Source organism: Bufo bufo, chromosome 2, assembly GCF_905171765.1.
Source record: "Bufo bufo chromosome 2, aBufBuf1.1, whole genome shotgun sequence".
Classification (NCBI taxonomy): Eukaryota; Metazoa; Chordata; class Amphibia; order Anura; family Bufonidae; genus Bufo; species Bufo bufo.
In genome coordinates this window covers 813,375,189-813,447,277 of record NC_053390.1, presented here as the reverse complement: position 1 = coordinate 813,447,277, position 72,089 = coordinate 813,375,189, and positions in this window count along the sequence as shown.

Here is a 72,089-nt window from a genome sequence, read left to right as displayed (position 1 = left end):
AAAATGTGTCCGCATCCATTCCGCAATTGTGTGGAACGGGTGCGGACCCATGCATTCTTCATGGGGACGGAATGGATGCGGAAAGCACACAGTGTGCTCTTAGCATCCGCATTTCCGGAGCGGCCTGCCGAACTTCCGGTCAGCGGCTCTGGAAAAAAATAGAACATGTCCTATTCTTGTCCGCAGCTGTGGACAAAAATAGGCTGTTCTATGGGGGTGCCTGGCGGGTGTGTTGCAGATCCGCAAAACACTGCGGACTTGTGAATGAACCCTAATAGTAATAATTATGGCGCTCTACAGCCCCTCCAGCATACAGTCCCATGTAAAATACATCACTCCTTGCCTTCAGCCCCTCCAACATACAGTCCCATGTAAATAATATCACCCTTCCTCTCTTCGCTGCCTGCCTTGAGCCCCTTCAGCATACAGTCCCATGTAAAATACATCACGCCCTGCCTTCAGCCCCTTCAACATACAGTCCCATGTAAAATACAAAACTCCCCCGGCCTTCAGCCCTTCCAGCATACAGTCCAATGTAAAATAATATCACCCCTCCTGCCTTTAGCCCTTCCAGCATACAGTCCCATGTAAAATGATATCACCCCTCCTGCCTTTAGCCCCTCCAGCATACAGTCCCCAGGTAAATAATATCACTTCACCCCCTCTCTTCAGACCCCTCTAACATACAGTCTCCAGTACAAGGGTTATTCCCCCCCCCAAGTCCACATAACAGTCAATCTTCTCCTCCACATACTGACCTGCAGCTTCTGCTCCTCTCTGCAATATCCTGCTCTGTTGAATTTCCTGCATATCTTGAGGCCACGCCCCCTGTATGACGAGACTCCGTCTCTTTCCCGACATCATACCTCCCTAGAGCAAATCCATTCTAGCGCTCTACTGTCTCATAGGCTTCAGACCCTTAGCCTGAAGCCTATGTGAAGGATCGCATCAGGAGTTGGCAGATGGCAGTGCAGCACGGAGGTAATGATTAGGGTGTGCCCAGGCACACCCGGCACACCCCGTGCGCACGCCTATGTCTCTTCTGTAAGGACAGCACCGCAAAAAGCCCTTTTTAGGGCTAGTACATCAGTCTGCTTTTTCTTTTTTTTTTTTCTGTGTAAGCTAATTGCAGTTGCCTGCCAGCGTGTGTGTCAGGCTCCCAGCGTATACTGTGCCCATTTTCCCAGTGCCACCACTCATATCTGGTGTCACAGTAGCTTGCATTTAAAAAAAAAAAAAAACTTTTTTGACTGTAATATAACACCAGTCAGTTGCCTGCATGCGTGTGTGTTTCATGCCCTGCAAGTGCACAGTGTAACCAGCGCAACTCATATCTGGTGTCACAGTAGATTACATTTAAAGAAAAACAACAATTTTAACTGTGAATAAATAGCAGTCAGTCAAAAAATGTACAGTCAAAAAAAACAAACAATTTTGACTGTAAATAGAGTTGAGCGAACACCTGGATGTTCGGGTTCGAGACGTTCGGCCGAACTTCCCGGAAATGTTCGCGTTCGGGATCCGAACCCGACCCGAACTTCGTCCCGAACCTGAACCCCATTGAAGTCAATGGGGACCCGAACTTTTCGGCACTAAAAAGGCTGTAAGACAGCCCAGGAAAGAGCTAGAGGGCTGCAAAAGGCAGCAAAATGTAGGTAAATCCCCTGCAAACAAATGTGGATAGGGAAATGAATAAAAATAAAAATAAAATATATAAAAATAAACCAATATCAATTGGAGAAAGGTCCCATAGCAGAGAATCTGGCTTCACATCAGCAGATAATCAGTCTTCATGCCATAGCAGAGAATCTGGATTCACGTCACCCACCACTGTAACAGTCCATTGTCATATATTTAGGCCCCGGCACCCAGGCAGAGGAGAGAGGTCCCGTAACAGAGAATCTGGCTTCATGTCAGCAGAGAATCAGTCTTCATGTCATAGCAGAGAATCAGGCTTCACGTCACCCACCACTGGAACAGGCCACTGTCACATATTTAGGCCCAGGCACCCAGACAGGGGAGAGAGGTCCCGTAACAGAGAATCTGGCTTCATGTCAGCACAGAATCAGTCTTCATGTCATAGCAGAGAATCAGGCTTCACGTCACCCACCACTGGAACAGGCGACTGTCACACATTTAGGCCCTGGCACCCAGACAGAGGAGAGAGGTCCCGTAACAGAGAATCTGGCTTCATGTCAGCACAGAATCAGTCTTCATGTCATAGCAGAGAATCAGGCTTCACGTCACCCACCACTGGAACAGGCCACTGTCACACATTTAGGCCCTGGCACCCAGACAGAGGAGAGAGGTCCCGTAACAGAGAATCTGGCTTCATGTCAGCACAGAATCTGTCTTCATGAAATAGCAGAGAATCAGGCTTCACGTCACCCACCTCTGGAACAGGCCACTGTCACATATTTAGGCCCCGACACCCAGACAGAGGAGAGAGGTCCCGTAACAGAGAATCTGGCTTCATGTCAGCACAGAATCAGTCTTCATGTCATAGCAGAGAATCAGGCTTCACGTCACCCACCACTGGAACAGGCCACTGTCACATATTTAGGCCCAGGCACCCAGGCAGAGGAGAGAGGTCCCATAACAGAGATTCAGTCTTCATGTCAGCAGAGAATCAGTCTTCATGTCATAGCAGAGAATCCGGCTTCACGTCACCCACCACTGGAACAGGCCACTGTCACATATTTAGACCCCGGCACCCAGACAGAGGAGAGAGGTCCCGTAACAGAGAATCTGGCTTCATGTCAGCACAGAATCAGTCTTCATGTCATAGCAGAGAATCAGGCTTCACGTCACCCACCACTGGAAGAGGCCACTGTCACATATTTAGGCCCAGGCACCCAGACAGAGGAGAGAGGTCCCATAACAGAGAATCAGTCTTCATGTCAGCACAGAATCAGTCTTCATGTCATAGCAGAGAATCAGGCTTCACGTCACCCACCACTGGAACAGGCCACTGTCACATATTTAGGCCCAGGCACCCAGACAGAGGAGAGAGGTCCCATAACAGAGAATCAGTCTTCATGTCAGCACAGAATCAGTCTTCATGTCATAGCAGAGAATCAGGCTTCACGTCACCCACCACTGGAACAGGCCACTGTCACATATTTAGGCCCAGGCACCCAGACAGAGGAGAGAGGTCCCATAACAGAGAATCAGTCTTCATGTCAGCAGAGAATCGGTCTTCATGTCATAGCAGAGAATCAGGCTTCACATCACCCACCACTGGAACAGGCCACTGTCACACATTTAGGCCCCGGCACCCAGACAGAGGAGAGGTTCATTCAACTTTGGGTTGCCCCGCAATATAATGGTAAAATGAAAATAAAAATAGGATTAAATGAGGAAGTGCCCTGGAGTACAATAAAATATTGTTAAGGGGAGGTAGTTAATGTCTAATCTGCACAAGGGATGGACAGGTCCTGTGGGATCCATGCCTGGTTCATTTTTATGAACGTCAGCTTGTCCACATTGGCTGTAGACAGGCGGCTGCGTTTGTCTGTAATGACGCCCCCTGCCGTGCTGAATACACGTTCAGACAAAACGCTGGCCGCCGGGCAGTCCAGCACCTCCAAGGCATAAAAGGCTAGCTCTGGCCACGTGGACAATTTGGAGACCCAGAAGTTGAATGGGGCCGAACCATCAGTCAGTACGTGGAGGGGTGTGCACAGGTACTGTTCCACCATGTTAGTGAAATGTTGCCTCCTGCTAACACGTTCCGTATCAGGTGGTGGTGCAGTTACTGTAGCTGTGGCGTGGTGACAAAACTTTTCCACATCTCTGCCATGCTAACCCTGCCCTCAGAGGAGCTGGCCGTGACACAGCTGCGTTGGCGACCTCTTGCTCCTCCTCTGCCTTCGCCTTGGGATTCCACTGGTTCCCCTGTGACATTTGGGAATGCTCTCAGTAGCGCGTCTACCAACGTGCGCTTGTACTCGTGCATCTTCCTATCACGCTCCAGTGTAGGAAGTAAGGTGGGCACATTGTCTTTGTACCGGGGATCCAGCAGGGTGGCAACCCAGTAGTCCGCACACGTTAAAATGTGGGCAACTCTGCTGTCGTTGCGCAGGCACTACAGCATGTAGTCGCTCATGTGTGCCAGGTTGCCCAGAGGTAAGGACAAGCTTTCCTCTGTGGGAGGCGTATCGTCATCGTCCTGTGTTTCCCCCCAGCCACGCACCAGTGATGGGCCCGAGCTGCTTTTGGTGCCACCCCGCTGTGAACATGCTTCATCCTCATCCTCCACCACCTCCTCCTCATCCTCATCCTCCTCGTCCTCCAGTAGTGGGCCCTGTCTGAAAAAACCTCCCTCTGAATCACTTCGAAGAGACTGGCCTGAAAGTGCTAAAAATGACCCCTCTTCCTCCTGGGCCACCTCCTCTTCCATCATCGCCCTAAGTGTTTTCTCAAGGAGACATAGAAGTGGTATTGTATGGCTGATAACGGCGTCATCGCCACTGGCCATGTTGGTGGAGTACTCGAAACAGCGCAACAGGGCACACAGGTCTCGCATGGAGGCCCAGTCATTGGTGGTGAAGTGGTCCTGTTCCGCAGTGCGACTGACCCGTGCGTGCTGCAGCTGAAACTCCACTATGGCCTGCTGCTGCTCGCACAGTCTGTCCAGCATGTGCAAGGTGGAATTCCACCTGGTGGGCACGTCGCATATGAGGCGGTGAGCGGGAAGGCCGAATTTACGCTGTAGCGCAGACAGGCGTGCAGCAGCAGGGTGTGAACGCCGGAAGCGCGAACAGACGGCCCGCACTTTATGCAGCAGCTCTGACATGTCGGGGTAGTTGCGAATGAACTTCTGCACCACCAAATTCAGCACATGCGCCAGGCAAGGGATGTGCGTCAAACCGGCTAGTCCCAGAGCTGCAACGAGATTTCGCCCATTATCGCACACCACCAGGCCGGGCTTGAGGCTCACCGGCAGCAACCACTCGTCGGTCTGTTGTTCTATACCCCGCCACAACTCCTGTGCGGTGTGGGGCCTGTCCCCCAAACATATGAGTTTCAGAACGGCCTGCTGACGTTTACCCTGGGCTGTGCTGAAGTTGGTGGTGAAGGTGTGTGGCTGACTGGATGAGCAGGTGGAAGAAGAGGAGGAGGAAGCTGAGTAGGAGGAGGAGGAGACAGGAGGCAAAGAATGTTGCCCTGCGATCCTTGGCGGCGGAAGGACGTGCGCCAAACAGCTCTCCGCCTGGGGCCCAGCCGCCACTACATTTACCCAGTGTGCAGTTAGGGAGATATAGCGTCCCTGGCCGTGCTTACTTGTCAACGTATCTGTGGTTAGGTGGACCTTGCCACAGATGGCATTGCGCAGTGCACACTTGATTTTATCGGACACTTGGTTGTGCTGGGAAGGCACGGCTCTCTTGGAGAAGTAGTGCCGTCTGGGAACAACATACTGTGGGACAGCAAGCGACATGAGCTGTTTGAAGCTGTGTGTGTCCACCAGCCTAAATGACAGCATTTCATAGGCCAGTAGTTTAGAAATGCTGGCATTCAGGGCCAGGGATCGAGGGTGGCTAGGTGGGAATTTACGCTTTCTCTCAAATGTTTGTGAGATGCAGAGCTGAACGCTGCCGTGTGACATGGTTGAGATGCTTGGTGACGCAGGTGGTGGTGTTGGTGGTACATCCCATGTTTGCTGGGCGGCAGGTGCCAACGTTCCTCCAGAGGCGGAGGAAGAGGCCGAGGCGGCGGCAGCAGCAGAAGAGGCCGAGGCGGCAGCAGCAGAAGAGGTAGCAGGGGGAGCCTGAGTGACTTCTTTGTTTTTAAGGTGTTTACTCCACTGCAGTTCATGCTTTGCATGCAGGTGCCTGGTCATGCAGGTTGTGCTAAGGTTCAGAACGTTAATGCCTCGCTTCAGGCTCTGATGGAACAGCGTGCAAACCACTCGGGTCTTGTCGTCAGCACATTGTTTAAAGAAGTGCCATGCCAGGGAACTCCTTGAAGCTGCCTTTGGGGTGCTCGGTCCCAGATGGTGGCGCTCAGTAGCAGGCGGAGTCTCTTGGCGGCGGGTGTTCTGATTTTGCCCACTGCTCCCTCTTTGTCTTTTGCTACGCTGTTGGCTCGGTCTCACCACTGCCTCTTCCTCCGAACTGTGAAAGTCAGTGGCACGACCTTCATTCCATGTGGGGTCTAGGACCTCATCGTACCCTGCATCGTCTTCCACCCAGTCTTGATCCCTGACCTCCTGTTCAGTCTGCACACTGCAGAAAGACGCAGCAGTTGGCACCTGTGTTTCGTCATCATCAGAGACGTGCTGAGGTGGTATTCCCATGTCCTCATCATCAGGAAACATAAGTGGTTGTGCGTTAGTGCATTCTATCTCTTCCCCCCCTGGGGAAGGGCTAGGTGGATGCCCTTGGGAAACCCTGCCAGCAGAGTCTTCAAACAGCATAAGAGACTGCTGCATAACTTGAGGCTCAGACAGTTTCCCTGATATGCATGGGGTGATGTGACAGACTGATGGGCTTGGTTTTCATGCGCCATCTGTGCGCTTTCTGCAGAAGATTGGGTGGGAGATAATGTGAACGTGCTGGATGCACTGTCGGCCACCCAATTGACTAATGCCTGTACCTGCTCAGGCTATACCATCCTTAGAACGGCATTGGGCCCCACCAAATATCCCTGTAAATTCTGGCGGCTACTGGGACCTGAGGTAGTTGGTTCACTAGGATGTGTGGCTGTGGCAGAACGGCCACGTCCTCTCCCAGCACCAGAGGGTCCACTAACACCACCACCACGACCATGTCCACGTCCGCGTCCCTTACTAGTTGTTTTCCTCATTGTTACCGTTCACCACAATAAAAAAAATATTATTCGGGCCAATGTATTGAATTAAAATTCAGGCCTTTTTTTACAGACACCTAACACTGTCTGGCTATCTATTTAGGTACCGTATTACACTAATACAGGCACACCAGTAATGACAGATTTAGCTGAATATAAATGTCAGGCCTATTTTTTACGTGCTGTGTGACAGATATACCTTTAATCACAGAATTAGACTTGTATCTGCACGGTAGCGTGTGTGTTAAGTTTTTCAGAATGACACGATCAGCACCTTCAATCTAAGATATCCTTTTTGGGATAGATTTAAAGTAAGCCTGATATAGCAGAAACTACTAATTTTGAGAATGGCAAATTTGGGAATAGTTTTTCAACCCAGAAAAAAAAACTGTGCTTTTACGGTCACAAAAAATAACTTGACCAGCTAAAACAGTACAGATTTGGAGGAATAGAAATGTCAGGCCTATTTTTTAGGCGCTGGGTGACAGGCTCAACTTGCCCCTGATGTAGTGTATGGCCAAAAAATAACCACACTATTGATGGTTAAATGCACTTGATGAAAGCTTGACCCTGATGTAGGATATAGCAAAAAATAACCACACTATTGATGGTTAAATGCACTTGGTGGTAGCTTGTGCTGGCGCACCACAAGCCACAAAATGGCCGCAGATCACCCCAGAAAAAAGTGATATAAAAACGCTCTGGGCAGCCTAAAAAAAGTGAGCAATTCAATATCAGCACTTCAATGATCCACAGCTGAAGATCGATCACTGAATTAAGTCTTTTGGAGGAGTTAATCTGCCTAATCTCGCCCTAACGTCGCAGCAGCAACCTCTCCGTACGCTTGTATCAGCAGAGTGACGTGCAGCGCTACGTGACCCAAGCTTATATAGAGGCTGGGTCACATGCTGCACTGGCCAATCACAGCCATGCCAATAGTAGGCATGGCTGTGATGGCCTCTTGGGGCAAGTAGTATGTCGCTTGTTGATTGGCTGCTTTGCAGCCTTTCAAAAAGCGCCAAGAAAGCGCCGAACACCGAACCCGAACCCGGACTTTTACGTAAATGTTCGGGTTCGGGTCCGTGTCACGGACACCCCAAAATTCGGTACGAACCCGAACTATACAGTTCGGGTTCGCTCATCCCTAACTGTAAAATAATAGCAGTCAGTTGCCTGCACGTGTGTGTGTTTCAGGCCCTGCCAGTGCACAGTGTCACACCAGTGCAACTCATATCTGGTGTCACAGTAGATTACATTTAAAAAATAAAAATACAATTTTGACTGTAATAGATTGAATAGCAGTTAGTTGTCTGCAAGCGTGTGTGTAAGGCCTACAGCGTCTACTCTGCCAAATACTGCCAGTGCACAGTGCCACTCATATCTGGTGTCACAGTAGCTTGCACGCATAGTACAACTAAACTAATCTAAAAAAAATGACAGGCAGAGGCAGGCCACCCCGCAGGGTCCGTCGTGGTCGTGGTGCTGTGATTCCCTTTGGCCCTGGAATAATGTCCAGTGTTCAGAGGCCACGTACCCTGAACTCGAAAAGTTCTGGGGACATAGTTGACTGGCTAACACAGGACACCCAATCTTCTACAGCTTCCGCTCGGAACCTTGACGCACCATCCTCCTCCAGCTCAGCTTCGGGCACCTCTCAAGTTACCACTCGCCCGCCTGCCGCCACCACCAACACTAGCACCACAGCTGCTTCACTTGATCTGTCAGAGGAGTTATTTACACATCAGTTGGAAGAAATGAGTGATGCGCAACCATTATTGCCAGAGGATGCAGATAACAGGGATATGTCTCAGTCAGGCAGCATTACACACATGGACGTATGGTGATGATGTTGTACCCGCTGCTGCTTCCTTTGCTGAGTTGTCAGATACAAGTGAAGCGGTTGATGATGACGATGTGTCCGTGGATGTCACGTGGGTGCCCGCTCGAAGAGAAGAAGAACAGGGGGAAAGTTCTGATGGGGAGACAGAGAGGAGGAGGAGACGAGTTGGAAACAGGGGGAGGTCGTTGCAAGGAGCTAGTGGCACAGTTAGACAGCATGCATCGGCACCCGGGGTCAGCCAGACAGCATGCCAATCAACACATGCTGTTGCCACCACCAGAATGCCGTCATTGCAGAGCTCAGCAGTGTGGCATTTTTTTTGTGTGTCTGCCTCTGACAACAGCGATGCCATTTGCAACCTGTGCCAAAAGAAACGGAGTCGTGGGAAGTCCAACACCCACCTAGGTACAACTGCTTTGCGAAGGCACATGATCTCACATCACAAACACCTATGGGATCAACACATGAGTACAAGCAGCACACAAACTCAAAGCCGCCAACCTCCTCCTGGTCCAGCATCTTCAGCCACGTCAACCACTGCTGTCCTCCTTGCCCCCTCTCAACCATCCGCCACTCCGTCTCTCGCCTTAAGCAGTTCCTGCTCATCTGCCCACAGTCAGGTGTCTGTCAAGGACATGATTGAGCGTAAGAAGCCAATGTCACAAAGTCACCCCCTTGCCCGGCATCTGACAGCTGGCTTGTCGGAACTCTTAGCCCGCCAGCTTTTACCATACAAGCTGGTGGAGTCTGAGGCCTTCAAAAAATTTGTAGCTATTGGGACACCGCAGTGGAAGGTACCCGGCCGAAATTTCTTTGCACAAAAGGCAATCCCCAACTTGTACTCGATTGTGCAAAAGGAAGTCATGGCATGTCTGGCACACAGTGTTGGGGCAAGGGTCCATCTGACCACTGATACCTGGTCTGCAAAGCACGGTCAGGGCAGGTATATCACCTACACTACGCATTGAGTAAACCTGCTGACGGCTGCCAAGCATGTAATGCGTGGCTCTGCAGAGGAGTTGGTGACACTGCCACGACTTGCAGGCAGGCCTGCTGCCACCTCCTCTACTCCTCCTACTCCATCCTCTTCGATAACCTCCTCGGCTGAGTCCTCTTCTGCTGCGTCTTGCTCCACATCAACTGCACCCCCCCAGCTCCCCAGGGGCTATTCCACATCTCAGATACGACAGTGTCACGCCGTCTTGGGGTTGACTTGCCTGAAAGCAGAGAGTCACATCGGACCACCAGCACTCCTGTCCGCCCTGAACGCACAGGTGGATCAGTGGCTGACTCCGCACCAACTGGAGATCGGCAAAGTGGTGTGTGACAACGGAAGCAATTTGTTGGCGGCATTGAATTTGGGCAAGTTGACACATGTGCCGTGCATGGCACATGTGTTGAATCTGATTGTACAACGCTTTGTGCATAAGTACCCAGGCTTACAGGATATCCTCAAGCAGGCCAGGAAGGTGTGTGGCCATTTCAGGCGTTCCTACACGGCCATGGCGCACTTTTCAGATATCCAGCGGCGAAACAACATGCCAGTAAGGCGCTTAATTTGCGACAGCCCGACACATTGGAATTCAACACTCCTAATGTTCGACCGCCTGCTCCATAAAAAAAAAGCCGTCAACGAGTATTTGTATGACCGGGGTGCTAGGACAACCTCTGCGGAGCTGTGAATTTTTTTGCCACGTTACTGGACGCTCATGTGCAATGCGTCCTTTTGAGGAGGTGACAAAGTCATGCGTCCTTTTGAGGAGTCGCACCGAAGAAACCATCAGCGACATCATCCCATTTGTTTTCTTCCTGGAGCATGCCCTGCGAAGAGTGCTGGATCAGACCACATATGAGTGTGAAGAGGAAGAGGAAGAGTTGTGGTCACCATCACCACCAGAAACAGCCTTATCAGCATCGCTTGCTGGACCTATGGCAACGCTGGAAGAGGAGTCTGAGGAAGAGGAGTCAGAGGAGGAATGTGGCTTTGAGGAGGAGGAGGAAGACCAACCACAGCAGGTATCCCAGGGTGCTCGTTGTCACCTATCTGGTACCCGTGGTGTTGTACGTGGCTGGGGGGAAGAACAGACTTTCAGTGAGATCAGTGAGGACGAGGAACGGGACATAAGTAGCTCGGCATCCAACCTTGTGCAAATGGGGTCTTTCATGCTGTCGTGCCTGTTGAGGGACCCTCGTATAAAAAGGCTGAAGGAGAACGACCTGTACTGGGTGGCCACGATACTAGACCCCCGGTATAAGCAGAAAGTGCCTGAAATGTTAACGAATTACCGGAAGTCGGAAAGGATGCAGCAGTTCCAAAATAAATTAAAAAGTATGCTTTACACCTACTTAAGGGTGATGTCACAGCACAACGGGAATCTAACAGGGGAAGAGGTGAAAGTAATCCTCCTCCTACCACGACAGGACGCTTTACAGACGTGTTGTTGATGGAGGACATGCGCAGCTTTTTAAGTCCTACGCATCACCACAGCCCTTTGGGGTCCAACCTCAGAGAACGACTCGACCGACAGGTAGCAGACTACCTCGCCTTAACTGCAGATATCGACACTCTGAGGAGCGATGAATCCCTTGACTACTGGGTGTGCAGGCTTGACCTGTGGCCTGAGCTATCCCTATTTATGATAGAACTTCTGGCCTGCCCCGCTACAAGTGTCCTGTCAGAAAGGACCTTCAGTGCAGCAGGAGGTATTGTCACTGAGAAGAGAAGTTACCTAGGTCAAAAAAGTCTAGATTACCTCACCTTTATTAAGAGTGAATGAGACATGGATCCCGAAGGGACTGACAGTGGGCGATACATTTGACTAAAAAAGGCCTTGTGATGAGATGAGCTGCCTTGGGCTAAATATGGTCCACACGCTGCTGTATTTTATCTCTGCATGCCGGATAACTTGCGTCACTTATCTGCCACCAACTAGGGTTCAAGCGCAATGTTTTAGTGCACTTTCTGCCTGAAAAATATCAATTTTTCTGACCGCTGCTTGCCTGCAACAATACCAAATTTTTCAGGCATGTGTACATGCCTAATTTTTCTGGCCTCTGGTGCTGCACTGTGGCTGCAAAAAAAAAAAGGCACATACATGTGTCAATTCCCCTTCGTGATCGTTACCTTGTGGTGAAGGGGCTTGCGTATCACAATGAAGCAACCACCTCTATCAGTGTGTTGGCAATGGCAATGTTGACACACCCCAGATGATAAGGTCGTTGCTTCATTGTGAACAGACCAAAAGCGATCGGCTGGATAATTTTGCATAGAAAAAACATAAATTTTCTTTGTGATCATCTAAGGTGATCATTAAAGCCTACTAGGCCAACAATGGGCCTACACTGCAGAATCATTGTTTTCTGGGTCACTTAACTGTCACTGAACTACTTCAGTCAGCACGACCATAGGCTTTGAAAAACCGCCATCGCCTGCAATCTCCCAAACGTGCGCACGAGCAAAGTCATCATCACTACACCAAGATTGACGCATAGAGGAATAAAATTTATGTCATGAGTGTATCAACTATTTTACAACTCTTTGCGGTTGTCTAAAATCTATTCCATGCACGTCACCTAATAAGGGACGTAACAAGGATTAAACTGATAGGAATAGTACTACTTAACACACCACTCATATCTGGTGGCACAGTACATTGCACGGCGCACGCGCAGTGCCCAAAATTGGAAGTAGGAGGACCAACCAAGCATCTTTTTCCATCTCCCGGTTCCTAAAATCTATTCCATACACGTCCTCTAATAGGGGACGTAACAGGGATTAAACTGTTAGGAATAGTACTACTTAAACACACCACTCATATTGGGATTGCACAGTACATTACACGGCGCTCGCGCAGTGCCCCAAATTGGAAGTAAGAGGACCGACCATGCATCTTTTTCCATCTCCCGGTTCCTAAAATCTATTCCATACACGTCCCCTGATAGGGGACGTAACAGGGATTAAACTGATAGGAATAGTACTACTTAAACATACCACTCATATAGAGTAGCACAGTACATTGCAAGGCGTACGTGCAGTGCCCCAAATTGGAAGTAAGAGGACCGACCATGCATCTTTTTCCATCTCCCGGTTCCTAAAATCTATTCCATACACGTCCCCTAATAGGGGACGTAACAGGGATTAAACTGATAGGAATAGTACTACTTAAACATACCACTCATATAGAGTAGCACAGTACATTGCAAGGCGTACCAAGCATCTTTTTCCATCTCCCGGTTCCTAAAATCTATTCTATACATACACCGGCCCCTGATAGGGGACAAAACAGAGATTAAACTGTTAAGAACATATTTTTTTTTTATTTAAAAAAAAGAGGACAGCCTCTGCGGAGCTGGGTATTTTTTGGCCGCGTTACTGAACGCTCATGCACAATGGCTGTAGGCTCATGCGTCCTTTTGCGGAGGTGACAAACCTGGTCAGTCAAACCCAAGGCAACATCATCGACCTCATCCCATATGCGTTTTTTCTAGAATGTGCCATGCGAAGAGTGCTGGATCAGGCCGTAGATGAGCATGAAGATAAGGAGTTGTGGTCACCATCACCACCAGAAGCAGCCTTGTCGTCGTTGATTGCTGGACCTGCGGCAATGCAGAGAGAGGAGTCTGAAGAAGAGGAGTCAGAGGAGCAAGGTGGCTTTGAGAGAGATGGAAGACCAACCACAGCAGGCGTCCCAGGGGGCTTGTTGTCACATTTCAGGGACCCTTGGTGTTGTACGTGGCTGGGTGGAGGAAGAGACCTTCAATGACGTCAGTGAGGACAAGGAACGGGACATGGCTAGCTTGGTATCCAACCTTGTGCAAATGGGGAGTTTGCGGTTATGCAAATGGACTGTTTGCGGTTGTTTGCGGTGCATCAAACGGGGAGTTTGGTCTGTCATAGTTTGGTCTGTCACTGTGAAGCGGGCGTAACCCTTACACTACCTGATCGATACAACATCATACCTGATGTTTTAAAGCACGTTATTCCAAACAATTTAGGAATGTTAGGTAATTTATGCCCTTTATGGATTAAAACCCGACTCTGCGTCAACTACGTAATTTTCCATGGGAGTTTTGCCATGGATCCCCCTCCGGCATTCCACAGTCCAGGTGTTAGTCCCCTTGAAACAACTTTTCCATCACTATTGTGGGCAGAAAGAGTCCCTGTGGGTTTTAAAATTCGCCTGCCTATTGAAGTCTATGGCGGTTTGCCCGTTTGCGAACATTTGTGAAAATTCGCGTTCGCGAACGGAAAATTTTATGTTCACGACATCTCTACTCACAGGTGCACCTAAATGCTGCCTATGGATGGTAATCAAGGCACATTTATATTGGAGTTAATATACCTCCACATATAAATATACGATTTAAATGACAAAAATACGTGGTCTCAAAAGGCAGGAAATGCTCAACCCCTGTTGTGCATTTATGCTCGGGGGAGCAGATACTGTGCTTGTGGTCTGTTGCTAAGGGTGATCCCCAGCAAAAAATGCATACACTGGAGGATTTCCGCAGCAGACCACAAGTGCCACAAAGACATCCTACACCAGGTGGTAAAATGTGTGGATGTGGAATAAGTTAGAATAAATAGTTACAACAATAGGTGCGCTACTGTGGCGACAGGGGGGCACTCCGCCTCCGTCATCACAATAGGACACTGGCAAACCAGTGCAGGGAGGGGACACTCCATGTATAGCAGTCTCCGCCCCTCCTGTTGGTCCCACCCCTCGAGTCACTCTCAAGCTGGCAGGGAAGGTACTCTCATTCCTTGTAGACACTAGTGCAGCCCGCAGTGTTTTATATGAGACTGCCGTACCTCCTTCCTGGCTCACTGACACCCGTTACCAAGCCACTCTCAGTCACTTCCCCTGGATTCTCCCAGACCAAAACCCCTCGGCTCAACCTTCCAGCAGGAGTCATGTCGCAATTTGTTGTCAGCCAAACATGTCCCTTCAATCTGTTAGGCTTCTTCTTCAGAAAATCCAAGCTAACATACAGAGAGGATGATACGGTCACCCTCAGTACAGCCCTATACCCTAAAGAAACTTGCCTCCTCATGGCATTAAAAACTCTTCAGGTCACTGATTCATATGAGCAAGGGGATTCGCTGCAAACCATTTTGCACCTCATCCCCGATACCCTCTGGGCCAAAGGACACCAGGATATTGAACGCCTCAATGTCCCACCAGTCACTGTGACCCTGAAGGACCCCAAGGTCCTGCCATAGAAAGCGCAATATCCGCTTTGTGTCTCACAACAGGATGCTATTACACTCCAAGTGCAGGCCCTCCTGCAGAATGGGGCAATCAAAATCACTACCTCTCCCTGAAACATTATGGATACTTGCTTGTTCTATATACACTTGTGTTACACTGCTCAGACACAGCTTAGTAGAAAAATCCTGCGTCCTGGATGTACCACCAGGCACACATACAGCTTTACCACTACCTTGAAGATGGGAGGGGGGAAGGAGCGCATTCCAAAGCCCTATGTACATCACAGTGAGGGGGCTTCGTAGCTGCGCTCCTAGCTGATATCTTAAGTCAGCCTGATGGAAAAGAAGTGTAAGATTAACCCATTAAATGCTTACTCTTGCTTCCCAGTAACCAATAAAAGGCACCACATTTAGTCACCTCCCACCGGGGGGGGGGGGGGGGTGGTGTATATTCTGTGTGAACACTCATAATAAACTAGAGATTTTACTTTGACCCGAGCGTCTGTCTGTGTCTTTGCTTAATCCCTCCGTGCACGTAAAGACAATATCTACATCAACCTACCTCATATCTTGACCAGATCCAAAACAGTTGGCAGCCCAACATGGGGTTCGAGGATAGGATCCCCTGACCAGACAAGAAGGACATCACTAATGGACACCGGGACTGCAGGCCCATGATTAGAGGTAAAAAAAACTGTCTTATCTTATCTCCATGTGTCTTTTGGTGTAGTCCATCCGTGCCTGTGTGAGAAAGGGGTGCCGTGTCAGCTTTCGGCATCCTCGAGGGCATGAAAGTAAGAACCCCATGTATTTTAAAGTCTTGATGTACTGTGTTCAAAAACTGTGAACACTCTGTTGACAAGTATCACTGACTGAGAGACAGAGAGTTCTCCTATTTGCCTGTATCGGAGTGCAGCCCGGTTGTCTGACTCGATCACAGAAGCCCAGAAGTGTGCTTGTCTTCATCAGGTCCAGTGATTACTCTATACAGAAGTTTCTAGACGGCTCCAGTAGGTGTGAAGGACGATGGGACATAACGCACAAGTGTCCCAAAGGGTTACTGCTCAACTGAGAAGTACGTGGCGGACAGGAGAGGAAAACTATTTGTGAAAAGTCTGAGCAAGCTAGAGAAAGGATATGGTATATGTAAAGGTGGTACTTTGTACAACATGGCAAACTTTGCTGACAGAAAAGAAACGTAGATTAGAAGATGAGAAGTTAATGGATACAGTCCGAGTGTGGCTGGACTGTAGCAGTAAATTTAAACAGATGGGAGAAGAGCAAAATCTTGATGAAGCTAGTGGAAGATATTATTGTAACCCTGGTAATCTTGGGCTGGGCCAGTCACCGCCTTATAATGCCACTGAGAAGAAAGGAAGTGGGTGGGTTTGTAATGTATGTTGTCAGCAAAATCCCACTTCCCGAGAGACGTGTTTTGCCTGTGGTGCTCCACGCCCACATAGTCACACCCCTATAAGCCCAAAGAATGTCCTCCCAGTCACTGCTACGGCGCCATCTTATTCCCAGCCGACGCTTACGGCTGGACCATTAATCTCCTTCAGCCCTGATCCTCCCTTTGCCCCTGTAGTCTCACCAGTGGCTCCGTTATATCCTAGGATAAATCCAGATGGCACATTTATGGCCCCTAGCAATCCACCTCCTGCCTTGATCATGATAGGGGGACAGTCAGAAGCACCTGAACAAGAGAATCCAGACAGTATTGTTGGTCCTGTAGACTCAGACACAGAGACTGCTAAGCGACCACCCCCAATAGACTATAGTGGCTCCAGCACCCAACCCTTGAGCCTGCCCAGACCAACTCTGCACCAGGAACAGACTAATGAATTACAAAGGAATATGCAAGCTTTAGAAAGGAGCAATTTTGAAGCTGTATAACCACAATGACCTCCAAAATATGCGTCCTTTACCCCGCAGCTGTTATTCCCCATAGTGAACCTGCTGCCAGATCCTGAAACTCATCCCATGCCCTTTTTCAGGAAACTGTCACAGGTACATCAAACGTATGGATTTACATGGTCAGACCTACAGAGTATTGTGGAAAACAAAACAGCGGAGTATTCTTCACTAATAATGGACCATATCCCCATCCCTATTCTAAGGGGTCTGACCTTCAACCCTCGGGATCATGAGTCTGGGGAATACTTCATAGAGAGGTTACACAAATGGGCAAAAGCGAAGTTAGCTGATCAATCTACCACATTGCAGGACATGGCTCAGGTGAAAACCGAAACTGTTGAGAGATTTGCACAGAGAGTCAAGCAAAATTACAAGGACATGGGTTTCAGACAGAATGAAGCTGTACACCTCATACTCCTGGCCCGCTCGTTTGTCAATGGTCTGCGACCAGAGATAAACAAAGTCCTTGTGACCTGTCGTCCTGAGAGGAAATCCCTGACCCTGGAAATCTTGGAGCAAATTGCAAAGGGCTTGGAAAGTAACACAAAGAGAAGTTGTGCTGCTGTGATAGCCGTAATGTCAGGAGAAGATGGTGGAGACATGAACATGATATGAACAGCGCCATCTTTTGGTTTCATAGTCTTATGACAAGAGTAATAGTCTTTTTTCAGCTGAAAAATTAGGCAGATTCTGCTCATTTGCAAGTCTTTCCCATATGCTCATGTTTATGCAAATGAGTTTTTGCATAGCAAAACTGTATAGAAAGGTTATTGAATATTATGTTAGGACAATCAGAAAACTTGTTGTCTCCCTTGTGATATTGATCTAGGTGTGCAGGTCCACCCAAGCCATCCAACAGATCTGAAGTAACTTTAAGGCTTACTGGCTCTCAGCCAGATGAGAGCTGGTTTGGAATGTCTCATAGTGCACAAGGCTGGCATTGTAAGGTATGCTGACTATGACTGTCATCTGTCTCATGGATAGATTGATGGCTTGCATATACCTGGCTTTTGGCATATAGCCTTTGTGTGGTTGTTTATTGTATGTCATAAGTAATAGAAGTCCAAGACGCATACAGCTATCCTCTTAATGTTGTTTCCAAACCATTTTGATAGGGTTTCCATCAATTTCTAACCTTTTTTTGTGAACCAGACGCCCTCTTCTCTTCCGAGCAGGGGGTGCCTGGGGTTCTCCCATTGACTTCCATTGTGCTCGGGTGCTCACTCGAACACACGAGCATACCGATGTGTTCGGCCAGAGCACCCGAGCACTATCGTGCTCGCTCAACACTACCTACCAGGGATCTGAGAATGGGTGAAAGTAGTCCAACCTAGGGGTCCCCAAAATGTCATCATCTCTGCTGCACTTACTGGGGTCCAACCTAGGGGTCTAGCGTATGCTGATGTAGGGTTCTGATCAATAAATTGTTTGGCATATAGATTGGTTTGGGCCACCATTAAATTGACAAAATCTTCAGAGAAGAAGATTTTGAAAAAATCAGTTTCTGTGAAGCCCACACAATCTATCTGAATTCCTGAGTTGCCCACAAACTCAGGAATTTGGGGCTGATAATTGTCAGGGGGTTGGGTCCATAAGGGTTTACTCTGGGGGGCTGCCTCCGCTGCTACCCTGGGGCACCTTCTAGAGGGTCCCTCATCAGTGGCATCCTCCTCTCCCTCACTGGCAGACTCAGTATCAGAGGTAAGCATGGCATATGCCTCTTCAGCTGAGTATACTCGTTGTGACGGACGGGACATTTTTATTTTTTGGGGGTGTGACGTGTGAAATGTGTAAACCTTTATTTAGTGTGAGGGGTGTGTATGTTGTGTTTTCACACGTGAAGGGGCTTGTAATAAATTTGAAAAGGAGAAAAAAGATTTGTAAAAAAAGTATTCTCTGCACACAAAAAAAAGTGGTTGCCCTACCAGGGATCTGAGAATCGGGAAAAAGTAGTGCTCTCCTCCATGATAACATGCTGGTGGTTAGGTACAAGGACAAGAGGGACTTCCTTTTACTGACCAGCATTCACAATAACGCCAGCTCCCCTGCCCCTGTACGTTGTACCACAACCATTACCCCCAAACCAGTTTGTATCCTGGACTATAACAGGCACATGGGAGGGGTGGATGTTTCAGATCAACTGCTGAAGTCCTACAGTGCCACACGAAAAATAAAAGCTGGCGTACACATTGTACCGATGGCAATGTGCAATGTGTACGTGCTATTTCAATCTGCAGGCCACACAGGAAACTTCCTTCAGTTCCAAGAGGTGGTTATCAAGGCCCTACTTTTTCAAACCCAGGCCAGGGAGGGTCACAGTACTTTTGGAAGTCATGGTGCCCGTGTTGTACCAGGGCAACATTTTCCAGTTCAACTCCCCCCGACAGCAAGGAAGGGAAGGACCCAAAAAAGATGCAGGGTCTGTTCCAAAAGGGGGATAAGGAAAAACACCACTTATCACTGGAAAACCTGCCCTGAAAAACCTGGCCTTTGCATGTAGGATTGTTTCAGAATCTACCACTAGAGTTGAGTGGACACCTGGATGTTCGGGTTTGATGGGTTCGGCCATGTTTGGGACCCGAACTTGACCCCGAACCCGAACCCCATTGAAGTCAATGAGGACCCGAACTTTTGAGCACTAAAATGGCTCTAAAAATGTCATGGAAAGGGCTAGAGGGCTGCAAATGGCATCAAAATGTGGTTAAAAGCATGGCAAGTGCTCTGCGAACAAATGTGGATAGGGAAATGACTTTAAATAACATAAAATACGTAAAAATAAAAATAAAATAATAATCTTGATCTAGGAGGACGAGGTCCATATGGAGTAGGAGGTTGAGGAGGCAGTGGATGTGGTGGTGTAGGTGGAAGCGGCTGTGGAGGAGGAGGTAGCCTACACTGCATTTTGGTTTTAAATTCATTTTTATTTTTTTTAAATTAGGGTACACCCAAAAAACATTGGGAAATATAACCTGTGATAACCCCCTCCAGTTGTGCTAAACACACGTTCAGACAATACACTGGCTGCAGGGCAGGCCAGCACCTCCAAGTCATAAAGGGAAAGCTCAGGCCATGTGCCCAATTTGGAGACCCAGAAGTTGCAGGGGGCAGACCCATCAGTCAGTTTGTGTAGGCGTGTGCACAAATACTGCCCCACCATGTCGCACGTCCCCGTGATGTTCACGATCCAATTGGATATCTTCTCTATCAACTTTCAATGTTCTTTTCTGCGCCTACCATTTTGATCACGGTTAGCAGCGAATCAGGGTTCCACGCCGGAGATGGAGTGTGAGAAGGAGAGACCACATCCCAGGGAGATCAATGGATGAAATTTAATTGTGATCGAGCAGAAATGTGGGAGAAGCTATTAAAACGGAAGAATTGAAGGAAAGGAGGGGGCGCGCGGCAATTACCCACTCCCGACTCGGGGAGGTAGTGACGATAAATAACAATACAGGACTCTTAAGATGCCCTGTTATTAGAAAGATTAATAAAAAATTATAGGGAATGTTACTGGGGTTACCATTGATCACGGTTATCGGAGAATCAGGGTTCCACGCCGGAGAGGGAGCGTGAGAAAGGGGAGACCTCATCCAAGGGAAGTCAATGGCTGCAATGTGATTGAGCTGAAATGTGGGACAAGTTATTAAAGTGGAAGGATCGAATGAAAGGGCCAATTAAAGACGAATTTTACAAATTTAATTCCCTGTCACCTATGCAGAGCAGGGAATTTTCATCGCCTGAAAAAGGTTAATGTCACCCACCAATAGAACAGATGATTTTTAAAGATTTCGGTCCCTGTCACCTATGCAGAGCAGGGTTTTTTTCAAGGCAAAAATGGTAAAATGTCACCCAAGAATGTAACAGAAAAATTACTGAAATTTATTAACCTGTCTACTAGCTAGAGAAGGGGTATATCACAGCCAAAAATTGGCGAATTTCACCAGAAAATGTAACAGACACATTAGTGAAATGTTTTTACCTGTCTACTAGGTACAGTCAGGGTATATCACACCCAAAAAGTGGTGAATTTCACCCAATTATGTAAAAGACAAATTAGTGAAATGTTTTTACCTGTCTAGTAGGTATAGCAGTTGTATATCACACCCAGAAATGAGTGATTTCACCAGAAAATGTAACAGACAAATTAGTGAAATGACATAAAATAAAATACGTACAAATTAAAAAAAAAATAATAAAAAATTGATTTATGAGGTGGAGGGTCATATGAAGTAGGAGCTTGAGGAGGTGGTGGACGTAGCGGTGTAGGTGGAAGCGGCGGTGGAGGAGGACGAGGTAGCCAACACAGTTTTTTTGTTTTAATTATATATATATTTTTTTATTATGGTACACTCTAAAAGAGTGTGAAATATCCAAAATACAACAATGAGCAATTGCGCTGTAGTATAACAATGGCTTGTTAAGGCCGGTATACATGTCTATTCTGCACGAGGTACAGACAAGTCCTGTAGGATCCATGCCTGGTTCATTTTAATGGTCGTGAGCTTGTCCACATTGGCTGTGGACAGGCGGCTGCGCTTGTCTGTTATAACGCCCCCTGCCATGCTAAACACACGTTCAGACAATACAATGGCTGCAGGGCAGGCCAGCACCTCCAAGGCGTAAAGGGAAAGTTCAGGCCATGTGCCCAATTTGGAGACCCAGAAGTTGAAGGGGGAAGACCCATCATTCAGTACGTGTAGGCGTGTGCACACATACTGCTCCACCATGTTGGTGAAATGCTGCCTCCTGCTAAGACGTTCCATATCAGCTGGTGGTGCTGGTTGTTGTGGCGTGCTGACAAAGCACATTTCGGCCATGCTAACCCTGCCTTCTGAGCTGCTGGTGGTTCCCCAGCTGCATTGGTGACCTCTTCCTCCTCTTTTGCCTTCACCTTGTGCTTCCACTGTGCCCCTGCTGTCAGGTGGGAATGCCACCAGCAGCGCGTCTACCAGCGCGTGCTTGTACTCGCGCATCTTACGATCACGCTCCAGTGACGGAATTAAGGACGGTACGTTGTCCTTGTAATGGGGATCCAGCAGCGTGGCCACCCAGTAATCAGCACAAGTTAGAATGTGGGTGTAACGGATCTCCTGGCACCCCGACTGGATAGCTCCGTTGATGGAAGCTCCTAGTGCTTCCACAGGAACAAGTGCTTCCACAGGAACAAGGAAAAGGAACAGCTCTTACAAGAGCTAGCGGTTATAGCCAGGGGAGTATACAGCGTATAGCAATCCACACACATGAAACGAGGCTCTATGTTGAAGGTAAAACAGGAACTCTTTAATGAGTTATTTTTCAGCCTTTTATGCAGGTCTCCTAGCAAGGGACACTCCCCCTGGGGCCCTTGTAGATTTTTCCCAAAACACAGAAAACACCTCAAAACCCCACATATCCCCATAATACATCCATCTGGGTGAACAACATATCCAAAAATCAACCAGATCCGAGCAGGGGTTCCCAAATTCCATGGAAGTCACATTTGGCCGACCGCAAGCATGGCTTTCCTGCCCAAAACAGTTTTACAGATTTAAGCTGTGCAGCCGGTCTGTCTTCTCCTTCAAAGTAAGTATATGGTCCATAATCCTGAGGCAAGAGGCTGGCAAACAGGCCCCTCCAAAACCCAGTGGGAAAGTTATTTTCGCCACACATCTCCCCCTCCCAGGGAAGACTAACCAGATACCTGACCTCACGCCGGTCGGTACCTGAGTTAGTCTGGCAGTCCACCCACAACCAAATACTGGACCTGTTGAATTTGGTAGCCTGTCTCTGTCCAGTAAGTCCACCAAGGTTATGTTGGTAACTGGTACTCCTGGTCTCTGTGTTGCTCCCTGGCTTGGAGTGGAGGTTGCTTTGTGGGCAGGGATCAGCAGTACTCTGCCCTGGTGCCAGTGCATCAGCTAGGCTAGTCTGTGGGGAGTCAGGCTCTGGACAATAGGATAGGGGAGGGCAGAGGCCTACTGCGCTCTGCCCAGATTCCAGCTCTTCCACTGGGGTAGCCTGTGGGGAGTAAGGCTCTGGACAAAAGGATTGGGGATGGCAGAGGCCTACTGCGCTCTGCCCAGATGCCAGCTCTTCCGCTGGGGTAGCCTGTGAGGAGTCAGGCTCTCGACAAGAGGATAGGGGAGGGCAGAGGCCGACTGCGCTCTGCCCAGATGCCAGCTCTTCCACTGAGATGTGGTCAGGGAATCCTACCCCCAGGACCTTGTTGCAGATCGGCTGTGGAGAGGAGGAATCGCTTAACTCCTCCTCCTGGCATTCCTGCGGGGTTGGTGGGGGATCTGTACCGGTCGTCCAGCATCCCGGTTTGGCCTGATGCAGAGACCACTGTCCCATCTGCACCATCGTAGTTAGGGGTGCTGTCCCCCTGTGGTTGGGGAGAGAGACCGGTTGTCTCTTCTCAAATTTACAACACACTGCTGCTGGGGAGTCATACCGACTGTCTCGACTCTCGGTAACGCTGCCTAGTGCTGGGTAGTGGGTGCGACCATCTCCACTCCTAGTAATGCTGCTTGCTGCAAGAACGGGGGACTGACAATCTCCTCTCCCTGTGATCCTGTCTGCCGCTGGTGAGAGAGACCGGTTGTCATCTCTCCCTGTAAGGTAAGCTGCCGATGGGGAGTCAGACCGACTGTCTGGGCTCCGGGTAACGCTGGCTTCGGTCCCATCTCTACCTGCCGTCGGGAGGTCTTCCCAGAACCAGTCAATGAAGTTCCCTACTTTGGGAGTTGGTAGGGAAGCAGGGGGTATCGCCGCCAAGTCTTCCCAGTTGTAAAGGGGCAGATCTGGCTCTGCTTGTCGGGTAGGTTGGGGATGAACGGAGCTGAGCAGGTGTTGGTAGGTCTGTTCCAGCTCCCACTCCCTTGTTACCAGGTGGGTCATGTCTTTGCTCACCTCCCATCCGTCAGCATAAACATACATGCCCATCCGGTAGTCGTAGATGTCCCAAAACCTAGACTCCTCAGTGCTGCCGAGATCAATGTCCTCCTCCAAGGCCTCCCATAGTAACCCAGGTCCATTATAGTCCTTCTATTCAGGTAAGTCGTGCTCGGCCATCCAGGGGGAATGTTGAATGACATGCCACCTTAGGGCCCGTTAAGTGTCCTCTAGCCAAAGCTCCTTACATACCAGGCTCTGAAGCTCTGTTACCCACTCGTCCAGGGGCTGCTCTCCCAAGAGACCCATCCGCATCGCCACACGCTTCTGTAGCCGCTGCTCATAACTGGGGAGACTCTCACCTCGCCGCCGCTGGCCATTTTCCAGGGCATCATACCAGACTTCCTTTCTGTCTGCATCCCTGTAGTCCGCGGCTGCCTCCTCCTCGTCATGGAACACTGTCCGAAGACTAGCCGATTCAATCCTGCTGTATCCAGGGGCGCTGTATGGATACTAGCGTTGCCCTCAATTTTGTAAATCCACGAACGGTGTCTCCGAGCTGCTTCTCTGTCACGGAACCATGAACCAGACGTACAACAAGAGATAAATGAAAATAAGAAGGCTTTATTGAAAATAAAGCTGTAAAGCAAAAAGTCCAAACGGATGGTGAAACCGAGCAGAGTCTTTGCGAAGCCAGAGGTCAGGAACCAGAAGGGTAGTCAGACGAAGCCAGGATCAGGAACCAGCAGGGTAGTCAGACGAAGCCAGGATCAGGAACCAGCAGGGTAGTCAGACGAAGCCAGGATCAGGAACCAGCAGGGTAGTCAGACGAAGCCAGGATCAGGAACCAGAAGCAGCAGCAGTCTTAGAAGCATGTGAACACAAGAGGACCAAGCAAGGAACTGAAGCCACAGACCTCCTATATATATGAGCTAGGCATCCAGCTCCTCCCAGGGGAAGGAGGAGCCGCAGGGTGGAAGGCTACAAGAAACCCAGGACCCAAGATGGCCGCCAGCACATGTCAAACGAAGGAGAGCAGCAAGCAGGTAAGACCATGACAGTACCTCCCCCTCAAGGGCCCCTCCTCCGCGGAGCACAAAACGGTTTCTGAGGGAAGCGTGCGTGGAAGGCTCGGAGCAAGGCAGGAGCATGGACATCTGCGGAGGGAACCCAGGAACGCTCCTCTGGACCATAACCACGCCAATGGACCAAAAACTGCAACCGACCGCGGACCAGGCGTGAGTCCAGGATATTGCTCACCTCATATTCCTCACGATTGCCCACTTGGACCGGACGAGGCCGAGGAACCGAGGAAGTGAAACGATTACACACCAGTGGCTTCAACAGGGAGACATGAAACACGTTGGAGATCCGCATGCCAGGAGGAAGCGCAAGGGCATAGGCTACCGGGTTTACCCTGCGAAGCACTCGGAAGGGACCAACAAAGCGAGGCGCCAGCTTGGGAGTGGGCACTTGAAGGTTGAGGTTGCGGGTGGACAACCATACACGGTCTCCGACCTGGTAGGAAGGAGCAGGCGCTCGTCTGCGATCAGCCTGGAATCTCTGGCGCTGCGCAGAGACCTCAAGGGACTTCTGGATCTGTACCCAAGAAGCACGTAGGACGGAAAGGTGATCCTCCACAGCCGGAATATCCTGGGGAGAGAATACCTCCGGTAACACGGCAGGTTGGAACCCATAATTGGCCATGAAGGGAGACGTCCCAGAGGAAGAGTTCACCGCCGTGTTCCTGGCAAACTCAGCCCAAGGCAGGAGGTCAACCCAATTGTCTTGGTGATCGGAGACATAGCAACGAAGGAATTGCTCCAAGGCCTGATTGGATCGTTCTGCGGCCCCATTGGACTGAGGGTGGTAGGCCGAGGAGAAGGAGAGATGAATCCCCAACTGGGAGCAAAAGGCGCGCCAGAACCTGGACACAAACTGACTCCCCCGATCCGACACAATCTCCTTAGGCAAACCGTGCAACCGGAAGACCTCCCTGGCAAAAATCGTGGCCAACTCTTGTGCAGAGGGTAACTTCTTGAGAGGAACACAGTGGCACATTTTGGAAAACCGATCCACAATCATGAGAATGACCGTATGGCCTCGGGATGCAGGGAGGTCCACAATGAAATCCATCCCCAGGTGTGACCATGGGCGCTCCCCGGTGGCTATGGGTTGCAGAAGGCCCAACGGAAGGTGCCGAGGGGACTTACTCTGGGCACAAACGGAGCATGCCGCTACATATGCGGCGATGTCGGAACGTAGGGAAGGCCACCAGAACAGACGTGAAACAGCCCAGGACAGCTGATTCTTTCCAGGATGCCCCGCGGTCTTGGAGTTATGGTAGGTTCGCAACAACCGAGTGCGCAACTCCTCAGGCACAAAACATCTGCCGTTGGGTCTCCCAGAGGGAGCACCAGATTGAGCCGCCAAAATCTGCTCACCCAGGGGAGAGGTCAGGCTGGTGCGAATGGCGGCCAGGATCTGATTCGGAGGTATGACCGAAGTCGGAATCGACTCCTCCCTGGACAGCTCGGAGTACTGCCGTGATAAGGCATCCGCCCTGATGTTCTTGGAACCGGGTAGGTAGGAGACCACGTAATTAAAACGTGACAAGAACAGAGCCCATCTGGCCTGACGTGGTGTCAATCTCTTGGCCTCAGAAAGGTAGGTCAGATTCTTGTGGTCCGTCAGGATGAGAACCGGAACCACCGAACCCTCGAGCAAGTGCCTCCATTCTTTAAGGGCCTGCACGATGGCCAATAACTCCCTGTCACCAATCTGATAGTTGCACTCCGCGGAAGACAGTTTCCGGGAGTAAAACCCACAAGGAAGCAGAGGACCCTCTGGTGTTCTACGCTGAGACAGAAGGGCGCCTACTCCCGTCTCAGACGCGTCCACCTCGAGGACAAAGGGCAACCCAGGGTTGGGATGCGACAGAATCGGAGCCGACACAAAGGCGGACTTTAGGGCCTCAAAAGCTCGGATGGCCTCGAGCGGCCAGACCTGGGAATTACTGCCCTTCCTGGTCAGATCCGTGAGAGGCTTGGCCAGCATGGAAAAGTCCCTGATGAACTTCCGATAATAATTGGCGAAGCCCAAAAAGCGCTGCAGGGAACGAAGACCACTGGGCTGGGGCCACTGTAAGACAGCCGAAACCTTCTCAGGATCCATGGAGAACCCCTCAGCGGAAATGATGTAACCTAAGAAGGTTACCTGGGATCGGTGAAATTCGCATTTCTCAAGCTTACCGAACAGCTTGTTCTCTCGTAACCGTTGCAACACTCGTCTGACATCCAGAATGTGGGCCTCCATGGATTCAGAATATACCAAGATGTCATCCAAATAGACTACCACACACTGCTGCAACAGGTCACGGAAAACATCGTTGATGAATTCCTGAAAGACTGCGGGCGCATTGCACAACCCAAAGGGCATAACCAAGGATTCGTAATGACCGGTCCTGGTGTTAAACGCGGTCTTCCACTCATCGCCCGCCTTGATCCTTACCAGGTTATATGCCGCCCTCAGGTCGAGTTTGGTAAAGACCGTGGCCCCTTTAAGGCGATCGAACAGCTCGGAAATCAAGGGTATCGGGTAAGCGTTCTTGATCGTGATGCGATTGAGACCCCTGTAATCGATGCAAGGCCTCAACTCACCGCCCTTCTTTTTCACAAAGAAAAATCCAGCCCCTGCCGGGGACGAAGATTTGCGAATGTGTCCGCGTGAAAGCGCCTCCCTCACGTACTCCTCCATGGCCTCATTCTCCGCTACCGACAGTGGATAGACTTTGCCACGAGGAGGAACGGCACCAGATTGTAACTCTATGGCACAATCGTATGGGCGGTGCGGAGGTAGGGCAACCGCGCGCACCTTATCGAATACATCCCGGTACTCCTCGTATTCAGGAGGCAACAGAGAGTCCGAGGAAGTACACAGCAACTTGACAGACCCATGGATGCAACTAGCCCCACACTGCGGTGACCACGAGAGGATCTCGACCGATCTCCAATCGAAAGTCGGATTATGCTTCTGGAGCCAGGGGTACCCCAAGACCACCGAGTAGTGTGGAGACGAAATAACCTGGAGGCAGACCGACTCTCTGTGAACGGCACCAATGGCTATCCCCACTGGAAGGGTCTCATGAGTCACGTGTGGCGGCAGAAGGGGTCTGCCGTCTATCGCCTCAAGAGCCAGTGGGGAACCTCGAGCCTGCAGAGGAATGGAATTGGCGGCAGCGAACACACTATCAATGAACAAACCACCAGCACCAGAGTCCACCAACGCCTGGGTCGTCACCGAGCCCCCGACCCAGGAGAGGACAACAGTGATCAGTGGTTTGTCAACGCGGGAAACCGGGGACGAGGAGACTCCACCCAAGATCTGCCCCCGACAGGATCTCAGGGTACGAGCGTTTCCCGGACGGTTCGGACATGCCAACCGAAAATGCCCACCGAGACCACAGTACATGCATCGGCCCTCGCGTCTCCGGAGTGCCCTCTCCCCCTCGGACAGGCGAGCAAACCCCAGCTGCATGGGTTCACCCCCAGACAAGTCATCCCCAGGAGGCGTGGGAGGAGAGGGAGGCACGGGTGGGACAGCAAACGTAGGCACCAATCTGTTAGAAGACCTCCGCAGGTTCTCCTTAAAGGAAGGTCTCTCCCTGAGTCTGGTGTCAATCAAAATCAGGAAAGAAATAAGAGACTCGAGCTCAACTGGTAGGTCCTTAGCTGCAACCTCATCCTTCAAGGCATCCGAGAGACCATGAGAGAAAGCAGCGACCAGAGCCTCATTATTCCAGCCCACCTCTGCTGCCAGGGTACGAAACTCAATGGCGTATTCAGCTACGGATCGTGAACCCTGTCTGATGGACATAAGGAGCTTCGCAGCAGAGGCAGCCCGAGCCGGCACATCGAATACCTTCCGAAGAGAAGCAACAAAACCGGAAAACTCGGCAACCACCGGATTGTTGTTCTCCCATAAAGGGCTGGCCCAGGCCAAGGCCTTGTCCGAGAGCAGCGAGATCAAGAAGCCCACCTTTGATCTCTCAGTAGGAAAGGCATGTGGCAGCAACTCGAAATAAATGCCCACCTGGTTAAGGAAACCTCGGCACTGAGTTGGCTCTCCCCCAAAGCGCTGTGGAAGAGGGGCAGAACCGGTCATACCCCGAAACACCGCAGGCGCAACAACAGGTGTCGGGGTAGACTCTGGCGCAACAACCGGAGCGGCAGTAGGAGCGAGCCCAGGAGCGACAACCGACCCATCGGCAACGGGAGCGAAATGAGCCGTGCGTTCAAGCAGGGTTTGCAACGCCACAGCGAACCGACCCAACAGGTGATCCTGCTGATCAAGTCTGGCAACCAGCGTGGGTAGCGAGGATGGCCCTGTACCGTCAGAATTCATGGCTTGGTCCTAATGTCACGGAACCATGAACCAGACGTACAACAAGAGATAAATGAAAATAAGAAGGCTTTATTGAAAATAAAGCTGTAAAGCAAAAAGTCCAAACGGATGGTGAAACCGAGCAGAGTCTTTGCGAAGCCAGAGGTCAGGAACCAGAAGGGTAGTCAGACGAAGCCAGGATCAGGAACCAGCAGGGTAGTCAGACGAAGCCAGGATCAGGAACCAGCAGGGTAGTCAGACGAAGCCAGGATCAGGAACCAGCAGGGTAGTCAGACGAAGCCAGGATCAGGAACCAGAAGCAGCAGCAGTCTTAGAAGCATGTGAACACAAGAGGACCAAGCAAGGAACTGAAGCCACAGACCTCCTATATATATGAGCTAGGCATCCAGCTCCTCCCAGGGGAAGGAGGAGCCGCAGGGTGGAAGGCTACAAGAAACCCAGGACCCAAGATGGCCGCCAGCACATGTCAAACGAAGGAGAGCAGCAAGCAGGTAAGACCATGACATTCTCCTCTCACTAGGACGCCATCCCATTGCTGCCACCAATGTAACGGATCTCCTGGCACCCCAACTGGATACCTCCGTTGATGGATGCTCCTAGTGCTTCCCGAGTGCTCCAAGCACTCCGCTCGACACCATAACCACCAAAGGAACAAGGAACAGGAACAGCTCTTACAAGAGCTAGCGGTTATAGCCAGGGGAGTATACAGAACGAAGCAATCCCCACACACATGAAACGAGGCTCTATGTTGAAGGTAAAACAGGAACTCTATAATGGGTTATTTTCCAGCCTTTCATGAAGGTCTCCTAGCAAGTGACACTCCCTCTGGGGCCCTTGTAGAAGACTGTGACAGTTTATATTTTAGCCAATCACATGCATTTACAGTATTAAAACCTTCCCAGCAATTGTACACAAAACCCCCTTCCCTCTGTCTGTAACGCAATCAACAAAATACAATGGGCATTGTCTTTGACGCAATCAACAAAATAAAATTACCAAACACATTGGGCTCTGCCTGTGATACAATTACCAAACATAATGGTATAACTTAATCACTCACAGGCAGAAAACACCGAAAACACCTTAAAACCCCACATATCCCCATAATACATCCATGGGTAGCTCTGATCTGGGAGAACAACATATCCAAAAATCACCCAGATCCGAGCAGGGGTTCCCGAATTCCATGGAAGTCACATTTGGCCCACCGCAAGCATGGATTTCCTGCCCAAAACAGTTTTACAGATTTAAGCTGTGCAGCCGGTCTGTCGTATGCTTTAAAGTTAGTATATGGGCCATAATCCTGAGGCAAGAGGCTGGCAAACAGGCCCCTCCAAAACCCAGTGGAGAAGTTATTTTCGCCACAGTGGGCAACTCTGTGGTCGTTGTGGAGACACTGCAGCATGTAAATCGCTCATGTGTGCCAGGCTGCCCAGAGGCAATGAAAAGCTGTCCTCTGTGGGAAGTGTATAGTCTATGTCCTCTGTATCCCCCCAGCCACGCACCAGTGATGGCCATGAGCTGGTTTGGGTGCCACCCTGCTGTGAACACGGTTCCTCCTCCTCCATCTCCTCCTCCTCATCCTCCACCTCGTCATCCTCCAGAACTGTGCCCTGGCTGGACAATTTTGTTCCTGGCGTTTGTGGGTGCAGGAATCCACCCTCAGAGCCACTTGAGAATGACTGGCCAGAAACTCTACGAAATGATCCCTCTTCCTCCTCCTCCTACTCCTGTGCCACATCCTCTTCCATCATCACCAGCAGCATTTTTTCAAGGAGGCATAGAAGTGGGCTAGTAACGCTGAGAACGGCGTTATCGGCACTGGCCATGTTGGTGGAGTACTCGAAACAGCGCAACAAGGAACACAGGTCTCGCATGGTGATCCGGTCATTGGTGGTGAAGTGGTGCTGTTCCGCAGAGCGACTCACCCGTGCGTGCTGCAGCTGAAACTCCACTATCGCCTGCTGCTGCTCGCACAGTCTGGCCAGCATATGCAAGGTGGAGTTCCACCTTGTGGGCACATCGCATATGAGGCGGTGAGCGGGAAGGCCGAAGTTGCGCTGAAGCGCTGACAGGCGAGTAACAGCAGGATGAGAATGCCGAAAGCACGCACAGATGGCCCGCACTTTATGCAGCAGCTCTGACATATCGGGGTAAGTTTTAAAGAACCTCTGCACCACAAAATTCCGCACATGCGCCAGTTAAGGGATGTGCGTCAAACCGGCTAGTCCCAAAGCTGCTACGAGATTTTGCCCATTATCGCACACCACCAGGCCGGACTTGAGGCTCACTGTTGTTGAAGGCCCATCCACAGCTCCTGCGCGGTGTGGGGTTTGTCCCCCAAACAGATAAGTTTTAAAACTTCCTGCTGTCGTTTACCCCTGGCTGTGCTGTAGTTGGTGGTGAAGGTGTAACGCTGACTGGATGAGGAGCCGGTAGAGGATGAGGAAACGAAGTAAAAGGAGGAAGCAACAGGAGGCAAACTGAAGCGCTCTGCAATCCTCGGTGGTGGAAGGACATGCGCCAAACTGCTATCCGCCTTAGGCCCAGCCGCCACTGCATTTACCCAGTGTGTTGTTGTGGAGATATAATGTCCTGACCGTGCTTACTGGTCTACGTATCCGAAGTTAGGTGGACCTTGCCACAGATGGATTTGCGCAGTGCACACCTGATTTTGTCCCCCACTTGGTTGTGCAGAGAAGGAATGGCACGCCTGGAAAAGTAGTGGCGGCTGGGCACGACGTACTGTGGGTCAGCCACCACCATAAGGCTTTTAAAACTCTCCGTCTCCATCAGACGGAATGACAGAGGCCAGTAATTTTAAAATGCTGGCATTCAGGGCCTTGGATCGTGGATGGGTAGGGGGGTACCTCCTCTTCCACTTCAGTGTTTGGGAGATGGAGAGCGGAACGCTTCCATGGGACATTGTGGAGATGCTTAGTGACCCAGGTGGTGGTGTTGCTGGCAGATCCTCTGTTTGCGGGGTTGCAGGTGCCACTGTCACTCCAGAGGTGGATGAAGAGGACGAGACTGCAGCAGAAGAGGAAGCAGGAAGAGCCAGAGACCTTTCTTGGTTTTTGAAGTGTCTACTCCACTGCAGCTCGTCCTTTGCACTTAGATGCCTGGGCATGCAGGTTGTGCTCAGGTTGAGAACGTTTATGCCTCGCTTCAGACTCTGATTGCACAGCGTGCAAACCACTCGTGTCTTGTCGTCAGAACATTGTATGAAAAACTGCCACGCCAGGGAACTCCTTGGAGATGGCTTTGGTGTCCCTTGCTGTGGTGGGCAGTAGCAGGCGTACTGTCTAGGGGACGGCCGCTCCGCTTTTTCACCCTGCTCCCTCTTCTGATGTGCTGGTGGCTCTGTGCGACCACCGCCTCTTCCTCCGAACTACACAGGTCCCTCGCATGACCTTGATTCCATGTGGGGTCGAGGACCTCATTGCCCTCCACATCATCTTCTACCTAGTCTTCACCCCTGCCCTCCTTGTTGGTCTGCACACTTTCGAAAGCCACAGCAGTTGGCACCTGTGTTTCGTCATCATCCGAGACATGCTGCGATTGTTCTCCCATGTACTCATCTTGAAACATAAGTGGTTGGGCATCAGTGCTCTCAATATCTTCCACTTCTGGGGCAGGGCTAGGTGGATTGCCCTAGGAAACCCTGCTAGCAGAGTCTTTAAAAAGCAGAAGAGACTGCTGCTTGACTTGGGGCTCAGACTGCTTGGCTGATTTGCAAGGAGGTGAGGTGAAAGACTGATGGACATTGGCTGCAGGTGCCAACTCTGATCATTCAGCAGGATACTGAGTGGGAGACAATGTAAAGGAACTGGAGGCACTGTCAGCAACTCAATCTACTATCGCCTGTACTTGTTCTGGCCTCACCATTTGTAAAGCCGCATTAGGCCCGACCAAATACCGCTGAAGATTCTGTCGCCTACTCGCACCTGAGGAAGGTGTTTCACTTGTGCGTGTAGTTGGCACAGATTGACCACATCCTCACCCTGCAACAGGAGCTTTAGGAAATTTAGGATCTTGCCCAAAATGGGTGCTTTTTAATAGCAGAATAGAACAACAGTATCTAAAGGGTGTATCTCACAATGACAGATGCAGCAAAGACTGCAAAATTAAAAATTTTGCCCTAAATAGGTGTTTTTTTAATAGCAGAATAGCACAGCAGTGTCTAAAGCGTGTATATCACACTGACAGATGCAGACAAGGCCACAAATTAAGTATTTTGCCCAAAAGGGTGTTTTTTGAATAACAGAATATGACAGCAGTATATAACGCTTGAATTTCACACTAACAGATGCAGACAAGGCCGCAAATTAAGTATTTTGCACAAAATTTGTGTTTTTTTAATACCAGAATAGCACAGCAGTATCTAAAGCGTGTATCTCACACTAACAGATGCAGACAAGGCCGTAAATTAAGTATTTTGCCCAAAAAGGGTGTTTTTTTAATAACAGAATATGACAGCAGTATATAACGCTTGAATTTCACACGTACAAATGCAGCAGGGCTGTAAAATTGAGTATTTTGCCTAAAAAGGGTGTTTTTTAAAACCCAGAAAATTATAGCTGTATTTCAAGCTTAAATTGCACACTGACTAACGCGGCAGATGCCCCAGATGGAGGGTATTGCCAATAATAGGTGTTTTTTAAAACCCAGAAAATTATTGAAGTATTTCAAGTACTTTGCCCAAAAAGGGTGTTTTTTTACTAACATAAGATGAGAGCAGTATATATGCTTGAATTTCACACTGACAGATGCAGACAAGGCCGCAAATTACGTATTTTGCCCAAAAAGGGTGTTTTTTTTATAACAGAATATGACAACAGTATATACGCTTGAATTTCAGACGTACAGATGCAGCAAGGGCTGTAAAATTTTGTATTTTGCCCAAAAAGGGTGTTTTTTAAAACCCAGAAAATTATAGCTGTATTTCTTTTTTTTATTTTATTTAACATCTTTATTGGTATATAAAACAGATACACAAAAACATTAGAGTACAAACTCAATATAATTAGTACCATTTTTTCCCCCTAACTCACACCCCATTTCCCCCCTCCCCCCACCCCAACCCCGCGATGTGTCCACCCCTTCCTCCCCCCCAACATCCCTCAGAAGGAGATAAGGAGAAGGGAGAGAAGAAAAGAAAAAAAATAGAGGGGAAAAGGAAGGAACAAAAAAAAAAAAAAATTAAATTCCAAATACAATCAAATCAGATCTTCCAACCGTCCCAAATCTTAATCCATTTCTCAAATACATCTCTCTGCCTATAAAGAATCCGTTCATAGTTTTTAACCTTATTAACCAGATTTATCCAGTTGTTTACCTCTGGAGTATGGCGTGCAAACCAGCTCCGGCTGATCAAAAGTCTGGCCAACAATAGTATTCTACCCAATAAAATTTTTTGATGTTTATGGCTACTTATTGAGGAAAGATCATTCAATAGAAACAATTGTGTGTCAAGAGAAATCCGTATTTTTAGTTTATGAATAAGGAAACTATTAATACCGTTCCAATATTCTCTAAGTTCTGGACATGCCCAGATCATGTGCAGATAATCCGCATCCAAGTAGGTGCATTCCTAAGAACATTGCAGGATAACAGGCCAAACTGGATGGACAGATGTCTTTTTTCGGCCTTATGTACTATGTTACTATGTTACAGTATCACATCGAGGGCACTTGGAGGTATCTCTTAATCCACATTTGTTTAACCAGATGGGGGTAACATATAGCCTGTGATAAATATTAAACTGTATTAGAACATGATTGAAGTTGTGAGATAGTACACCTAGATTAGTAAAAATGCTCCCCCACCCTACCAATTGTATATTTGGACAATCCATCTCCCAGGCCCTTTGTCCGGGCGATTGTGTCTCAGGAAATCGTGACTTAAGTAATAGTTTATATATATCTGAAATCTTCATTCTTAGTGATATCTTCCCTATCCACTCATTTAACGGAGAAGAATTATCTATTTCTAACAGTGATTTATCATCCAAACTAAAAAGTGCTGACCGAAGCTGAAAGTATCTAAACCAAGAAAGGTTCTTTACATTGCGTGATAGGTTCAAAAAACGACTTAATCTCTCTATTCTTAACAAACTGTGTGATCCCGTTCTTCTGCAAAAATTGATCCATTACTATACCATCTAAGGTCTGTAGGTGAGTATTGTGCCAAAGAGGTGTGAATATTAGTGATCCCTTTACCCCCAACCATGTTCTAGTGGTAAGACACAAATAAAGTTTCTGTGTGGTGTCAGGAACAGTCTAAGCAGCAGTCCCAAAAATTGGAGTGAGTCCCTTCTCCAGATAAATGCAAAAAGTACATACATATGGGTCCGCGCTAGGCTTCTAAAGGCAGGCGTTTCACTAACAGGAAGATTCCATGGAGATTCCACGATGTCACCGATGCATCCCCAATATCACTCTCGATACCAACCAGCAAAACTATCTCCTCCAAGAGGAAAAAATCATAGTGCAATACCCGGATGTTTAATACACGGTAAGGTTTATTGTACTTACAAACATTGACTTGTACACAGCGTGTAAATATGCCCGACCCGGGTTTCGCCTTTGCTTCGTCTGGGGCGTTACCTGTTCTAGTGGTAGCCCACATTTTCAAAAGTGATTTTGTGGTCTCTTTGTAATCCCGGTCTCTGTTAGTCAATAGGCTGGATTCTAGGAGCTTAAATATATTATTAGATGGGGAACGTCTTACTAGGCTGCTTAAAAGTGTGCTGCTTTGCCATTCATAACACATCCATAACTGAGCAGCAATGAAATAGCCTTTGAAGTAGAGGAGATTTAAACCCCCATGCTCCAATGGTTTGTATAGGTATTCCAGTTTGAGTCTCACTCGTTTTCTTCCCCAAACTAGGTCATTAATTATTCTTTCCATAAGTTTAAAATATTTATCCTCTATCCAAGTAGGTGCATTCCTAAGAACATAGAGGAATTGAGGTAGAATCACCATCTTGACCAGTGAGACTCGGTCAGCTCTAGATAGAGGGAGTCTCAACCAAATCCCTATTTTTGCCCTAATTTTCGTTATCAGTGGAATCAGATTCAGTTGTACAAAGTTATCAACCTTGGGTGATATCGTCATACCCAAGTATTGGAAGGTGTCGACAACATCCAACTGTGTTATCAAAGACTCCTTTTGAGATAACAGGTCTATTGGCATCAAGATGGTCTTCGACCAGTTTATATCTAGGCCAGATACCTCACCAAATAGTTTAACCCTTTGGATAATTCTAGGGAGAATTATTTCTGTATTCTCCATGAAAAAAAGAACATCATCCGCGTATAGAGAGATTCGATCTCCCACTCCTAGTGTTCCAAATCCTTTAATTTGATAGTCCTGTCTAATAGCCAGAGCTAAAGGCTCAATATAAATATCGAATAGGAGTGGGGATAATGGGCAGCCCTGGCGAATACCTCTATTTAAATCAAAACTAGTAGTAAGGCTCCCATTAAGACTTAACTTAGCCGTAGGGGATCTATACAATAGTTTAATCATATTTATGAATCTCTCCCCAAAGCCCATCCTGGCCAGAACCCTTCACAGGAATCACCACTCCACCCTGTCAAAGGCCTTAGAGGCATCTAATGACAGGATGGAGCGGGCATACCCCCCAGGAGCCTGTATGTTAGCAAAGAGTCGATGGAGATTATGCTGAGTACCCTTATTTGGAATGAAGCCATTCTGGTCCGGGTGGACAATGGAGGAGATGACCCCAGAAAGTCTTGTGGCCAAAATCCTTGCCAGGAGCTTTACATCCGCATTCAACAGTGAAATCGGTCTGTAGGATCCCAAATCTATGGGGTCCTTGCCATTTTTTGGAATTATTACTATTACCGCTTCCATCATTGAGTCCGGTAGGTTCCCCTCCTCCACCGATTCAGCAAAGACCCCCAACAATCTAGGGAAAATGACTTCCTTGTATTTACTATAAAATTCATATGGGAGTCCGTCTGATCCGGGGGTGGAGTTGCCCGAGCATAGTTTAATTTCCCCTTCAAGCTCCTGAATAGAGAAGTCGACCTCAAGTGCCCTCTTCTGAGCCAAGGTAATAGTAGGAAAAACAATACAGTCGAGATAGGAATCCATCATTTCATCCGTAATCCTAGAGTCAGCACTATAAAGATCTGAGAAGTAATCAAGGAAAACCTTCTCTATGGAATTTTGTCCACTTACCATCCTACTATTAGACAATTGGATGTTATCTATGTTTTTTTGGGATTCCTGGCTCAAGATCACTCTGGATAGAAGTTTCCCCGGCCGCCCTGACTCTGTGAAATATTTTTGAGCCTTAAAGAATAGGCTCTGTTGGGCCTTCTCGAAGAGAAAATTGGAGTATGCTTTTGTAGTCTTCTGCATATTTTCCCAATTTTCCTCTGTCTTATTTATATAAAAGGATTGTGTAGCCTTAAATTTTTCTCATTTTTCCCATACTCCTTTCTCAGGTTCGCGATGTTGCTGACCATTATTCCCCTCATATAGGCCTTAAAGGTATCCCATACTACTTGGATTTTAGTTGAGCTATAATTAATATCCCAAAATCGGTTAATTTCCTTTTGTATTATATCATGATTCTTTATTACTGATAACCAATACGGATTTAGTCTAAATGGGGGCCTCCCTATATGTTTGTCGTGGGTCAGACAAAGTTCGAGAGATAATGACTTGGTCTCGTACTTCATTCGTTTTACATGTCCCAGATATTTTTTATTAATCAGGGCATGGTCGATTCTGGACATAGAACTACCTGATTTACTGATGCATGAGAAAACCCTTCTTCCCTGTCCCAGAGTTCCCCAAACATCCTCGAACCCGGCCTCAGAACAAATACGTGCCAAGGGGGATCCCTGAACAGAGGCGTCTCGCTCGACACCCATAGAGACCCTATCTAGCGCAGGATTGATAACACAGTTAAAGTCTCCAATAATCAATGTAGGGCATTCTGGCCATTTATCCATAAATGTTAACAGAGAATTGAGTACTGAGAAAGAGAATGGAGGTGGAATATAGACAAAGGCTAGAATGCACATCTTCTCCACCAGCTTACAGTACAGGAAGACAAATCTCCCCTGGTGGTCAACAGAGGATGTCTCGCACATGAAGTAGATCGTTCTATGAATAAAAACAGTCACTCCCCTAGAATAGCTAGAGAAGGTAGAGTGGTACATGTGCGCACCCCATCCCTTGGTGACCATCCTGGAGGTCTCCCCGGTAAGATGTGTTTCTAACAAACATACGATTGCTGGAAGGTGTGTACGCATCACATCAAAAAACGCTTGTCTCTTTCTTCTATCCCCCAGACCCCTAACGTTCCAGGTAAGACTTCTGGTTGACATTATTATCAGCAATTAACCACTTCCCGCCACGCTAACGCCAAAAGGCGTCATCGCTGCGGCGCTCCCAGGTCACACTAACGCCGATTGGCGTCATCTCGCATGAGCCGAGATTTCCTGTGAACACAGGATCGGAAGGTAAGCGAGTGGATCTCCAGTCTGCCAGCAGCGATCGTTCGCTGGCAGGCTGGAGATGCGATTTTTTTAACCCCTAACAGGTATATTAGACGCTGTTTTGATAACAGCGTCTAATATACCTGCTACCTGGTCCTCTGGTAGTCCCTTTTGTTTGGATCGACCACCAGAAGACACAGGTAGCTCAGTAATATGTAGCACCAAACACCACTACACTACACTACACCCCCCTCCTGTCACTTATTAACCCCTTATTAACCCCCTGATCACCACTGATCAACCAATATAGACTCCCTGATCACCCCCCTGTCATTGATCACCCCCCTGTCATTGATCACCCCCTTGTAAGGCTCCATTCAGACGTCCGTATGATTTTTACGAATCCACTGATACATGGATCGGATCCGCAAAACACATACGGACGTCTGAATGGAGCCTTACAGGGGGGTGATCAATGACGGGGGTGATCACCCCATATAGACTCCCTGATCACCCCCCTGTCATTGATCACCCCCCTGTAAGGCTCCATTCAGATGTCCGTATGTTTTTTACGGATCCACGGATACATGGATCGGATCCGCAAAACACATACAGACGTCTGAATGGAGCCTTACAGGGGGGTGATCACCCCATATAGACTTCCTGATCACCCCCCTGTCATTGATCACCCCCCTGTCATTGATCACCCCCCTGTCATTGATCACCCCCCTGTAAGGCTGCATTCAGATGTCCGTATGTTTTTTACGGATCCACGGATACATGGATCGGATTCGCAAAACACATACGGACATCTGAATGGAGCCTTATAGGGGGTGATCAATGACAGGGGGGTGATCACCCCATATAGACTCCCTGATCACCCCCCTGTCAATGATCACCCCCCTGTAAGGCTGCATTCAGATGTCCGTATGTTTTTTACGGATCCACGGATACATGGATCGGATCCGCAAAACACATACGGACATCTGAATGGAGCCTTACAGGGGGGTGATCAATGACAGGGGGGTGATCACCCCATATAGACTCCCTGATCACCCCCCTGTCATTGATCACCCCCCTGTAAGGCTGCATTCAGATGTCCGTATGTTTTTTACGGATCCACGGATACATGGATCGGATCCGCAAAACACATACGGACATCTGAATGGAGCCTTATAGGGGGGTGATCAATGACAGGGGGGTGATCACCCCATATAGACTCCCTGATCACCCCCCTGTCATTGATCACCCCCCTGTCATTGATCACCCCCCTGTAAGGCTGCATTCAAATGTCTGTATGTTTTTTACGGATCCACGGATACATGGATCGGATCCGCAAAACACATACGGACATCGGAATGGAGCCTTACAGGGGGGTGATCAATGGCCGGGGGGTGATCACCCCATATAGACTCCCTGATCACCCCCCTGTCATTGATCACCCCCCTGTCATTGATCAACCCCCTGTAAGGCTGCATTCAGATGTCTGTATGTTTTTTACGGATCCACGGATACATGGATCGGATCCGCAAAACACATACGGACATCTGAATGGAGCCTTATAGGGGGGTGATCAATGACAGGGGGGTGATCACCCCATATAGACTCCCTGATCACCCCCCTGTCATTGATCACCCCCCTGTCATTGATCACCCCCCTGTAAGGCTGCATTCAGATGTCCGTATGTTTTTTACGGATCCACGGATACATGGATCGGATCCGCAAAACACATACGGACATCTGAATGGAGCCTTACAGGGGGGTGATCAATGACAGGGGGGTGATCACCCCATATAGACTCCCTGATCACCCCCCTGTCATTGATCACCCCCCTGTAAGGCTGCATTCAGATGTCCGTATGTTTTTTACGGATCCACGGATACATGGATCGGATCCGCAAAACACATACGGACATCTGAATGGAGCCTTATAGGGGGGTGATCAATGACAGGGGGGTGATCACCCCATATAGACTCCCTGATCACCCCCCTGTCATTGATCACCCCCCTGTCATTGATCACCCCCCTGTAAGGCTGCATTCAAATGTCTGTATGTTTTTTACGGATCCACGGATACATGGATCGGATCCGCAAAACACATACGGACATCGGAATGGAGCCTTACAGGGGGGTGATCAATGGCAGGGGGGTGATCACCCCATATAGACTCCCTGATCACCCCCCTGTCATTGATCACCCCCCTGTCATTGATCAACCCCCTGTAAGGCTGCATTCAGATGTCTGTATGTTTTTTACGGATCCACGGATACATGGATCGGATCCGCAAAACACATACGGACATCTGAATGGAGCCTTATAGGGGGGTGATCAATGACAGGGGGGTGATCACCCCATATAGACTCCCTGATCACCCCCCTGTCATTGATCACCCCCCTGTCATTGATCACCCCCCTGTAAGGCTGCATTCAGATGTCCGTATGTTTTTTACGGATCCACAGATACATGGATCGGATCCGCAAAACACATACGGACATCTGAATGGAGCCTTATAGGGGGGTGATCAATGACAGGGGGGTGATCACCCCATATAGACTCCCTGATCACCCCCCTGTCATTGATCACCCCCCTGTCATTGATCACCCCCCTGTAAGGCTCCATTCAGATGACCGTATGTTTTTTACGGATCCACGGATACATGGATCGGATCCGCAAAACACATACGGACATCTGAATGGAGCCTTATAGGGGGGTGATCAATGACAGGGGGGTGATCACCCCATATAGACTCTCTGATCACCCCCCTGTCATTGATCACCCCCCTGTAAGGCTGCATTCAGATGTCCGTATGTTTTTTACGGATCCACGGATCGGATCCGCAAAACACATACGGACATCGGAATGGAGCCTTACAGGGGGGTGATCACCCCATATAGACTCCCTGATCACCCCCCTGTCATTGATCACCCCCCTGTCATTGATCACCCCCCTGTAAGGCTCCATTCAGACATTTTTTTGGCCCAAGTTAGCGGAAATTCTTTTTTTCTTACAAAGTCTCATATTCCACTAACTTGTGACAAAAAATAAAATCTCACATGAACTCACCATACCCCTCACGGAATCCAAATGCGTAAAAATTTTTTAGACATTTATATTCCAGACTTCTTCTCACGCTTTAGGGCCCCTAGAATGCCAGGGCAGTATAAATACCCCACTTGTGACCCCATTTCGGAAAGAAGACACCCCAAGGTATTCCGTGAGGGGCATATTGAGTCCATGAAAGATTAAAATTTTTGTCCCAAGTTAGCGGAAAGGGAGACTTTGTGAGAAAAAAAAAATTTCCGCTAACTTGTGCCCTGGCATTTTAGGGGCCCTAAAGCGTGAGAAGAATTCTGGGATCCAAATGTCTAAAAATGCCCTCATAAAAGGAATGTGGGCCCCTTTACGCATCTAGGCTGCAAAAGATGCTCTTTGGAATGTGGGCCCCTTTGCCCACCTAGGCTGCAAAAAAGTGTCACACATCTGTTATCACTGTACTCAGGAGAATTTGGGCAATGTGTTTTGGGGTGTCTTTTTACATATACCCATGCTGGGTGAGAGAAATATCTTGGCAAAAGACAACTTTTCCAATTTTTTTATACAAAGTTGGCATTTGACCGAGATATTTATCTCACCCAGCATGGGTATATGTAAAATGACACCCCAAAACACATTGCCCAACTTCTCCTGAGTACGGCAATACCAGATGTATGACACTTTTTTGCAGCCTAGGTGGGCAAAGGGGCCCACATTCCAAAGAGCACCTTTCGGATTTCACCGGCCATTTTTTTACAGATTTTGATTTCAAACTACTTCTCACGCATTCGGGCCCCTAAAATGCCAGGGCAGTATAACTACCCCACAAGTGACCCCATTTTGGAAAGAAGACACCCCCAGGTATTTCGTGATGGGCATAGTGAGTTCATGGAAGTTTTTATTTTTTGTCACAAGTTAGTGTAATACGAGACTTTGTAAGAAAAAAAAAAAAAATCATAATTTTCCGCTAACTTGTGACAAAAAATAAAAAATTCTAGGAACTCACCATGCCCCTCGCGGAATACCTTGGGGTGTCTTCTTTCCAAAATGGGGTCACTTGTGGGGTAGTTATACTGCCCTGGCATTCTAGGGGCCCTAATGTGTGGTAAGTAGTTTGAAATCAGAATCTGTAAAAAATGGCCGGTGAAATCCTAAAGGTGCTCTTTGGAATGTGGGCCTCTTTGCCCACCTAGCCTGCAAAAAAGTGTCACACATGTGGTATCGCCGTACTCAGGAGAAGTTGGGAAATGTGTTTTGGGGTGTCATTTTACATATACCCATGCTGGGTGAGATAAATATCTTGGTCAAATGCCAACTTTGTATAAAAAAATGGGAAAAGTTGTCTTTTGCCAAGATAGTTCTCTCACCCAGCATGGGTATATGTAAAATGACACCCCAAAACACATTGCCCAACTTCTCCTGAGTACGGCAATACCACATGTGTGACACTTTTTTGCAGCCTAGGTGGGCAAAGGGGCCCACATTCCAAAGAGCACCTTTCGAATTTCACCGGCCATTTTTTACAGATTTTGATTTCAAACTACACTGCTCAAAAAAATAAAGGGAACACTTAAACAACACAATGTAACTCCAAGTCAATCACACTTCTGTGAAATCAAACTGTCCACTTAGGAAGCAACACTGAGTGACAATCAATTTCACATGCTGTTGTGCAAATGATATAGACAACAGGTGGAAATTATAGGCAATTAGCAAGACACCCCTAATAAAGGAGTGGTTCTGCAGGTGGTGACCACAGATCACTTCTCAGTTCCTATGCTTCCTGGCTGATGTTTTGGTCACTTTTGAATGCTGGCGGTGCTTTCACTCTAGTGGTAGCATGAGACAGAGTCTACAACCCACACAAGTGGCTCAGGTAATGCAGCTTATCCAGGATGGCACATCAATGCGAGCTGTGGCAAGAAGGTTTGCTGTGTCTGTCAGCGTAGTGTCCAGAGCATGGAGGCGCTACCACGAGACAGGCCAGTACATCAGGAGACGTGGAGGAGGTCGTAGGAGGGTAACAACCCAGCAGCAGGACCGCTACCTCTGCCTTTGTGCAAGGAGGAACAGGAGGAGCACTGCCAGAGCCTTGCCAAATGACCTCCAGCATGCCACAAATGTGCATGTGTCTGCTCAAACGGCCAGAAACAGACTCCATGAGGGTGATATGAGGGCACGACGTCCACAGGTGGGTGTTGTGCTTACAGCCCAACACCGTGCAGGACGTTTCGCATTTTCCATAGAACACCAATATTGGCAAATTCGCCACTGGCGCCCTGTGCTCTTTACAGATGAAAGCAGGTTCACACTGAGCACATGTGACAGACTTGACAGAGTCTTGAGATGCCGTGGAGAACGTTCTGCTGCCTGCAACATCCTCCAGCATGACCGGTTTGGCATTGGGTCAGTAATGGTGTGGGGTGGCATTTCTTTGGAGGGCCGCACAGCCCTCCATGTGCTCGCCAGAGGTAGCCTGACTGCCATTAGGTACCGAGATGAGATCCTCAGACCCCTTGTGAGACCGTATGCTGGTGCGGTTGGCCCTGGGTTCCTCCTAATGCAAGACAATGCTAGACCTCATGTGGCTGGGGTGTGTCAGCAGTTCCTGCAAGACGAAGGCATTGATGCTATGGACTGGCCCGCCCGTTCCCCAGACCTGAATCCAATTGAGCACATCTGGGACATCATGTCTCGCTCTATCCACCCACGTCACGTTGCACCACAGACTGTCCAGGAGTTGGCAGATGCTTTAGTCCAGGTCTGGGAAGAGATCCCTCAGGAGACCGTCCGCCACCTCATCAGGAGCATGCACAGGCGTTGTAGGGAGGTCATACAGGCACGTGGAGGCCACACACACTACTGAGCCTCATTTTGTCTTGTTTTAAGGACATTACATCAAAGTTGGATCAGCCTGTAGTGTGTTTTTCCACTTTAATTTTGAGTGTGACTCCAAATCCAGACCTCCATGGGTTGAAAAATTAGATTTCCATTTTTTTATTTTTGTGTGATTTTGTTGTCAGCACATTCAACTATGTAAAGAACAAAGTATTTCAGAAGAATATTTAATTAATTCAGATCTAGGATGTGTTATTTTTGTGTTCCCTTTATTTTTTTGAGCAGTGTACTTTGCACGCATTTGGGCCCCTAAAATGCCAGGGCAGTATAACTAGCCCACAAGTGACCCCATTTTGGAAAGAAGACACCCCAAGGTATTTCGTGATGGGCATAGTGAGTTCATGGAAGTTTTTATTTTTTGTCACAAGTTAGTGGAATATGAGACTTTGTAAGAAAAAAAATAAAAATAAATCATCATTTTCCACTAACTTGTGACAAAAAATAAAAAGTTCTATGAACTCACTATGCCCATCAGTGAATACCTTAGGGTGTCTACTTTCCGAAATGTGGTCATTTGTGGGGTGTTTCTACTGTCTGGGCATTGTAGAACCTCAGGAAACATGACAGGTGCTCAGAAAGTCAGAGCTGCTTCAAAAAGCAGAAATTCACATTTTTGTACCATAGTTTTTAAACGCTATAACTTTTACCCAAACCATTTTTTTTTTACCCAAACATTTTTTTTTTATCAAAGACATGTAGAACAATAAATGTAGAGAAAAATTTATATATGGATGTCGTTTTTTTTTACAAAATTTTACAACTGAAAGTGAAAAATGTCATTTTTTTGCAAAAAAATCGTTAAATTTCGATTAATAACAAAAAAAGTAAAAATGTCAGCAGCAATGAAATACCACCAAATGAAAGCTCTATTAGTGAGAAGAAAAGGAGGTAAAATTCATTTGGGTGGTAAGTTTCATGACCGAGCAATAAACCTGGGGGTATAAACCTGTGGTCCTTAAGTGGTTAAAAAGAAGAGGAAAAAAAAACAAAAAACATTTCCCTCCCCACACTAGACAAATCGCAGCCCATTCCCAAACCCCCAATCCAAATAACCCACCACATATTGCAGCAGATCTCTCACCTATGACAAGCAGTAAGGGAACAGTCTCACCGATCTTCACTTTCAGGCTGTCAGCAGGCCCAGCTTGGAGGAGCGAGGAGCGCAATCAGGAGGGTCACCACACTGCAAGCAAACCGGAGGGACAATCGAAAGGCTGGAGAAAGACCACCGAGGAAGACAGTCCCCCTTGCTCCAATGTCACCCTGGAGCATACAGGACGCTACAGCAGGATCCGTCCAGAGGTGAGGAAGTAACACCCCAAGGCACCGGCAGGCACTGGCAGACACAGAGGGACCCAGGAGACGCTTTTACTAACACAAGATGACAGCAGTATATATGTTTTAATTTCACAGTGACAGATGCAGACAAAGCCGCAAATTAAGTATTTTGGCAAAAAAGGGTGTTTTTTTAAATAACAGAATATGACAGCAGAATATAACGCTTGAATTTCACATGTACAGATGCAGCAAGGGCTGTAAAATTGAGTATTTTGCCCAAAAAGGGTGTTTTTTAAAACCCAGAAAAATATAGCTATATTTCTAGCTTAAATTGCACACTGACTAATTGTCACAACCAGACAGCTGAGAAGCTCTGACAGGAGCCGTCCAGATCCTCCTCCTTGAGTTTCTTTGCTTTGATTTCTGTTCCTCATCTCGTTAGTCTATCTCAGCTGTCATGCAGTTGGACTGATTGCTTCCCTTTAAGTTCCTCCCCATAATGCAGTAGTGTGCGGCTTATACAACTTCCTGGAGTGTGTGTGCATGCTGTTTCTATTTCCCAGTCCTCTGCAAGTTAAGTGCTGTTCCTTTATTTGTGATTTTCTGTCTGATGGATTTTCAGGAGACCCTGACTCCCTCCGTGTCTAGTGTAGGGAGCCGGTGGTCGTGTCCCCTCACTATTGTAGGGTCTTCAGGTATTAGATAGCCGAGGTACGTGGATATGCGCCCATCCACCTTTGGGGTGTTCGCATAGGCTGAGCAGTGAGGGAGAGTGGCAGATCTAATGCAGGGGTCTCCCTTTTGTTCCTTAGTTGTGGATCCAGTGAGTCATTAATTTTATTGCATTGTCTTGTTTCCTGTACACCATCCGTGACACTAATGCGGCCGAGGCCCCAGAGGGAGGATATTGCAAAAAATTGGTGTTTTTTTAAAGCCCAGAAAATTATTGAAGTATTTAAAGCTTGTTTTTAACAATCACAGATGCAGCAAAGGCTGCAATATTAACCACCTCAGCTCCCCTAGCTTAAACACCCTTAATGACCAGACCACTTTTTACAATTCTGCACTACACTACTTTCACGGTTTATTGCTCGGTCATGCAACTTACCAACCAAATGATTTTTACCTCCTTTTCTTCTCACTAATAAAGCTTTCATTTGGTGGTATTTCATTGCTGCTGACATTTTTAATTTTTTTGTTATTAATCAAAATTTACCGAAATTTTTGCAAAAAAAAGACATTTTTCACTTTCAGTTGTAAAATTTTTAAAAAAAAACTACATTTCTATATAAATTTTTCTCTAAATTTATTTTTCTACATGTCTTTGATAAAAAAAAAATGTTTGGGTAAAAAAAAAAAATGGTTTGTTTAAAAGTTATAGCGTTTACAAACTATGGTACAAAAATGTGAATTTCCTCTTTTTGAAGCAGCTCTGACTTTCTGAGCACCTGTCATGTTTCCTGAGGTTCTACAATGCCCAGACAGTAGAAAAACCCCACAAATGACCACATTTTGGAAAGTCTACACCCTAAGGTATTCACTGATGGGCATAGTGAGTTCATAGAACTTTTTATTTTTTGTCACAAGTTAGCGAAAAATGATGATTTTTTCTTTTTTCTTTTTTTTTTCTTACAAAGTCTCATATTCCACTAACTTGTGACAAAAAATAAAAACTTCCATGAACTCACTATGCCCATAACGAAATACCTTGGGGTGTCTTCTTTCCAAAATGGGGTCACTTGTGGGGTAGTTATACTGCCCTGGCATTTTAGGGGCCCTAATGCGTGAGAAGTAGTTTGAAATCAAAATGTGTAAAAAATGCCCTGTGAAATCCTAAAGGTGCTCTTTGGAATGTGGGCCCCTTTGCCCACCTAGGCTGCAAAAAAGTGTCACACATGTGGTATCACCGTACTCAGGAGAAGTTGGGCAATGTGTTTTGGGGGTCTTTTTACACATGCCCATGCTGGGTGAGATAAATATCTCTGTCAAATGACAACTTTGTATAAAAAAAATTGGAAAAGTTGTCTTTTAGAGATATATTTATCTCACCCAGCATGGGTATATGTAAAAAGACACCTCAAAAAACATTGCCCAACTTCTCCTGAGTACGGCGATATCACATGTGTGACACTTTTTTGCAGCCTAGGTGGGCAAAGGGGCCCACATTCCATAGAGCACCTTTAGGATTTCACAGGGCATCTTTTACACATTTTGATTTCAAACTACTTCTCACGCATTAGGGCCCCTAAAATGCCAGGGCAGTATAACTACCCTACAAGTGACCCCATTTTGGAAAGAAGACACCCCAAGGTATTTCGTGATGGGTATAGTGAGTTCATGGAAGTTTTTATTTTTTGTCACAAGTTAGTGGAATATGAGACTTTGTAAGAAAAAATAAAAGAAAAAAATCATCATTTTCCGCTAACTTGTGACAAAAAATAAAAAATTCTAAGAACTCGCCATACCCCTCACGGAAAACCTTGGGGTGTCTTCTTTTCAAAATGGGGTCATTTGTGGGGTAGTTATACTGACCTGGCATTTTAGGGGCCCTAATGCGTGAGAAGTAGTTTGAAATCAAAATGTGTAAAAAATGCCCTGTGAAATCCTAAAGGTGCTCTTTGGAATGTGGGCCCCTTTGCCAACCTAGCCTGCAAAAAAGTGTCACACATGTGGTATCGCCGTACTCAGGAGAAGTTGGGCAATGTGTTTTGGGGTGTCATTTTACATATACCCATGCTGGGTGAGATAAATATCTTGGTCAAATGCCAACTTTGTATAAAAAAATGGGAAAAATTGTCTTTTGCCAAGATAGTTCTCTCACCCAGCATGGGTATATGTAAAATGACACCCCAAAACACATTGCCCAACTTCTCCTAAGTACGGCGATACCACAGAAGTTGGCCAATATGTTTTGGGGTGTCTTTTTACATATACCCATGCTGGGTGAGATAAATATCTCTCTAAAAGACAACTTTTCCCATTTTTTTATACAAAGTTGGCATTTGACCGAGATATTTATCTCACCCAGCATGGGTATATGTAAAATGACACCCCAAAACACATTGCCCAACTTCTCCTAAGTACGGCGATACCACATGTGTGACACTTTTTTGCAGCCTAGATGCACAAAGGGGCCCAAATTCCTTTTAGGAGGGCATTTTTAGACATTTGGATCCCAGACTTCTTATCACGCTTTAGGGCCCCTAAAATGCCAGGGCAGTATAAATACCCCACATGTGACCCCATTTTGGAAAGAAGACACCCCAAGGTATTCAATGAGGGGCATGGCGAGTTCATAGATGTATTTTTTTTTGGCAGAAGTTAGCGGAATTTGATTTATTATTTTTTTTTCTCACAGTCTCCCTTTCCGCTAACTTGGGACAAAAAGTTCAATCTTTCATGGACTCAATATGCCCCTCAGCGAATACCTTGGGGTGTCTTCTTTCCGAAATGGGGTCACATGTGGGGTATTTATACTGCCCTGGCATTTTAGGGGCCCTAAAGCGTGAGAAGAAGTCTGGAATATAAATGTCTAAAAAATTTTACGCATTTGGATTCTGTGAGGGGTATGGTGAGTTCATGTGAGCTTTTATTTTTTGTCACAAGTTAGTGGAATATGAGACTTTGTAAGAAAAAACAAAAAACAAAAAAATAATAATTTCCGCTAACTTGTGCCAAAAAAATGTCTGAATGGAGCCTTACAAGGGGGTGATCAATGACAGGGGGGTGATCAGGGAGTCTATATGGGGTGATCACCACCCTGTCATTGATCACCTCCCTGTAAGGCTCCATTCAGATTTCCGTATGTGTTTTGCTGATCCGCGGTGTTCGTGTTTTGCGGATCCACAAAACACATACTGACGTCTGAATGGAGCCTTACAGGGGGGTGATCAATGACAGGGGGGTGATCAATGACAGGGGGGTGATCAGGGAGTCTATATGGGTGATCACCCCCCTGTCATTGATCACCCCCCTGTAAGGCTCCATTCAGACGTCCGTATGTGTTTTGCGGATACGATCCATGGATCCGTGGATCCGCAAAACACATACGGACCTCTTAATGGAGCCTTACAGGGGGGTGATCAATGACAGGGGGGTGATCAGGGAGTCTATGTGGGGTAATCACCCCCCTGTCATTGATCACCCCCCTGTAAGGCTCCATTCAGACGTCCGTATGTGTTTTGCAGATGCGATCCATGGATCCGTGGATCCGTAAAAAACACATACGGACGTCTGAATGGAGCCTTACAGGGGGGTGATTAATGACAGGGGGGTGATCACCCCATATAGACTCCCTGATCACCCCCCTGTCCATGATCACCCCCCCTGTAAGGCTCCATTCAGACGTCCGTATGTGTTTTACGGATCCACGGATCCATGGATCGGATCCACAAAACACATACGGACGTCTGAATGGAGCCTTACAGGGGGGTAATCAATGACATGGGGGTGATCAATGACAGGGGGGTGATCAGGGAGTCTATATGGGGTGATCAACCCACTGTCATTGATCACCCCCCTATAAGGCTCCATTCAGACGCCCGTATGTGTTTTGCGGATCCGATCCGTGGATCCGCAAAACACATACGAACGTCTGAATGGAGCCTTACAGGGGGGTGATCAATGACAGGGGGGTGATCAATGACAGGGGGGTGATCAGGGAGTCTATATGGGGTGATCACCCCCCTATCATTGATCACCCCCCTGTAAGGCTCCATTCAGACGTCCGTATGCGTTTTGCGGATCCGATCCATGGATCCGTGGATCCGTAAAACACATCCGGACATCTGAATGGAGCCTTACAGGGGGGTGATCAATGACAGGGGGGTGATCAGGGAGTCTATATGGGGTGATCACCACCCTGTCATTGATCACCCCCTGTAAGGCTCCATTCAGACGTCCGTATGTGTTTTGCGGATACGCAATGTCCGTGTTTTGCGGATCCACGGATTCGCAAAACACACACGGACGTCTGAATGGAGCCTTACAGGGGGGTGATCAATGACAGGGGGGTTATCAATGACAGGGGGTTGATCAGATGGTCTATATGGGGTGATCACCCCCCTGTCATTGATCACCCCCCTGTAAAGCTCCATTCAGACGTCCGTATGTGTTTTGCGGCTCCGATCCATGGATCCGTGGATCCGCAAAACACATACGGACCTCTGAATGGAGCCTTACAGGGGGGTGATCAATGACAGGGGGGTGATCAATGACAGGGGGGTGATCAGGGAGTCTATAAGGGGTGATCACGCTCCTGTCATTGATCACCCCCCTGTAAGACTCCATTCAGACGTCCGTATGTGTTTTGCGGATCCGCGGTGTCCGTGTTTTGCGGAGCCACGGATCAGCGGATCCGCAAAACACATACAGACTTCTGAATGGAGCCTTACAGGGGTGTGATAAATGGCAGGGGGGTGATCAATGACAGGGGGGTGATCAGGGAGTCTATATGGGGTGATCACCCTCCTGTCATTGATCACCCCCCTGTAAGGCTCCATTCAGACGTCCGTATGTGTTTTGCGGATCCGATCCATGGATCTGTAAAACACATACGGACGTCTGAATGGAGCCTTACAGGGGGTGATCAATGACAGGGGGGTGATCAGGGAGTCTATATGGGGTGATCACCTCCCTGTCATTGATCACCCCCCTGTAAGGCTCCATTCAGACGTCCGTATGTGTTTTGCGGATCTGATCCATGGATCCGTGGATCCGTAAAACACATCTGGACATCTGAATGGAGCCTTACAGGGGGGTGATCAATGACAGGGGGGTGATCAATGACAGGGGGGTGATCAGGGAGTCTATATGGTGTGATCACCACCCTGTCATTGATCACCCCCCTGTAAGGCTCCATTCAGACGTCCGTATGTGTTTTGCGGATCCGCGGTGTCCGTGTTTTGCGGATCCACGGATCCGCAAAACACATACGGACGTCTGAATGGAGCCTTACAGGGGGGTGATCAATGACAGGGGGGTGATCAGTGACAGGGGGGTGATCAGGGAGTCTATATGGGGTGATCAACCCCCTGTCATTGATCACCCCCCTGTGAGGCTCCATTCAGACGTCCGTATGTGTTTTACGGATCCACGGATCCATGGATCGGATCCGCAAAACAAACACATACGGACGTCTAAATGGAGCTTTACAGGTAGGGTGATCAATGACATGGGGGTGATCAATGACAGGGGGGTTATCAGGGAGTCTATATGGGGTGATCACCCCCCTGTCATTGATAACCCCCCTGTAAGGCTCCATTCAGACGTCCGTATGTGTTTTGCGGATCCGATCCATGCATCCGTGGATCCGTGAAACACATACGGACGTCTGAATGGTGCCTTACAGGGGGGTGATCAATGACAGGGGGGTGATAAGGGAGTTTATATGGGGTGATCACCCCCCTGTCATTGATCACCCCCCTGTAAGGCTCCATTCAGACGTCCGTATGTGTTTTGAGGATCCTATTTCTGGATCTGTGGATCCGTAAAATACATACGGACGTCTCAATGGAGCCTTACAGGGGGGTGATCAATGACAGGGGGGTGATCAGGGAGTCTATATGGGGTGATCAGGGGTTAATAAGGGGTTAATAAGTGACAGGGGGGGTGTAGTGTAGTGTGGTGCTTGGTGCTACTTATTACAGAGCTGCATGTGTCCTCTGGTGGTCGATCCAAGCAAAAGGGACCACCAGAGGACCAGGTAGCAGGTATATTAGATGCTGTTATCAAAACAGCGTCTAATATACCTGTTTGGGGTTAAAAAAATTGCATCTACAGCCTGCCAGCGAACGATCGCCGGTGGCAGGCTGTTGATCCACTCTCTTACCTGCAGTTCCTGTGAACGCGCGCGCCTGTGTGCGCGCGTTCACAGGAAATCTCGCGTCTCCCAAGATGATTCCGTATATGCGTGACTCTGCCTGAGACAGCCGCCTCCGGAACGCGATACTGCATTAGGCGGTCCGGAGGCGGTTAAGTACTTTGCCCAAAAAGGGTGTATTTTAATATCAGAATAGCACAGCAGTATCTAAAGCGTGTATCTTACACTGACAGATGCAGACAAGGCCACAAAGTAAGTATTTTGCCCAAAAATTTTATTTTTTTTATTACAGAATATGACAGCAGTATATAACGCTTCAATTTCACACTTACAGATGCAGCAAGGGCTGTAAAATTTAGTATTTTGTCCAAAAAGGGTGTTTTTTAAAACCCAGAAAAATATAGTTGTATTTCTAGCTTAAATTGCACACAGACTAATGTGGCAGACGCCCCAGATGGAGGGTATTGCCAATAATGGGTGTTTTTTAAAACCCAGAAAATTATTGAAGTATTTCAAGCTCGTTTTTAACAATCACAGATGTAGCAAAGGCTGCAATATTAAGTACTTTGCCCAAAAAGGGTGTTTTTTTACTAACATAAGATGACAGTAGTATATATGCTTGAATTTCTCACTGACAGATGCAGACAAGGCTGCAAATTAAGTATTTTGCCCAAAAGGGGTGTTTTTTTTAATAATAGAATATGACAGCAGTATATAACACTTGAATTTCACACGTACAAATGAAGCAAGGGCTGTAAAATTGAGTATTTTGCCCAAAAAGGATGTTTTTTAAAACCCAGAAAATTATGGCTGTATTTCTAGCTTAAATTGCACACTGACAAATGCGGCCGAGGCCCCAGATGGAGGGTATTGCAAAAAATGGGTGTTTTTTAAAAGCCAGAAAATTATTGAAGTATTTAAAGCTTGTTTTTAACAATCACAGATGCAGCAAAGGCTGCAATATTAAGTACTTTGCCAAATAAGGGTGTTTTTTAATAACAGAATATAACAGCAGTATATAACGCTTTAGTTTCACACTGACAGATGCAGAAGAGGCCGCAAATTAAGTATTTGGCCCAAAATTTGTGTTTTTTTTAAATAACAGAATAGCACAGCAGTATCTAAAGCGTGTATCTCACACTGACAGATGCAGACAATGCCGAAAATTAAGTATTTTGCCCAAAATGGTGTTTTTTAATAACACAATATGACTGCAGTATATAACGCTGGAATTTCATACGTACAGATGCAGCAAAGACACATATGCTGTACTGTTGCACTGAGCTTGCATAAAATGGCAGCCGCCGCCCACCTAACTAACAGATGGATAAAAGTTAATTTTCTGTATCACTCGGCTCAGGGCAGAGTAAAAAGATTGTGCACTGCACCCACAAAACAAAATCTCGGTAGATCGCTGAGTTAACAAGCACTTCAGATTGAAGATTCTTTCCTATTCTCTTGCTCACAGCAGCAGCATCCTCTCCCTCCACTAGAAACAGCAGAGTGACGTGCAGCGCTACGTGACTCCAGCTTATATAGAGGCTGGGTCACATGCTGCACTGGCTATTCACAGCCATGCCATTAGTAGGCATGGCTGTGATGGCTTCTAAGGTCAGACAGTTAAACGCTTGTTGATTGGCTGCTCTGCAGCCTTTCAAATAGCACTAAGAAATCACCGAACACCGAACCCGAACTTTTACTGAAATGTTCGGGTTCGGGTCCGGGGTCCAAAAATCATAATGTTCGGTACCAACCCGAACTTTACAGTTAGGGTTCGCTCAACCCTATCTACCACTCATCCACGGAGTATTAATTAAATTTAATTCTTTATGCTCACTGTAATATTTCCACTTTATATCTCTGATTTAGTCCACCTCGCTTGCATATCCACTTTCCAACATCCACCACATATTCTTCTCTGTGAGACAACTGTTAGGTCAAAAGTGCCCTTTCCACCCCTTAAAATGTTCGTACGGGGGTGCTCTTTCCAAAATAGGGTCATTTCTTGGGGTTTTTAATTTCTGGGGACCTCAGGAAATTTTTTTAATGCAACATGGCACCTAAAATCCATGTCTGTTTATTTATGCCTGCAAAATCCATATTATGCACTTTGCCCCTAGAGCCCTGCTGTGCGCCCATACAGCAGGCTAACAGCACATATCGGTGTTTCCTGAATGGGCAGAAAATGGGGAACACATACTAGGTGCATTTTCTCCTTTAACCCCTTGTGAAAGTGAAATATTGGGGTTTGCTTGTAATTTTTCATTTTCAGAAATGTGTGCTTTGAAATCCTTTAAAAACGGTTTCTGCCTTCTGTGAGACACCTGTTTGCTGAAAAGTACATTTTCTGAAAAATGTGGGTGTAAAGCAACAGATCGCTGCGCTAATGCTCAGATGAGTACCCTACCATAATCCTTAAAACACATTAAAGACGCAGCTCCCCCGACATGTTTCAACGCAAAAACTGCATCTTCAGGGGAAATGGAGCCACAACTAACACGAGCATTTGCTATGATAAGTCCTATATACCCATAGGGCGGATCTTAACAATCAGTAACCTATGAGTGTTCCCATTTCACGTTAGCAAACATCTTTTATGGCCAATCATATCCATATCTAAAATCACGGTGTAGATATTCTAAACCAATGCAGAGGCTAATTGTGCGCACGTGTTAGAAACTTAGAATAATTCAAGGTTCCAAATATTAGACGCGCATGCGCTAAGACTTAGAAAGTTCAGGATCCCCACTTATGCAATTTGTGCGCATGCCCTATGGGTATATAGGACTTTTCATAGCAAACGCTCGTGTTAGTTGTGGCTCCATTTCCCCTGAAGACGCCGGGGGAGCTGCGTCTTTAATGTGTTTTAAGGATTATGGTAGGGTACTCATCTGAGCATTAGTGCAGCGATCTGCAGACGCTGCGTGCACATGCTCGTATGATAGGGGCAGCATAGACTAATTAGTTTGAGGAGTTAGTAGCAATCGACTGGGGAGACAGTAGAATCCTAGAAAGGAGAATAATCCAAAGTAGCAAAAGTTGCTTCCCTACGGTCGATTAGCTAATAGGGTGTAGTCTAGTTTACAGAGTGTTTGGTGCCAGATGACACTGCAGACACTATAAAAACAACAATTATACAGACTACTAACATACTACCTCCAGGTGGATATGAAGATAATATCCCCCTGATTCCACTATACTAAGTGATAGTAATTCTCACACACTATAGCCCCTACCGAAGTACCCCTCCATATGTATTTAAAAAAATAAAATAAAATAAAAATTTCTCTTTTGGTTTTTGGTTTTGGTTTAGAATTTAAAAATAAGGAATAAAAGTTATGTTTTAGATAAAAGACCAGAAACAGGAATTTATAGTCTCAGACTATTGAACCATTATTATTGACCTCCTGGGTCCAATGGGTAATTTTGAAACATATACGTATATGATTTACCGCATTTCTGATTAAATGAAATTTATCACATCGCAAAAACTGGAGTTTATATTCTTCTTCTCAAATTTACAACTGTCATTAAGTACAATATGTAACGAGAAAAGAATCTCCGAATGGCCTGGATAAGTAAAAGCATTTTAAAGGTATTACTACATAAAGTGACACATGTCAGATTTCCAAAAATGGCCTGGTCCTTAAGGTAAAAAAAGGCAGGGTCCTTAAGGGGTCAGAAAGCTGTCTGTTATAGTCCCCTTGTGGGACTATTAGGTGGGGAAAAAAAGTAAAAACGACTAATCTATTCAATAAAAAAAAATCCTATTTAAAAAAATACGCTTTTTTTTTTCCATTTAAAAATATGCTTTTCAATGAACAAAAATTGCAAAAAAACCATCTTCCTCATATGTTTGGTACTGCCGCGTCCGTAACAACCCAGACTATCATGTAAATTATCCCCTATGGTGAACGACGTAAAAAAAAAATAAGAAAAAGACAGAATTTCAAATTTATTCTTAGTTGTCACCGAAAAAACGTAATAGCAAGCGATCAAAAAGCAAAAATCACGTCCTCACACATATCCATAGAAAGAAAAATAAAAAAGTTATGGGTGTAGGAAAGCGGCAATGCAAAAACATATTTTTCTTTAAAAAAAAGGGGGTGTATTGCACAAAAAGTAGTTAAATGTAAAAAAAAACTATATGTATTTGGTATCACTGTAATCGTACTGACCCAGAGAATAAAGATATCATATTGTTTATAACACAAAAATGAAGGTTATAAAATTTATAACGTAAAAACGCAGTGGCAGTATTGCTGTTTCTCCTATCTCCCTCCAAGAAAGAGTTAATAAAAGTTAATCAGAAAGTTATGTGTACCCCAAAATGGCACCATTAAAGACTACAACTTGTAACGCAAAAAACAAGCATTCAAAAAGCTATATAGACTGAAAAATAAAAGAGTGGAGAGGGTGTCAGCAGTAAGTTTGTGTTGAAGTCACTGATTTGGTGTGATATATCACTTGCCCCCCCAAAAAAAGTGATTGAAGCAGGGGTGTTATATACCAATTATATACTTTCTATATAGTGCATTTGGGTAGTGCAGCATTTGTTTGCGGTTTTTCTGCAGTACCTTAGCTACAGATAGTGATAAACGCTATTAGAACAAATAATTTCTACTGGTGTGATATACCAGTTGACCCCCCAAAAAAACTGATTGAGGCAGGGGTGTGATATACCATCTTCCACAAATACTGCTCTTCTATAGGGACTTTGTCATAGGGTCAATTTGAAAATAACAGGCAGAGGAAGAGGCAGGTCATTCCGCAGGGGTGGTAGGGGTCGGGCAGGTGCACCAGGCCGGAGCCTAAATGGGGGTTGCAGAATGTGCGTGCGATTAGGTCAAAGAACGCACCAGACTCGGTTGAGTGACTCACTCAGCCTTCCGCTTCTGCACTCTCCTCATCCTCTCTATCTGGGCCCTCTTCACTCTCTGCTGTGTGCACCCCCAAAGAAACCACCACCACCACCACTATATCCCCTCCGCTTGAGTCAGAGGAATTATTTTCCCATCCATTACAAGACCCTACCGATGCGCAGCCATTCTTGGCTTCGGATCAGGAAGAGGAGGTATAAACCGTCGCCACCGAGGCAGTCTGATGACAGTACCCAGATCAGCCCAAGGAGGGAGGTCCCCACTTTTGCTGCCTACTCCGAGATCTCTAATGTCAGTGTTGGTGAAGGGGTTGATGATGACGTGTCTATGGACGTCACTTTGGTACATACAAGAGAGGAAGAAGAGGAAAGTTCAGAGGGGGAGACGGAGCAGCAGATTAGGGAGAAGAAGGAGGAGAAGCAGGCAGAACTTAAAGTGCACAGGAGGCAAAAAGCAGACTGCTAATGTATCTGGAATGAGCCATCCACCATGCACAGTCACATCTGGCGCTCCCAGGACGTCGGCACATGGCTCCGCCATGTGGGCTTTTTTTAATGTGTCCGTTGCTGACAATAGTGTTGCCATCTGCAGCCTGTGATGTCAACGCATATGTCGCGGTAAGCCCAACACGCACCTAGGGACGACCGACTTAAGAAGGCACCTGGCCTCCCATCACCGAGCCCAGTGGGAGCACCACCATCAGAACCCACAAAGACACACTCCTGGTGCTCCACGTCCTGACTCTTCTCCTTCTCCTCTCTCCTCCCATTTGTCCTCCACTCCACCTTCCACCATGCCGTTGTCACATTCATCTGGCAAAAGTCAGGCTTCCGTGGCCCAAATGTTTCAGCGAAAAAAGATGATGACGCTGGATAACCCTCTTGCCAACGGCTGACCGCTGGCTTGTCGGAACTGCTAGCCCGACAACTACTGCCATATAAACTGGTGAACTTGGAGGCTTTTAGAAAAATTGTGGCCATTGGCACACCGCAATGGAAGGTCCCCGGAAGGAAATATTTCTCCTAGAAGGGCATCCCGGAGCTATATGGCCACATTCAGTGGCAAGTGAATCTCTGGCACACAGTGTCGGTGCCAAGATATATCTGACCACACTTTAATTACATTAGACCGACTCACACGTGTTGAGACATAACAAACTAATTATTTACAAATGGTCAGTATGACCAGTGATTGTCTCTAGGTTGACACGTGTTGTTTATAATTTCTAAAAATTAACATTTATTGTTTATCATTAAAATTACTACCTAGAACTCACATATTTAAAACTATCAGCCGTGTCTGCACTACCGCTAGTAATAGTCTGGGTATAGCTGTGAGACGACTAAAGGACAGGACTTCACTTTAGGCTGCCTGGCTCACTCCTCTATCTTCACACAGAGTCTACCGTGCTTTGTTTGATGCACACTGTTTGTATCACAGTACGCTACCGACGGATTGTAAATGCCTTCCTAGCGCTCACTATTTGCTCATTAGTATATCAGAACCATTGCTTTGCAGGTAACTGGCTGGCTAAAATATAACATAAATCACTCTCTGCCCCCCGACATGTTAGTACGAGTCGACATGTTGCTCTCAGTGTTAGTACGAGTCGGGACCTAATACTGCGCATGTCTGGGCACTTGTATACTGATCGCTGTATCCCGATCCAACTGTGCATGCGTGCGCTGTTAGGTTTCAGGACCGTGACTGCCTACAGTGCATACGTCAGGGGCGGACATACCACCTGTGCAGCCGGTTTAGCTGCACAGGGGCCCAGCGTGGGAGGGGGCCCTCCACAGGACGCACAGACAGCTGATTATAATGGTGAAGCAGAGAGCCGCCCGCTCCAAGATTCACCATTCATAACTCCATCCAGCATGTAGAAGGGGCCCCCCTGGCAATCTGCGGGTCACTGTCTTGAGTCTGAGGACGTGCTGTGCCGTCCACAGCTCTGAGCAGCAGGGCCTGGGCAGCCCGTCCTGAGCTGTATCTGTGATCGCCCTGCCTCCTGTGGCAGGCCTGTGCTGCTGAGCCACTTCACTGTGTCGGTAGCTCCGCCCCCGTCTAGTGATGACGGTAGCTCCGCCCCCGTCTAGTGATGAGGGTAGCTCCGCCCCCATCGGTAGCTTCACCCACATCTGGTCTTCTCCTAGCTTTTCAGCACATCAGAGTTGGTGCTTAATGTGTGAGGCCTGCAGCAAACCAGCAACTCAGGAGAAAGTGAGTGAGGACTGGAGGTGGCCCCTGTGCCCACTGTCCCTGCCAAGACACTGAACTTGACACTTGGTATGTTATTTTTTTTACTCCACCCGTCACCCCTGCCCTCCTCTGGCCCTCTTGTGACTGGCCCTGGCCCACACTCATGTATTTTGCGGTCCGTGGATCGGCAAGATATGGATGTGGTCCATGTGCGATCCGCATATTTTTGCAGACCCATTGACTTAACCACTTAAGGACCACAGGTTTATACCCCCCTAAAAACCAGGCCCTTTTTTACAAATCGGCACTCCACAACTTTAGCGGTTTATTGCTCGGTCATGCAACTTACCACCTAAATTAATTTTACCTCCTTTTCTTCTCACTAATAGAGCTTTCATTTGGTGGTATTTCATTGCTGCTGTCATTTTTACTTTTTTTGTTATTAATCGAAATTTAACGATTTTTTTGCAAAAAAAAAATTAAATTTTTCACTTTCAGTTGTAAAATCTTGCAAAAAAAAACGACATCCATATATAAATTTTTCTTTAAATTTATTGTTCTACATGTCTTTGATAAAAAAAAAATGTTTGGGTAAAAAAAAAAAATGATTTGGGTAAAAGTTATAGCGTTTACAAACTATGGTACAAAAATGTGAATTTCCGCTTTTTGAAGCAGCTCTGACTTTCTGAGCACCTGTCATGTTTCCTGAGGTCCTACAATGCCCAGACAGTAGAAACACCCCACAAATGACCCCATTTCGGAAAGTAGACACCCTAAGGTATTCGCTGATGGGCATAGTGAGTTCATAGAACTTTTTATTTTTTGTCACAAGTTAGCGGAAAATGATGATTATTTATTTTTTTTTCTTACAAAGTCTCATATTCCACTAACTTGTGACAAAAAATAAAAACTTCCATGAAATCACTATGACCATCATGAAATACCTTGGGGTGTCTTCTTTCCAAAATGGGGTCACTTGTGGGGTAGTTATACTGCCCTGGCATTTTAGGGGCCCAAATGCGTGCGAAGTAGTTTGAAATCAAAATCTCTAAAAAAAGGCCGGTGAAATCCGAAAGGTGCTCTTTGGAATGTGGGCCCCTTTGCCCACCTAGGCTGCAAAAAAAGTGTCACACATGTGGTATCTCTGTACTCAGGAGAAGTTGGGCAATGTGTTTTGTGGTGTCATTTTACATATACCCATGCTGGGTGAGAAAAGTATCTTGGTCAAATGCCAACTTTGTATAAAAAAATGGGAAAAGTTGTCTTTGCCAAGATATTTCTCTCACCCAGCATGGGTATATGTAAAAAGACACCCCAAAACACATTGCCCAACTTCTCCTGAGTACGGGGATACCCGATGTGTGACACTTTTTTGCAGCCTAGGTGGGCAAAGGGGCCCACATTCCAAAGAGCACCTTTCAGATTTCACCGGCCATTTTTTTACAGATTTTGATTTCAAACCACTTCTCACGCATTCGGCCCCTAAAATGCCAGGGCAGTATAACTACCCGACAAGTGACCCCCTTTTGGAAAGAAGACACCCCCAGGTATTTCGTGATGGGCATAGTGAGTTCATGGAAGTTTTAATTTTTTGTCACAAGTTAGTGGAATATGAGACTTTGTAAGAAAAAAAAAAAATCATAATTTTCCGCTAACTTGTGACAAAAAAATAAAAATTCTAGGAACTCGCCATGCCCCTCACGGAATACCTTGGGGTGTCTTCTTTCCAAAATGGGGTCACTTGTGGGGTAGTTATACTGCCCTGGCATTCTAGGGGCCCTAATGTGTGGTAAATAGGTAAATGACCTGTGAAATCCGAAAGGTGCTCTTTGGAATGTGGGCCCCTTTGCCCACCTAGGCTGCAAAAAAGTGTCACACATCTGGTATCCCCGTACTCGGGAGAAGTTGGGCAATGTGTTTTGGGGTGTCTTTTTACATATACCCATGCTGGGTGAGAGAAATATTTTGGCAAAGACAACTTTTCCCATTTTTTTATACAAAGTTGGCATTTGACCTTTGATATTTATCTCACCCAGCATGGGTATATGTAAAATGACACCCCAAAACACATTGCCCAACTTCTCCTGAGTATGGCGATAACAGATGTGTGACACTTTTTTGCAGCCTAGATGTGCAAAGGGGCCCACATTCCTTTTATGAGGGCATTTTTAGACATTTGGATCCCAGACTTCTTCTCACGCTTTAGGGCCCCTAAAATGCCAGGGCAGTATAAATACCCCACATGTGACCCCATTTTGGAAAGAAGACACCCCAAGGTATTCAATGAGGGGCATGGCGAGTTCATATAAATTTTTATTTTTTGGCACAAGTTAGCGGAAATAGATTTTATTAATTTTTTTCTCACAAAGTCTCCCTTTCCGCTAACTTGGGACAAAAATTTTAAACTTTCATGGACTCAATATGCCCCTCAGCGAATACCTTGGGGTGTTTTCTTTCCGAAATGGGGTCACATGTGGGGTATTTATACTGCCCTGGAATTCTAGGGGCCCTAAAGCGTGAGAAGAAGTCTGGAATATAAATGTCTAAAAAATTTTACGCATTTGGATTCCGTGAGGGGTATGGTGAGTTCATGTGAGATTTTATTTTTTGACACAAGTCAGTGGAATATGAGACTTTGTAAGAAAAAAATAATAATTTCCGCTAACTTGTGCCAAAAAAATGTCTGAATGGAGCCTTACAGGTGGGTGATCAATGACAGGGGGGTGATCAATGACAGGGGGGTGATCAGGGAGTCTATATGGGTGATCACCCCCCTGTCATTGATCACCCCCCTATAAGGCTCCATTCAGATGTCCGTATGTGTTTTGCGGATCCGATCCATGTATCCGTGGATCCGTAAAAAACATACGGATATCTGAATGCAGCCTTACAGGGGGGTGATCAATGACAGGGGGGTGATCAATGACAGGGGGGTGATCAGGGAGTCTATATGGGATGATCACCCCCCTGTCATTGATCACCCCCCTATAAGGCTCCATTCAGATGTCCGTATGTGTTTTGCGGATCCGATCCATGTATCCGTGGATCCGTAAAAATCATACGGACATCTGAATGCAGCCTTACAGTTGGGTGATCAATGACAGGGGGGTGATCAGGGAGTCTATATGGGGTGATCACCCCCCTATAAGGCTCCATTCAGATGTCCGTATGTGTTTTGCAGATCCGATCCATGTATCCGTGGATCCGTAAAAATCATACGGACATCTGAATGCAGCCTTACAGGGGGGTGATCAATGACAGGGGGGTGATCAATGACAGGGGGGTGATCAATGACAGGGGGGTGATCAGGGAGTCTATATGGGGTGATCACCCCCCTGTCATTGATCACCCCCCTATAAGGCTCCATTCAGATGTCCGTATGTGTTTTGCGGATCCGATCCATGTATCCGTGGATCCGTAAAAATCATACAGACGTCTGAATGGATCCTTACAAGGGGGTGATCAATGACAGGGGGTGATCAGGGAGTATATATGGGGGGATCACCCCCCTGTAAGGCTCCATTCAGACGTCTGTATGTGTTTTGCGGATCCGATCCATGTATCCGTGGATCCGTAAAAAACATACGGACATCTGAATGCAGCCTTACAGGGGGGTGATCAATGACAGGGGGGTGATCAATGACAGGGGGGTGATCAGAGAGTCTATATGGGGTGATCAGGGAGTCTATATGGGGTGATCAGGGGTGATCAAGGGTGAATAAGGGGTTAATAAGTGACAGGGGGGGTGTGTAGTGTAGTGGTGCTTGGTGCTACATATTACTGAGCTACCTGTGTCCTCTGGTGGTCGATCCAAACAAAAGGGACCACCAGAGGACCAGGTAGCAGGTATATTAGACGCTGTTATCAAAACAGCGTCTAATATACCTGTTAGGGGTTAAAAAAATCACATCTCCAGCCTACCAGCGAACGATCGCCGCTGGCAGGCTGGAGATCCACTCGCTTACCTTCCGATCCTGTGAACGCGCGCGCCTGTGTGCGCGCGTTCACAGGAAATCTCGGCTCACGCGAGATGACGCCAATCGGCGTTAGCGTAGCCTGGGAGAGCCGCAGCAATGACGCCTTTCGGCATTAGGTGTGCGGCAAGTGGTTAAAGGGAACCTGTCACCAGGATTTTGTGCATAGAGCTGGGGACATGGGCTGCTAGATGGCCACTAGCTCATCTGCAATACCCAGTCCCCATATCTCTCTGCGCTTTTATTGTGTTAAAAAACTGTTTTGATCCATATGCAAATGACCTGATATGAGTCCTGTATCCGGAGATGAGTCCAGCGGAAAGGAGCCCAGCACCGCCCCGCGTCCTCCGAATCTCCTCCTTGCTGGCTGACGTCACAGAGCTGGAGCGCCGAAATCTCGCGATGCACAAGCTAGCACATGCGTAGTTCGTTCCCTGTGCTGATGCCAGCACAGGGAATGAACATGATGCCGACACTGCGCATGCGCTAGCTCGCGCATCGCGAGATTTCGGCGCTCCAGCTCTGTGACGTCAGCCAGCAAGGAGGAGATTCGGAGGACGCGGGGCGGTGCTGGGCTCCTTTCCGCTGGACTCATCTCCGGGTACAGGACACATATCAGGTTCATTTGCATATGGATCAAAACTGTTTTTTAACACAATAAAAGCGCAGAGAGCTATGGGGACTGGGTATTGCAGATGAGCTAGTGGCCATCTAGCAGCCCATGTCCCCAGCTCTATGCACAAAATCCTGGTGACAGGTCCCCTTTAAATGGGTCTGCAGTCCGCATTTTGTAGAGAAGTATAGGACGTGTCACATTTTCTGTTTTGTGCAGAACGGACATACGGATATGGAAAGCATATAGAAGTCATTTGCTTTCTGCATCCTTATGTCTGTTCCCCAAAGGATAGAAAATGTGATATGTCCTATACTGGTCCCCAACATGCAGGCTCGTTAATGGGTCTGCAAAAAAAAGGTAGATGGCACATGGACGTCATCCGTAATTTGCAGATCACAAAATGCATATGGTTAGTGTCGTGTAAATTGGTTTATTAAGACCAGCGTTTTAGACCCCGATCTTAATAACCCCTATATCTGGCGGTGCTTCCGCTGAAGTTATGGAGAGGCGCCAGCCTCTTCATAACTTTGGCGGATCCTCCGCCAGTTCTACATGTTCTAGATGTTCCAGTTCTAGATGTAGATCATTTTCTACCCCTAAACCAGGCGTAGAAGATGGTGAATGAGACGACCTGTCGGCCCCTCCCCTTCCCCGTCTACTCATTTAGACATGGCGTGAGCGGGGCAAAGTCGCAGATTGGGGCGACTGCACCTGAAATATAGGCGTATTTCGGGATAATAAATGACCCCCTCAGGTTCTTCTGATCAGACACGGAGAAAGAGCAAAAACATTTCCGACACCCAACAATTATCAAATCAGAAGGGTCCATGTACGATACCTGCTCAGCGTGGCATGGTTGCTTTGTCTGGTGTCGGCAGATGGCGTGCACCGGTGTCCTCCACGTGTGATGTCTGATTAAATCCTCTTTCAATAGCGAATTTTCCTACTGGATGCAGCAAATGCATATCATCCAGACTGAATCCAGACCCATTCATTTCAATGGGTCTGTGTGAGGGGGCACATATCAGGGCATAGTACTGTGAGGGGCACATATCTGGCATAACTACTGTGACAGGGCACAATGTGGGTATTACTACTGTGTGCTGGCACAAATGGGCAATAATTACTGTGTGAGGGCATTAAGGGAGCATTAATATGGACCACAGGATCTGAACGGTCTCCACCATCTTTGATGCCCTTGATCAGCCCTTCCTCCCCCTGAAGGATCGGGAGGAGCTGACAATCTGGTGTGCCTTCTGCTGTCACACATCACTATGTATTAATCTTTGCCTATGGCCTATGTTTATTTCCGTATGTGTGGTTTCAGGAGGGGGGGGGGCTAGGCTAGGGGAAGGGGGGAGGCAGGCCCTCTGCTTTCTGTTTCCACCCCTAGGGGGCACATATCTAGATATAAGTACTGTGAAGGGGCACATATCTGGTCATAGCTACTGTGAAGGGGCACATATCTGGGCATAACTGCTGTGAAGGGGCAGATATCTGGATATAAATACTGTGAGAGGCACATATCTGGTATAACTACTGTGAGGGGCACATATCTGGTATAACTACTGTGAGGGGCACATATCTGGCATAGCTACTGTGAAGGGGCACATATCTGGCATAGCTACTGTGAAGGGGCACATATCTGGTATAACTACTGTGAGGGGCACATATTTGGTATAACTACTGTGAAGGGGCACATATTTTGTATAACTACTGTGAAGGGGCACATATCTGGGCATAAGTTCTGTGAAGGGGGCATAGTGTGGGCAATACTACTATGTGCTGGCCTTGGGAGGAGTTAGAGGCGTGATCTAGTATGAAAAAAATATATAAACATATTGACCCATATTATCAAGATTTTTTTTTATTTTGCACGTATATATTTATATCTGTATGGGGGTTTTTTTGGGGGGAAGGGGGGGGGGGCCCAGGTACATACTTTGCACAGGGGTCCTCTGCTGTCTGTGTCCGCCCCTGGCATACGTGTAATGGCCCTGTTGCTTTTTAAGCCGGCCAGGTGTCATGTCATCCACGCGCATGTCTAACCACTTATACATGTCCGATGCAGACTTCCTGCCGTATTGCGCTTACTCAAGGTGATACAGACTCCCTGCCGTACTGCGCTTGCTCAGGGTGATAGAGTCAATTGTTGCCAGGACGCCAGGACTTTATCACTTGGAGGGCACTATAGCCGCTATTGCGCATGTCAGGGCACTTAGTGTCTGGCAAGGACTCATCTCTGATCTGCGCCTGCCCTCTATGATAGGACCTGGTGGAGTAATCACCTCATGCATGGGACCTCTGCTTTCCTCCGGGTTTTGCTGCTACGGGGAGGTTAATCATGAGGGATCTTTATACGGTGCGACATCTTGGCTCCAAAGTGCGTACGTCCACCATTGGAATTTGGAATTATCCTTACTGGACCTATCACTTACTATTGTATGTTTACCTCCCAGTCAGGGATAGCCAGATGTCATGCCCTCCCAGCATATGCCCAGGTACTCATACATCCAGTGGATCTTCCCACTTGTCTACACTTGTATATAGTTACAGGGCGATAATAGAACTGAATCGGATCACATTTATTGTTCTTACATCATATCTTGTCTATTGTTTTTGCGCTCTTTGTGGGTGGTGGCCTTATAGTACTGCTCAGCCTTATTCCTATCTTGTCTGTATTACAGATTGTCCTCAGGCTCCTACTTCCATTGTGCCTCTCTGATGGATTGCCAGGTATGTATATACTTTTATTAATTATTCCTTATATTTTATTCGGGCCACAGTGGATAGTTATGAGCTTCATCTTGTATCCCATACAGTTTCACTTATAGTATGGACATACATATTGTATTAGTCGTGTTTGCAGGTTTTGTCAGGACTGGTTTGCCGCCCTATTCTTGATCATTATATAGTTCTGTAGATAGTTTCTCTCTTATGTAGTTTTGTAGTTTTCAAACATTATTGGAATCTCTCTCAGATGAATGACGCATATGTAAAGCCCTCATTCAGACCGTGCGGGGCCAGGCTACCCAGGCGGTATATCCACCGGGTTTCCTCCTGTTGTAGTCTCTTATCAAGATTACCCATTCTCGGGAGTAACTTAAAGGGATTCTGTCACCTGCTTTTACCATTTTAAGCTGGCACCATCGCTATGTTGACTAAAGTACCTTATTTCCAGCAGTCTTCTTTTTACTTATTTTCGTTTTGTAGCTTTGATATAAAAGCGATTTTTATGTTATGCTAATTAGGGTCCAAGGTGCCCAGAGGGGCGTTTTTTTTCACTCTCCGGAGCCCAGTGACGCCCCCCTGCAGTGCCCAAGAACGCCTCCTGATCAAATAACCTCCCACAGCCCCGGCAAACGGTTCCGCCCCCTCCCCACGTCATAGTCTACCTTATAGAAATGCCCCGTCCTTCTTCCTGTCTGCGGCCAGAAAACTCGTGCAGGCGCAGTACTGCCAGCGGCCTGCGCGATCATCAACGTCCTGAGGGCAACAGCGCTCAGGTCACATCACTGGGCTCGGCGCATGCCCAGTGAGACTTTTGAGGCTGTTGCCCTCAGGAGGTTGATGATCGTGCAGGCGCAGGCTGCTGGCAGTACTGCGCCTGCGCGAGTTTTCTGGCCGCAGACAGGAAGAAGGACAGGCATTTCTATAAGGTAGACTATGACGTGGGGAAGGGGCGGAACCGTTTGCCGGGGCTGTGGGAGGTTATTTGATGATCAGAGGGCGTTCTTGGGCACTGCAGGGGGGCGTCACCGGGCTCCGGAGAGTGAAAAAAACGCCCCTCTGGGCACCTTGGACTCTAATTAGCATAACATAAAAATCGCTTTTATATCAAAACTACAAAACGAAAATAAGTAAAAAGAAGAGTCCTGGAAATAAGGTACTTTAGTCAACATAGCGATGGTGCCAGCTTAAAATGGTAAAAGCAGGTGACAGAATCCCTTTAAGTTTTTGAATGCCCCATATTTGTAGGTTCTGGGTGTTCCCATTATGTTTTGTTTTCATATGTCTTGAAAGAGGTGTATCGCTAATTGTATTTATAGTACTGAGATGTTTGGAGATGCGCCTCCTAAGTTCTTGTGTGGTTTTGCCCACATATATTTTGGGGCAGCCACACTGAATGGCATACACTACTCCTGTAGATTTACAGTTTATATATACTTTAATCTGATATTTTTTGTTGTCAGTTGGATTCATAAATTCCTTTTTTGGTACCATTTTTCCGCAGAAACTACAGTCGCCACATGGGTATGATCCCACCGTCCTAAGCCAGATAGGTTTATCTTGTTTCTTACCATGGGTAAAATTACTGTGCACTAGTTTTTCTTTTATATTCTGCCCCCTGTATGTAATTGCTGGTTTAGGGGTAATGATCTCTTTTAATTCTTCATCGGCGAGTAGTATATGCCTGTGTCGTCTTAAAATATTCCGTATCTTTTCATGTTGCGCATCAAAGTTACCTATGCACCGTACTACTTTCTCATTTTTATTTTCTAGTTGTTTGTTGTCAAGAAGTAGAGTGGTTCTGTTACTTTTCCTGGCCCGATTGTATGCATAGTGCAATGTTTTTTTCGGATACCCTCTTGACAAGAACCTATCATATAGCAACCCACACTCTTCCTCAAACCCTTTGATTGTAGAGCAATTTCTTTTTGCTCATAGGTATTGCCCAATTGGAATTCCTTTTTTGAGAGTAGTGGGATGGTAACTTTTCCAATGGAGTAGGCTATTTGTAGAGGTGGGCTTTCTATATATGGTGGTTTTGACACTGCCGTCATCTTCCAGAAAATCGTAAGGTCTAGGAAATTTAAAGTTCTCTATTTCTGCAGTGAACTTCAGGCCTAGTAAGTTATTGTTAAGTTTCTTGACAAACTCAAGAAAGTGTTTGCTTGTGCTGTCCCATAAAATTAAAATGTCGTCTATGAAACGACCCCAGTATAATATGGGGTTTGTAAATTCATAATTATCCTCAGTGAAAACTATATGCTCCTCCCACCACCCTAAAAATAAATTTGCAAAGCTAGGTGCACAAATCGTCCCCATAGCTGTCCCAGTGATCTGTAAATAAAACTTCCCATCAAAAATAAAGCAATTGTGTGTTAGTAGAAATTGTAATAGTGACAAAACAAAATTATTGTGCTCTTGGTACTGTATGCCTTTTGTGTTTAAATAATATCTAATTGCTTCTAGGCCCAAGTCATGTCTGATGCTGGTGTAGAGAGCCTCTACATCCAGACTAGCTATCATGGTGGTCTTATTGACCTGGATGCCCTGGAGCTTGGTCAGCATATCCTTGGTGTCTTTCAGGTACGAAGATAGGCTGGATATAAATGGGGATATCATCTGGTCCACATAGCTGCTGATCCTCTCACACGGACTCTGATTGCCCGACACTATGGGTCTCCCTGGTATGGGGTCAAGTTTTTTATGCACCTTGGGAATAGCATAGAACGTAGCTAAGGTCGGCTTGGGATTGTACAGAACTTTAAATTCTTCTTTGGTAATGAGATTTTTCTAGAACGACTTTGAGGTCTTGTTTAAATTTCTCTGTGGGATTTTCTTTTAATAGTCGATATGTGTTGGTGTCCTCTAATAGGTAGAGATGTCGCGAACATAAAATTTTCCGTTCGCGAACGGCGAACATGAATTTTCGCAAATGTTCGCGAACGGGCGAACCAGGCGAACCGCCATTGACTTCAATGGGCAGGCAAATTTTAAAACCCACAGGGACTCTTTCTGGCCACAATAGTGATGGAAAAGTTGTTTCAAGGGGACTAACACCTGGACTGTGGCATGCCGGAGGGGGATCCATGGCAAAACTCCCATGGAAAATTACGTAGTTGACGCAGAGTCGGGTTTTAATCCATAAAGGGCATAAATCACCTAACATTCCTAAATTGTTTGGAATAACGTGCTTTAAAACATCAGGTATGATGTTGTATCGATCAGGTAGTGTAAGGGTTACGCCTGCTTTACAGTGACAGACCAAACTCCCCGTTTAACGCACCGCAAACAGTCCATTTGCACAACTGCAAACTCCCCATTTGCACAAGGTTGGATACCAAGCTAGCCATGTCCCGTTCCTTGTCCTCACTGATGTCATTGTAGGTCTCTTCCTCCACCCAGCCACGTACAACACCAAGGGTCCCCGAAAGGTGACAACAAGCCCTCTGGGACGCCTGCTGTGGTTGGTCTTCCACCTCCTCAAAGCCACCTTCCTCCTCTTACTCCTCTTCTTCAGACTCCTCTCTCTGCGTTGCCTCTCTCTGCGTTATTATAAGGTGTGTTAAGTAGTACTATTCCTATCAGTTTAATCCCTGTTACGTCCACTATCAGGGGACGTGTATATGGCATCGATTTTAGGAACGGGGAGATGGAAAAAGATGCTTGGTCGGTCCTCCTACTTCAAATTTGGGGCACTGCGCGTGCAATCTAATGTGCCACCAGATAGTTGTGGTGTATTATGTTGTTCTATTCTTATCAGTTTAATCCCTGTTACGTCCCCTATCAGGGGACGTGTATATGGCATCGATTTTAGGAACGGGGAGATGGAAAAAGATGCTTGGTCGGTCCTCCTACTTCAAATTTGGGGCACTGTGCTTGCAATCTAATGTGCCACCAGATAGTTGTGGTGTGTTTTGTTGTTCTATTCTTTTCAGTTTAATCCCTGTTACGTCCCCTATAAGGGGACGTGTTTATGGCATCGATTTTAGGAACAGGGAGATGGAAAAAGATGCTTGGTCGGTCCTCTTATTTCAAATATGGGGCACTGCGCGTGCAATCTAATGTGCCACCAGATAGTTGAGGTGTGTTATGTTGTTCTATTCTTATCAGTTTAATCCCTGTTACAACCCCGAACAGGGGACATGTATATGGCATCGATTTTAGGAACGGGGAGATGGAAAAAGATGCTTGGTCGGTCCTCCTACTTCAAATTTGGGGCACTGCGGGTGCAATCTAATGTGCCACCAGATAGTTGTGGTGTATTATGTTGTTCTATTCTTATCAGTTTAATCCCTAATATGTCCCCTATCAGGGGACGTGTATATGGTATCGATTTTAGGAACGGGGAGATGGAAAAAGATGCTTGGTCGGTCCTCCTACTTCAAATTTGGGGCACTGCGCATGCAATCTAAGGTGCCACCAGATAGTTGTGGTGTGTTATGTTGTTCTATTCTTATCAGTTTAATCCCTGTTACGTCCCCTATCAGGAGACGTGTATATGGCATTGATTTTAGGAACGGAGAGATGGAAAAAGATGCTTGGTCGGTCCTCCTACTTCAAATTTGGGGCACTGCGCGTGCAATCTAATGTGCCACCAGATAGTTGTGGTGTGTTATGTTGTTCTATTCTTATCAGTTTAATCCCTGTTACGTCCCCTATCAGGGGACCTGTATATAGCATCCATTTTAGGAACGGGGAGATGGAAAAAGATGCTTGCACGGTCCTCCTACTTCAAATTTGGGGCACTGCGCGTGCAATCTAATGTGCCACCAGATAGTTGTGGTGTGTTTTGTTGTTCTATTCTTTTCAGTTTAATCCCTGTTACGTCCCCTATAAGGGGACAGGTTTATGGCATCGATTTTAGGAACGGGGTGATGGTCGGTCCTCTTACTTCAAATTTGGGGCACTACGCGTGCAATCTAATGTGCCACCAGATAGTTATGGTGTGTTATGTTGTTCTATTCTTATCAGTTTAATCCCTGTTACAACCCCGATCAGGGGACATGTATATGGCATCGATTTTAGGAACAGGGAGATGGAAAAAGATGCTTGGTCGGTCCTCCTACTTCAAATTTGGGGCACTGCGCATGCAATCTAATGTGCCACCAGATAGTTGTGGTGTG